Genomic DNA, 72,089 nt, shown 5'->3' on the forward strand with positions numbered 1-72,089 from the left:
GTGTTTAAGAACCCACTGTTAAACATGAAGGCGGAGTCACTTCAAGTCCCTGTGCATGACCGTGCGATGTTAAACCCTACCAAACATCAAGGAAACACACAAGGGAAATATATTCACAGATGTCGCGAGCAGCTAATGATGTTCTACAGGATGTCCATAAGAGAAATTCCCAGTATCAATGGTGTATTATTACAGATTAATTTAGACTATTAACAATAAATTGAGGGTAAAAAATCTAGTTTTTCTTTCAAATGTTCAATATGTGCACATTTATTTGTACGGCACACATTTAATCTCAAATCCAATTATTCCCACATCTTGGTTAACACATCAGGAGTCTCTTAATTTCTGTGTCTCAACACAGGCAATTCATTAGGTAGAGGCGGAACGTAAACACGATCTTTTATAAAACCCTTAAGGAAAAAATCGCATGGCGGTATGTCAGTATAGTGCTTTTCACTTTACTACAAACACATATGATCGTTTCGAATTGCCTGTAACATCGGTGAATGTTTTTTAAACATGGCGGATCACAATTAAACTTTAAACGAAACACACGTTGAACTGAAGTTACAGATTCACTCTTAGCAAATTGCAGAACACAAAACGCTTTACGCTCAGGAGTCGCTATTTTGCGTAGGTGGCGCTGCAAGCGAAAAAAAAAACAAAGCAGTACTTAAGTATGTGCTCATTTAAAACTGTTTGAGTAACTATTTGTAACCTTTAACCAGCACTCTACAACGTTTACAGTTGATACTATTAAAATTTATAACTGGGACATTATTTTATGGACATACTGTAGGCTACTATGTATACCAATTTTGGTCTTTGCGCATGGAGCCAATATAAATGTCGAATTAACTTGATGTAAAAATGGCAAGTGAATTTGTTTACAATAGGTGCTTCAAAATACTCACGTATTTGTTTAAGTTATTAACTGTACAGTAGTTTTTTGACTCAGAGCAAATTAAAAATTCAACGCAGCAATGGAACATTGAAGTATTTAAATACCCGAGCGCTGTGAGGCAGCTGGCGCGCCGTCTGCACCCTCGCTCGTACATAGGCCGGTGTTGCCCGAGCTCGGTCACCCAGACCTTGAACTTGACCGCCGCCTGGTGTCCGCGGGGAAAATTACGGCCGGTGACACGCCGGAGGTAATTATGTCGCGGCCTGGCTGCGAGCAGGACCGCCTTTTAATTAGGCCCGGGGGAACCCGGCCCAGGCCACGAACACATTTCAACCCCTCTCGCCCTTCCCCTTTTTCCGACAGCCAGTCTTCCAGCACGCAGGCATAGAATACCTGGGCAAACAGAAGCGAATGCCTACTGCAGATTCAGGCGAGCGTCCCACGGGAATGCTCGTGCTGGCCGGCCAGCTGGCAGGGAAGAAAATCAGACTGTTTGCTGAATCAGACAACACTGCGACACGGTGCATCGCTAACTGTATTGGCAATCACAGCCATGGCGGGCCTCGTGGTCCGTGCGCCAGAACTGAGCATCGAACCAAGAGTTCCAGGCCGCGGAGTGCCGCCCACTACCTCCTGCTGTGAAATGGAGTTTATGCGTGGATGTCTGTGAAACAAATGATACAGGGTTACTTCCAAAGTGTTGTTAAATTTGTTTCTCTGGCGGGGTCGCGGTCGGGACTCAAACCCATGCGCTGCTGAGGGCAATGCGATGGGGAAAAAAAAAGAAGTTGGAGGAAACAAATGAGCGAGATCTGTAAAACGGGTTTGAATCCCAGTGGGAGCAGTTTCAGTCGTACTGCCTGCCCGGTGCTCTGATTGCCAGAGTTCGTACGCAGATAGTGTGCATCAGCCTTTGAAGATGGTATATATCGTTTTGAATTTGGTTTTCGAAGTCATTCATTACTGGTCTCGCGAAGTGCGATGATGGTGATGTTGATGATTGGTTGCGGCGCGCGGGAGAGAGAGGCCCAGTCCCCGCTTCCAGAAGACAATGAGATTTTTTTTTTTTTTTTTTTTGGTACCTCGGCCAGGGATGGAAAACGGGATCATCCACAGCGCGGAGTGGTCAATCAGATAGAGTGGTCGTGTTCGCGCGTTGTGTCGGCGCAGGCTGGTTGCTGGTGGTCGCCAGGGGAATGCTCGTGTTTGATGACGGACGACGCTGAGGTCTTGGCCTCTGCGTGGTGGCTGACCAACTGAGCGACCGCGTGTCGTGACGCTACGTCCACGGCCAAGGAGGGACTCGCCGAAAACCACGTGATCAGTTATGCACGACTGTGGTGACGGAGGAGGTGTAGGTAAACATTTGAAAGTGGTTTACAAATCTGTACTCACGCGATACAAGATGCAAGTAGTCAGGTCGGGCTGTACTAGCTCTCTCAAAGTAGGATCTAATCCAAAAAGCATTCGTGCACACGCGGTCCGCGATAGTGAAGACGGCTTGCACAGTCGTGACTTGAGGCGAAGTAAAGTATTTCTCCAACCTGCAAAAATTTTGCTTCGATATCACTTACCTGGCTCTTCAAGCGGCCTTTAGTTGCTTATATTTAAGCGGCCATTACATGGGTAGAGTAAACGGCATAGCAACTAAGACAAGTAAGTAAAGTCGTTCTACTCTCCTCGTGAGGACAGTTTGGAAAGTACTAAAGCTAGTAGGTAGAAGGTACAGGAGTCGACTAGGAAGGCACATATGAGATAGTAGCTCGCTCACTCTCCTTAACCACCACTGCCTTTTTTCACTAAAAAAAGTACACCAGACCGTGTACTTTACCTGTGTCAACCGGTAGAGAAAATCAGGCGAGCTACTTCATAAACACGTGGTGCTAAGTTAACTCAAGAAATGAGGTGGTCGGAAACAGAAACTATTTATTTTGTAGAATTTTACCATGAAAATGAATGCTTGTGGTACATTAAGGGGACTGGGAATTATGAAATTGTTTAAAAAAACCATTTTTTATGTTTTTGCAGATTATTTTTCTTCAGAATGTTAGCTTTAAAATGACATGTTACACTAAGGGTAAATACTAAAATAATTTAGTTAAAAATAATAATTTAAAAGTTGTGATTTTCAGGAAAAACCATCAAAGTACGAAAACAATTACAAAATTCAATGTTCGATAACTTTTTACTTAAAATGCTATTATATTGGGACTTTTATAGTTAGAAATATATTTTTTCCCTCTTTCGATGTTGGTATTTTTCCAGCTCGTAGAGGGCATGTTTCACTGCATGGTGTTGTAACATGTACGAGTGTTGATACTGGTAAAGTTATAGATTTAGACATTTTATCAAAGCACTGTACATGCAAGGATAAACTAAAAGGTCAGCATGAAGAAGCATGCACTGCAAACTACAAAGGCACTAGTGGTGGCATGGAGGTTTCTGGTGTTGTAAACATTTTCAATCGATCCATATCACAGTACAATGTACGATATACAAACTATTTAGGTGATGGTGATTGCAAGGGACACAAAGCTGTTCTTCAGGCTGCCCCTTATGGCGATAAAACAGTATCAAAATTAGAATGCTTAGGGCATGTACAAAAGATGATGGGTACTAGGTTGAAATATTTGAAAATCAAATTGCAGGGAAAGAAACTAGAAGATGGCAAAGTTTTTGGTGGCCGAGGACGAGTTACTGATTCAGCCATAGCGGACATTCAAAAATATTATGGTTTGGCAATAAGAAGAAATTCAAATAATCTTCAAGGAATGAGAGAGAGTGTATGGGCAGAGTATTTCCATTTATTATCATCGGATGAAGACCCCCAGCATGGATTCTGTCCTAAGGGTTCAGAAAGTTGGTGTAAATATCAGAGTGCAAAGAGTAAAGGAGAATGTTATAAACATGCTGATCACTTTCACCTTCCTCGTGTCGTGGTTGAAGAAATGAAACCCATATTTAGAGACCTAAGTGAGCCCGAGTTGCTGAAGAAATGTTTACATGGAAGGACACAAAATCCAAATGAGAGTGTAAACAGTGTTATCTGGAACAGACTTCCCAAAACTACATTTGTTGGTTTCCGTACCTTGCATTTTGGAGTGTGGGATGCTGTTGCATCATTCAATGATGGAAATTTGGTGGTGTGTCATGTGTATGAAAGATTGGGTTTCCCTCCTGGTAAAAATTGTGTGGAAGCAATGAAGAGACTAGACAGCTACAGAATAGACGAAGCAAAGCGTGTGGTGAAAAATATTGAAATGAAAGCCAGGCAGAAGAGGAATGCAACAAAACGGAAGTTGGAGGATCTGTATGAGCAGCAAGAAGACCCGGATGAGCCATCATATGGAGCTGGAATTTATTAGAATGTTAAGTGAGATTGTATTGTATACAGTATTTACTTTAAATGCATTTTTCTCAAAATAAAAATTTTCTCTGCAAATGCCCCTTTTTCTCAGGAACTATTCGAGATAGAATAATGAAACTTGGAACATAAATTGCTAGTATGATTATGCGACTTTTAACAGAAGAATTTTTTTCTATATTAATTAAAAAAAAATTTTATAGCAAAAAATTTTGATAAATTTTGTAAAAAAATTTTAAAATGCTAAATATCCCCCCCCCCCTCAATTATACCACAACACAATACAATTTCCTTATGTCTATTCCATAAATAAGGCTTCATGAATACGTAAAAAAAATTTCAACATGCTGTGACAAAAGGATCCTGAGAAAATGGGACATTAAGATGCTAATTTTAACACTGTCAAGATAGGGCATTCCCGGTCCCCTTAATTATGTAGGTACTTTACAGAAACAAGGATAGTACATGCGTGTATTTTTTTCTCCCTTCTATGCACTTGTAGTGAGTTCCGTGCCTCTTGCAACAATGCATTTGCTGCACAAATGTTTAAACATTGCCTTGGAGTACGGCAACGAAAATGATTGAGCATTGAATGCTGGAAGCAACTTCTGTATTGAACAACCCAATTTTGGACTTCTTTTTGTAGACAGATACTCTACCTGGTATAAGATAGTAAAGTAGTCAGGAGCGTTCATTAGCCCTAGTTGCTATCCGTTTACTCTACCCGAGTAGTCACCCCTTTTTCGGAGTTAGCTTCCATAAACTGCGATCCCACCCAAAGAATTACATGCTGGATTTTGAAATTTTATGTTCAAAAATATTTTCATTGACTTTTATTTAATGAACCTAATAAAATCAGAATAAAAACTACATTTGTAATAATTCCATAATTTTTATAACGTTTTCCAAACTCAGTTTAATTATGCACCTTAAAAACCATTTTACTCACAACTAAATAATAAATTGTTCCTATCTCTATAGTTTGTGTACGGGGTAGTATTTTGGTTCAAGAAATAAGGACGAATATAATCTCTATTCGTTACAAAAGGCTCAGTGTTGCGAGAAATTAACAACACATGTTCTATAATTGATATTTATAGAGTTTAAGCCATGCAGGGAAATTTCTGAGGATTATTCTTGACAAATATATTCATATTTTGACATATTGAATGAAACTTTGAAGAATGTATCATGTGGGTTCAACTCGAAAAAAAAATGGCCCATTATGGTTTATAAACTAAGTTGATCTCAAGACATTACCATTCCTACAACACGAAACCATTACACTTCAGAAATAATATCGTTCGTATTAACAATTTACATGTTAGCTTGTATTTGTAAAAAAAAATAATTCAAGCAATTACACATTTTGTAAAAGCTTTGCATCACCGCAGTCACTCCCGAGGAGGTTCAGAGCTGAGTAACTGTCGCAACCGAGTTGCCATAGAGTGAGGTTCGAGCCAGACGGAGCGCAGGACTGGCACCGCGGGTCAGCGACCCCGCGCGGTCTGCCGGCGGCCGGGCCAAGTCGCTCAGCCCCTCGGTCACACGCTCGTTCTGCGTGACGCGCCTCGCCCCTGGCCCCGCGGGAAGCCGCGTTTTGGCGAGCGCTGCGCCGTCCCACACGCCGCGTCGCTTCCGGCGCGTGGAGATGGCCCCACGCTGATGCCGCCCCCGGGGCTGTCACTTCCTGGCCCCTCCACCCGCCCCCCCCGCCCCCAATGACGTGACTGCACCTGGGCCGCGGACACGTCTCAGCGCGCAGTGCGTTTCGGCCGGTTCGAACACTTGCAATTCGTGCGAAGCGTTTTCTTTCAGGCAGCGAGACTCGATACACGAGATGGAATAGGTGCAAGCGGATGTGTGCAGTTGTGAACAGGAATGTTTTTTTTTTTTTTTCAGAAGTTGATTCCGAGTGTTCAAATTAGTTGGGCCTAATGTCTCGTTGACATAAGGGATAAGGGGTGATGTATATGAGGATAGAGCATTAACTGAAAGAATGGAGATCCCCGGAAAAAAATTAATAAACCACAGACTCACGGCCACGTCAGCCACTTTCTCAACTTTTAGAAAGTTCTGGTTTGAAACAGCAGTGGCCGCTGGATCGCTTGAGCTGCAGCGTACTTGCAGTTAGAGCACCACTAAGGACGACACATGATCACGCATCACTCGCTTCTTCGCCTCTTCTCCTTGGGACTTGGACTGCTCACCCTGCGATTTCATAGCTGAAAATTAGAAATAAATATTCTCTGTATCTTTACTTGTATCTCTATCTGTATCGATTCCTGCCTCTCTCGCTCTCTCTCTCTCTCTCTCTCTGTGCCTTCCGTTATCTCTTTCACTCTGCCCCATTCTCTTTCTCTCTCTTTCTATGTCTCTCTCAGTTTCTCTCGTCTCTCTCTCTATCCCTCTCTTTTTCCCACTCTCTTTGTCACTTTCCTCTATCCCTCTCTTTTTCCCACTCTCTTTGTCACTTTCCTCTATCCCTCTTTCGGTTTCACTCCCTGTCTTTCTATGTGGGTCTGTCTATTTTTTTCTTTCTCTCTGTATCTCTTTCTCTCTATGACTATTTCTCTCTGTGTCTATTGCTGTCTGTCTCTTTTTCTCTGTGTCTTGGTTACTCTGTGCTTGGTCTCTCTGTTTGTGTTTCTTTCTGTCTCTCTTTGGGTCTCTCCCTGTGTGACTCTATATGTGTATATTCCTTTGTAAGTCTCTCTGTGTCTTTATCTGTGCCTCGACATCTTTGCAATGCAAAAGTAGGAAGCTAAGGAATAAAGACGAGGAGGGAGATGAAGGAGAAGCTAAAAATGTAGATGTATGTCAAAGGTATGACCAGGTAAAAGATAATGTTAGCAATGAAAAGAAACAGTAGAAAATAGGTGGACATAAAAGGTGGTAGGAAGAGGTAATACAAAAAAGGTGAAGGTATGTAATAGCAGAAGTTGGAAGGCTGTAAGATGGAGGATGAAGTAGAATAATAAGGGAGATGTTAGGAACTGCGACACTGTAAAATAAAGTGTAAATTTACACATTCAATGTTAGTGTAATTTTCTTTTTTCGATGCGAAATTCGGAAAAAAAAACACATACAGTTTTTGTAATTTTACACATTCCTTGTCTAAAGTTATCACTATATCTTGTAAATTTACACTAAACGATGGTGTATATACTAAATATTTAATACTGGTTTAAATATAAATGTTCCTTTTAAATTAACGATTCTTCTGATAGTTTTACACTTACAGTGACGTTGTAAAAGTACACCAACATAAAATAACACATTGTGTTGTAATAATAATACACCAAAATGATTTTGTGAATTTTACACAAACGGTGCGTCTTAAAACAATATCAATAAGTGTAAATTCAGTCTATTGTATTCCGGCGTGACTATTAGGCAAAATTCATTGTGTAAATTTCCCACTAGATTGTGTAATTTTACACCCAATGCAGGTAAAATTATTTAAATTATATATTGTTAAATAACGAGTTGCTTTGTAAAACAACGATTCTTCTGATGGTTTTACATCTAAAATGTTCTAGTAAAATTACACCAACATGAAGTAAAATAATGTGTTGTGATAATAATACACCAACCTGGCGTGTGTTATTTTACACAGGCAGTATGTATTTCAAAACACTATCAACAAGTGTTAATTTACACACTTGTAGCCCCGTGTGTCTACAATGTAAAAAAATGTATTTTTTTCAGCTTTGAATAAAGTGTATTTTAACACGTTAATATGGATAAATTATGAAAACACATAGTGTGTAATTTAACATGCAGTGTAGCCAAGACTGTAAAATATACTACAAATCATAACAATAAAAAATCGACTTTTTATTTTTACACAAATGAATGTGAATTTAAAACTTTGCTGATATGTATAAAATCAAGAAAATATTCTTATACAGATATTCGGTTAAAAAAAAAAAAAACGTTGTATTGTACTCATTGTGCTAAATTTTCCCTCCATTATTGGAGTAAAATGACACTGAAGCTACAGAACAATAACTTTCACATAAGATGTAGCCTAATATCTAAATCTAAAGCAAGTGACACTAACGCTCTTGGCAGATGATTTTGAAAATTAAAGTATTGCGAGTGAAACGAAAGTTATTAAAAGAAGAAGTCGACGACCTCCCAGTAATCACCATAGCTTCCTAGAGACCTAGCTATAATTTTAATGGATAAATAATTAATGTATTAATAATTATTATATTATAATTGTAAATAGTTATTATACTTATTAATACTTATTTAAGTCTGCAAATTATAACTTATTGTGTAGCGTAATGGAGAAGGTCTTTGCATACGGAGCACGAGATGTGCATCTGCGATCATGGTTCGAGCCACGCCACTGCACTGGGGATGTTATAAAGGTATCTACAAGAAGCCACACTAGTGACACCTAGCAAAAACTACATAACCTTCCATGATGCCGTGCAAAATTGATTTGTAATTTTATTTGATGAGTGATAGAAATACATAATGAACACTGTAATTTTACACTGTGTTACACATACGTACACTGCATAATTATATTGCCAATGTATGTGTGTATTTACATTTAAATTAATAAAATTACTCATCTAAATGGTCTAAAATTACGCAAACATTGCATAAGAAATTATTATTGAAAATTGTTGAATTACCTGTCAGTGATGTTTAAAATTACACCTACTTTTATTGGTGTTACTTTACAAAAAAAAATATGTCTTTATACAAACCTCTGTAGGTTAAAATACACTTACATGTTTGGGGTAAAAAAACTTACATAAGTAGATATACAGCTGCCACCTACAATGGTGTAAAATTAAACTTTTGGTTTTACAATGTAGGTTATGATAAAGAGGAAGTAGGAGGAGCAGAAGTAGGAGAGAGGTGGTAAGAGAGAAAATAAAAGATACTGTAGAAGTTAGGAGGAGAAAGGAAGGAGAAAGCAGGAGGTAGAAGGAACATCTAAGGAGGGTGATTTCATAGAAGCTTGAAGAATGTATTTGAAATTAGGAGCTATGAACAGTTAGTTGAAGTTAGTAGAAGGAAGTAGAAAATTGAGGGAACAAAGATGTTGGAGGTAGAAGCAAAGTGATAGTCACAGGGTATAGCGGGGTGAAGATAGGAGGGTGTTGTAGAAGGGGTGATTTTCAGCGAGGTAAGGAAAGGGTAAGTGCAGGTGCATATGCAGAATTTCATTTCGGTGGCCATAGGGGGTGAAAGAGGGGGAGGGGAGAACCTCTTTGCCTGCTGTTTGCTTTCAAATTATTTCCTTCTGATAGTGGGAATGAAAGTTTTTTTTTTTTTTTTTTTTTTTTTTTTAGAATTTTCTAGGATTTCGTAGGGAGGGGCATGTCCCTTCATTACTCCCTCTGCGTACACCCTTAATTATGTGTGATATGGTGGAAGGATTAAAAAGGAGGTAAGAGGAAGGGGAATAGGGGAGGAGAAGGTAAGGAGAAAGATGTAGGTGTAGTATAATATAATGGGGTAGAGAAGCCTAAAATAAGTTGGAGGTAGGGCCAGGAGATAGTCGAAGAAGGTAGGAGAAGGTGGTTAAAGAAGGAATTTGAAGGAGGAGGTAGAATTAGGAGGTATGAGGAGTTAGATGCTGTAGATGGAGAATATGAAGAGGTAGAAAAATAAATGGGATGTAGGAGTAGCCATGGGGATTGGGAAAAAATGTTGGGAAAAACTCCGTAGTGGTAAGTGAACTAATAAGGTACAATGAATTAGGTGTAACAACAGTAGGATGTTAAATGTGGGAATATGATATGGAAGTAGGACGTTGGTATTAGTAGGTAGGAGAAGGAATTTAGGATTTAGTGTGTTGTTGGAAAATTTAATCGACTATGTAGGGGAAATAGGAGTAAGAGGTAATAGGAGAAGAAGAAGGATAAAGGAAAAATATAGGAGAAAGTAAACGTGTGTGGACGAATTCGTATTTTGGAAAAGAAGGTAGAGCAGGCATGTGGTAAAAAGAGAAGGTAGAATGAGGAATAAAACTGTGGAGTTAAGCATAAGGATATATTATCAGTTTGGTTGAGTCAGGAGGGGAAAAAAGTTCGTCTGTGATCGAAGGCATTAGGTAAGTGGTAGGAGATAGGAGACTGAACTGCAACTCAGAACAGCCACAGTTTTTTTCAATGTCTTGTAACCTCTTCCTCCCCTCCCTTTTCTATACTTTCTTATCCCTCCTCTTTTCTGGTTATTAGTTCACATTAGTTAATTAACTGCATGAGTGAAAAGCACACCATGTTATCAATTATTCTGCTTGAAATCGGGTTTGATCTACTAGGTACTGTACATTCTAAAACTCATCTATTTTCAGGTCGAGAGAGTTAATTGATCAATTAGTTAAGTGTTAAGGTGCTTTGCTGTTTTGTTATTGTAGTATCCCTTAACCAATTAATAGGTTTTATCTAAGCTTTTGTATTTTTTATCAAGGTGTATTTGGTAAATATAATAAAGTTATTATTTACAACTATCTTTATAATTGTATAATTGTATAATTTTATAATTGTAATGTCTATGCAGTTGAATGAACTGTAACAAGGTCCCTTCTGTACATGGGATATAAATTGAAGTATTTACAGATGCCAGAACAACAACGAAACGTTATAGAGCTTTGAATTCAATGACAAAAAATATATTAATTTATTTTATATGCAGAGGTCTAGTTTCATTAACTAATGCAGTGTACTCTGATTCAAAGCTGTACGTGTTTCCTTGTAGTTTACAAGCGAGAAGGTACATCATAATGGCATTGCCATAAATTTGAGTAACAAAACTTTACCATCCCACAAACTTGTTTTTTGGCACTACGTTTACTTTTCCGTCTGTTTATTGGTTACATCATTATGTTAATTAAAAGTATACAATTAACTTAAATTAAGATCGATGATACTTTATGTTGTAAATTACCATTTAGGACACTTTTTACCCTATAAATTGAAGTGTTCTCGCATAATGCACACATTTTGTTTATTCTTTAGCATGCATCTCTTTAATGACATTATTTTATGGCATTCAAACTCGGTTAGGCACAGTTAAATAAGTAATAAATCTTTGGACACTGTGAAAACATGTGACCTTTTATTGTCAAAAAAGATCTAGTACATCTGCATTCCTCGTAAACTAGAGGAACTTGTACATAGTTTTGTCTTGTACTCGAAGCTTATGCCTCATTTGGCACTTAATCCAAGGAAAAATTTCTGCGCTGCTCTTTTGTACAGTCATCGTATTCTTCTCAATTGTTGTATGTGCCTTTGCATCATGGCGGTGAGCTGGATCTACAGCATGCATTAGTTAAAGTTAATCGTCCCAGAATCGGGTGTACCATTTAAGGATAATGACATTGTGTACGATTTGAAAAAGAAAGTGATGGCGTGTGTGCTTTTGATGAGAGCTTCATAACGTTCCTCTGAATCAGTAATCGGGTTTAAGTGCATGATATTTCAATAGTTAACAACATGTCTGACGATCGCCGAAACTTCGAGGTTAGCACCGTCGCTCAAGCATCTGTGCAACTCCCCCTTGAAAAATGATGAATATAACAAACACTTTAATTTAATAATTAACGCGTGTTCTACTTATGTAGCTGTATTTCAAAGGTTTCTCTATTGTTACACTACCATTTTCTATTGTATACACATCTCTATGGAGTAGGCTAATATTTGTACTTAATGATACGCTTGTCTCCAAGGTATGCATGTCTCTTTGGCGTTACGGAGTCAGTGAGTCAGTGATGAGCGTAACTATATATTTCGGATTATTAATTTAAGAAAAAAATAAATAGCATTAATTAAAACAAATTGAGTTGGATAAATCTTCAGTGCTGAAGGTTTAAGATTAATTCCAAACTTTTGTAGACTATGACATCTTCTTTGCTACAGCAACACAAGAACCAAGATGACGGTGAGAGCAGACGGCGAACACGTGTCTATACAATAGAAACAGCCGCTTCCAGACGACAAGACTCGGCAATGCAGGAAAGCAGGCGAGCAAGCGAGGGCCACGTGCATGAAGGCTCTCAGCCACCAGGCTCGCAGGCTTCTGCATGCTCCAGAGATAAGCAGACCACCAGGCAAAGATGGCGGCGGTGAATAGATGCAGCTGCTTCCATATGCAGAAGCTTGGCAGCTCCCGGCTGGGAGCAGATGCGGGGTTGTTAGATTTCAACATTTTTGACAGCGATTTCTTCTCTCGTCTCCAAGCATCCTTCCTAAGGATCTATTCAAAATTCAGGAGTATTGCCTTGAATATATTCTCTGCCTTTTCATGGTGATGGTCTTTCAATCAACTTCCGTCTCCTTAACTCTTCAACTTCCATAATTTATTGTTCCTTGTCCAAATCAGGAGATCTATGGATATAATCACGTTCAATACAAGAAAACTATCATCATACAGCATACTTCTTTCAAACTATATCTTAATTGTTGCAAAAACTCAAGGCATATGTCTTTATGATGAGGCTAATTTAAAATCATTTATTTCCGACAAATACTTCACCTCAAAAGTATACTGAATAGAAAAAATATATTTCTTTGGGTATGTTTAGCTTTAAACAACACTTGTTACATTGAAAAAAAAAAATGTTTTAATCTTTAGAAATATTTTTCATGCTTATATTTCACTAATTTAATCTTATTGTGGGCGATTTAATTTCTGACGATAACAATGTACAATAAAAGATATATGGAATATTTTTTATATCAATATGCTTATTGTATTTGCAACATAAAAATTTGCAATAATGATTTTAGAGGATATGATGTTTTGATATTAATAAACCTTTTACGGTTGTATCACAAACGATTTTAAATACTTCACGGAAATAATTTATGGTTTAAAATTATTTTGTTTTCGTGTATCAATGCATTTTGGGAATATATCACAAATCCCTATTGAAGTCACTCCCGCGTCATTTTAAGCCATGTACATAACAGTGCTGCGCATATCTCTACTTTTAACATAACAAACATTAACGTAATGAATATTAATGCCAGAAAGCCTTTTTTAATTTTAAATCTTAGCCCAATTATCTTCCGAAACCGGAAACACCTTAATCAAGTACAATATTGGGTAGTGTTTTCACTGTTCTTTAAAAAAATTAATAAACAAACTTCTAGAGTCCAACTTTCATAATAGAAGAACACAATTTATAACATAAAGAAAAACGCTTTATCATCATTACTTCAAGATATTTTTAAAATAATTTTTCTCAGCTGAATATATATTTTTATCCTCTTCTCTCCAAAATATGTGTAAATACTCACATGTTATAAAGAGGAGCAAGAAACCACACATATATATATACATATATATTTAACGCCCTCTATCTATCTATCTCTCTCTCTCTCTCTTTATATACATGCACATAATGTTTGTCATCGTTTCGTCTGAGCGACGCTCTATCTACGCGATTTGTTGTTGCTTCTGGCTTCGCCTTTCTTCCTAGAGACCACTCCCGTTCTTCCGCTTGACACTCAGATTTCATTAATTTCCATTTAGGGCTAGCGTTTCAGGGGTAACCAGGTGGGGAGGGGTGATTGAATAGTTATTAAAGGGCTCACTAATGGCCCAGGTACCAATATACCGCGCAGCCCGACAGTTATTTCGACACCGCCCTTTCTGCAAGGGAATAATGGTGAGGAAATGAAGCCGGCCTTTCGCTCATCACGACCAGACTCCATTGTAAGTAAAGGCGTAATGTTTTTGCAGCCTCGTCGTTCGCCAGACAACTAGGTGTTATTGTCGTCTGGAAGTGAAGCGATCACTAGCAGGCCAATGCATACAGATTTACGAGTTTTAAAAAAATGTTAGCGCGAAATAATTTTCCAACGAAAAATATTGTGAAAAACAAATTGATAGTTTTTTCAATACTGTGCATTGTTTTGACAATTTGATAAAGTTTAAAAATTAAAATTTGTAATCTTTTTTTAAATACGAACATAGTACTGTATTCAAACGTAAGTATGAGTAAATTTTTCGTTTTAACCCCATAGCCATCGTCAATACAGTAGATTAATTATTTAGATATCAACAAGTTCACGTCTATCTAGCAACTTTTAGGAGGTCGTAAAGTCGCCTTGAGTGCGACAAGAAGTAATTTACGGCCTTGTGTGTCGGGAGGAGAGGCGCGGCAGATGGTTGTTTGCACGAGCCTCACGCACCAGGAAGTTCGTGAGCATTCGTCTGCGGCCGAGGTGAAGGATAGTCCCGGGTTGTCATAATCACTTCAGTCTCAACAGCTGCTACATTATGTATGTTATTATGTAATATTATTGTGTATAATATATTTATAATTTGTTGATGTTATTTATGATTTATCTATTACGTGTATAATATTAAATTAAATTACGATGTCATTAAATGTATATAAAATTTCATGGATTCGTTATTCAGTTTATTTATATATAAATATTTTATTTACATGATTATTTTATTTATAATAGTGAAATTTTAGTTATATAATTTATTCCACCGAATATACCACTGAAATTCTGACGTGTAAGTAAAAAAAAATACTTTTATTTTAAAAAATTATACAACAATTTCGAAACCATCTAGGTCTTGTAGATTACCGTCTACGGCTTGACGTCCCTGCCGCCAGCACGTGTGGCTTGTGAAACACGTAACGTGTCCATTGTCCCGGCTGTCCGATAGATCGCTGGCCGGCCGGCGACCCGCATGCTCCAGCCATCGGCTCAGCTGTGGAGGATGTGGACTGTCCGGGGTGGGGGGGAGGTCCGCACGACTGCTGATAACGTCCGTTCCGATCCGGCGCGCTTCCACGTGGTTGCCTGACCTGGCGCACCGCTGGGCAGATCTGCTACTTCGTAGCTCAGTGCCTCTTAAAGGCCCCAGTCACACACGAACAGTCCAAGCAGACCAGTGGGAACTGAACAGTCGGAACTGCCGTGCGTGTGTAAGGACAGTGGACTGATAAGTCGGAACTGGTGGACTGACAAACTGATGGCTTTCTAAACAATAGGACTGTGGGCTCGAGAGCCTCAGTGGGATCCTACATAAAGATAAACAGAACATCCTGCATATGTTTGTTGGTGGTTCTTCCTATGCATGGTAATCGAACCACCGGAGCAATTATAAATGTGCTGCTTAAAATGGATTATATGCGAACCGGCTTTAAAACGGAATTGATTAACGGAAATTTATATAAGCAAATTATGTTGCTGAAATGTATATATACATATATATAATCGCATTTAATCATATAATCTATATAAATAATTATAAAATATATATAAAGGAATTATGCCCTTAAACCAAATAAAATAAAATAATTAAGAGAATGTGGTGGCTAATAATGTTATGCAGAATCAAATTTGGTAAAGAAATTCCTTCTTGCATACCCCTCGGGGTTTATATCAAGAAGATAGAAGTTTAAATAAATGCCTATAAGAACTATAAGAATAGGATTAGTGTTCCGTGAGTGGGAGCAGCGTCTCGCCAGTCAAAACTGCAAGTGCAAACAATCAGTCCACCAGTCCATCAGGTTAGTGTCGTCGCCGATATCTTTGTTTATAATCTTTGTTTACTTTGCTAACTCTCTCCTCCTTTTCTAACTAAAAGTGCAACTGCAACATCCAACGTATCTTCCATATTTTACGATGAAACGATTCATCCAAAAGCAACAGCAACCACACGACTGATCGTGTGTGCAGACCGTCAGTTCGGGCTGAACAGTCTAAACTAGAAACTGGACTGATCGTGTGTGGGGACCTTTAGGATAGCTCCCCCCCCCCCCCCCCCCCCCACAACATCAATGGGACCTGTCATTGTCGACATACAGGATAATGGGGTTTAGTGTACCTGTAACATGCAATACCTAGAACAACTAAGTAGTACCACATATGTATCTCACACGCAGGGGCGGATCCAGAGGGGGGGGGGGTCACAGGGGTCATGACCCCCCCCCCCCCAGGCAGTGAACTGAAAATTGAATTAAATGCTTATGACCAAAAACTATCGCCGATTCAATGATCACTGATTATCAAAATGTATGAAGGCTACTTTATGTTTGATACATGCTGGCGACTAGCATTGCCATTCTCTTGTTTCTTTTCTCGTTATTTTCAGAAAGTCATTTCAATATATATTATTCTTACAATTATTTAATACAAAACACATTCAAACAAGTTCAAAATTGCTTTTCGCTAGTTTTTTTTCCTTGTTGTTCGCGTATTTTAAAAAATTATTTCACTCTACTTAGCAAGAAATGAGAAATGTTTCACTCCCATGCCGCTAGATAGTGCGCACATCTCGATAGCAAGGAAAAATCAAGAAGCATTGTGCAGGCTCACACATGAAACATTATGATATCTTCTTTGTTTTGTGTACGTCAATCCAGTCAATATTACAACATTCAACATTGCAGTGTGAAGTGTGATGTGTTTTACAAGTAAACAAGTGCAAAACATATAATGGTAAGTTAATTAGACTTTAATTGTGTAGCTAGCTTAATTAGTACCAATTATAGAAATAGAATACTAATTGCTCAAAAATGTTTTGGTATGACAATCAACATTTTTTTTAGTACTTCATTTATTCCTTAAGCAAGTAAGAGAAAGGCGGATTCACAACCACATTTAACGAACGCATGAACACACGCACGTATGTTAAGTTTTTGAGATTGGATTCGCAACCTTTTGCCTTTACAAGATGTCGGCAATACATAATTTTACATTACTCTTTTTAGTAGAAGTGATAAAAAAGATTACAACATAGAGCGAAATGATTTCGCAACAATAATTAATATTATCTTAAGTGTTAAATCTTACGTTTGTAGTACTTGCTGGATTCACAACCACCACTTAGCGCACGTACGTACGAAGTAGAAAGTTGAGTTGATCAACTCTGTTATGTACATACGCATGCTACGCGACATTGTGAATGCTTGCATGCATTTTAAAATAAGTACTTAATTTTAGCAAACAAATAAATAAGTTAATGATTTATTGCTATTATTATTCTTATATATTATTATTGCCAACCATACAAGATACAACTATTGTTTAAAAATAATCCATACAGACATAACAACTTCAATTAATACTTTATCTCTCCTTGGTTTATTTTAGGGTGATTCCTTGAAGAATGTGACTGGAGAAAAACGTCGTGCATCTGGTAGAACTATTGACAAGTTTTTCAGTAAGAAGTCAAAATCTGAGCCTGAGACAAGAGGTGAATCGTCGTCATTACTACCATCTACATCTGTGGATCAAATTTGCCATTTTGTTCCAGCTCCTGAACCTGTTGCCTTAGTTGTTAATGAGCACATATTGCCAAATAGAAACAAGCCACAGGCACAACCTCAGTTTTCGTCTGATATTGGATATTACACAGGCCAGACCAATTTAAATGATTTCACCAAGGCTATGCTATTAGAGCGACACTGGACACCACCATCAGATTATGTTTTCCCTCACTGTATTGTTACCAAGAAGGGGAAAAAGACAAAGAAGTATGCCCAGAGATCGCATTTGGAAAAATTTCACTGGCTCGTGCTTTCGCACAAAGATCAGGGACTTTATTGCAAGTACTGTGTCCTTTTTGCTGCAGGCTCAGGGGGTGGCCTTCAAACCAACACCCCTCTTAGAAGGATGGTCAAGGAACCTCTGAAGTCCTTCGATGATCTGCTTGGAGGAAAAGGATCTCTTATGACGCACCAGCGGAACCAGTATCACCAGTGGGCTGTTGAAGCTGGAAAAAACTTTCTTTTAACATATCACCAACCATCACTCGAAGTTACACATCAGGTTTGCTCACAAAGAGAAGCACAAGTTAAAGAAAATCGAGAACGTTTACGACCAATTGTCAGCACCATCATCTTTTGTGGTCGTCCAAATATTTCCTTGCGTGGCCACAGGGATGATGGAGTCTTACATGAATACGGTGATGGTCCCAGTACTAATGTAAAGCTAAATGCGAATAATGAAGAGGCCAGTTCTGTAGTGAAAGATGATGGGAACTTTAGAGCTCTCTTGCGCTTCAGAGTTGACTCTGGTGACTCAAACCTACGCCGCCACTTGGAAACTACTTCAGCTAATGCCACATACATAAGCAAAACGACACAGAATCAACTTATTGATATATGCAAAGAAGAAATACAGGAGTCGATTTTGGCCAGAGTGAAAGAAGCAAAATTCTTTTCTGTTTTATTTGACGAAACAACTGATGAGTCACACATTGAACAGCTAAGTATCTCCTTTCGTTACCTTCACAATGGATCGGTTAGAGAGGACTTCATCACATTCTGTAATGCATATGATATGATTCGCTCCGAAGATGTTGATGGGGAGACTCGTCTAACTGGCATCGCCCTAGCACACATAGTTCTTGATCTCTGCAAAAAGTTTAATGTAGATATGACAAACTGTGTTGGAATAGGCACCGATAGTTGCTCAGTTATGGTTTCTGGAATGAAGGGTGCAGTTCATGAACTTGCCAAAACAGCCATTCATGCCAAACATTGTCCTTGTAATAACCATTTGTTGAACAATTCACTTGCACGATCGTCTAATGTCGTACATTGCCGCAACACATCAGCGACAATGAAGAAAATTGTGTTATTTGCTAATGCCTCGGCAAAGAGACATGAACTCTTTAAGAAAGTTCTAGGTGGGACCTCACTGCAGGGTATTTGCGAGACACGTTGGGTGGAGAGGCACGATGGCCACTTGCAGTTCCAGGGTGACACACTGGTAAAAATTTGTGATGCTCTATACGAGATTTCACAGTGGAAGGACAGCAAAACTGCATCTGATGCCCAGTGCCTTCGACATGCTCTAATCAGTCAAGAGTTCATTGTTTCTTCCATATGCCTGAGTGATGTATTAGGTAAGTTTAGAAACACTTCATTCCCCTCTTTCTGGTGCCATATTTTTTTCGAGTGTGATTTCAATTTTGCAAGTTTTTTCTTTGTCTTTGTACAGGAACAACTGTGTCACTAAGCCGTTTACTTCAAACACACACCTTGGATTTGAAGAGGGCTATGGATGCTGTAACAGACACCATTAGTGTCCTGGAGAAGAAGAGACAGGAAGCAGATTTAGTTTTTCAGCAACTATTTGCTGAAGCAGCAGATCTTGCACGAGAGTTGGATGTGGAACTGAAAACACCACGTATTGTTTCACGGCAGATATATCGTGAGAATTATTTTTCTCAACCAAATGTAGCTCAATCCCCTGAGGAATACTATCGAAGAGTAGTTTATATTCTCTTGTTAGACAATATCATAAGTGATTTGAAGAAGAGGCTCAGTCCTGATGTCATGGATATCTTCGGTCTGGGAATACTCTTGCCTCACACAACCTACACTGAGGAAGATCTGGAAGATGTGCGAAAGGTAGCAGAGATGTATAAGCAGCTCCTAAATGTGCCCGTCTCCACAGTCCTGGAGGAGTTCAAACTTTGGGTCGCCAAATGGAAGCGCGAATCTGGGGGTGTTATTGAAATTCCAAGTGCTCTGCCTCATATCATTGATTTGTGCGACACAGTAATGTACCCTTCTATCAACAAACTTCTTAAAATCCTAGCTACGCTACCTGTTTCTGTAGCAACCGCAGTGTTCATTCTCAACCCTTCGTCGCCTCAAAACATGGCTCAGATCAACAATGGGAGAAGAAAGACTTACTGGTCTCGCATTGCTGCACATCCACAAAGACATTCAGCTAGACATTGAAGCAATAATTACAAAATTTGCAAAGAACAGCAAAAGGCGTCTTGAGTTTATCCTGTAAATATATACATATCAAACCAACATGGCAATCATGGCATAATTATTTATTTACAACCAAATGTTCCAAACTAATTCAGGTTGACATCACAACACAACTGTAGTGCTGTGTCCTGTGTAGTTGGTTGCATTATGCATGCTGGACAATTCGTTCTTTGAACATAAGAAACCTTGATAGATATCATTAGTAGTGAATATCAACTTAAAGAATGTTAATATTTCTACCAGCAGTTTATTCAATGTTAAGATACGAAAGCTTCTTAAATTGCACCATTTTGCTCCTTCAAATCCACATTTTTGCGGGAAAAGACCCCCGAACGAGCGCTTCAGTTTTGAGGTTTGGTGATAAATTAGACGGTGGTGACCCCCCCCCCCCCCCCCCCAAAACGAAAGTCTAGATCCGCCCCTGCTCACACGCAGGTTTTCTTTCCTTGGATGTATACTGTCACCACGGCCGGTTTCAAGATGTGGTTGGCTCGGGGCCCATTTTAGTGGGAGGCTCATTGTTTCAAGATGTTGCGATATGTAGGGGAGAGTGGGGCTAGTGTGGACACTTTTCTTTTATTTAATATGGATCAGGTGACATATTTGATAGTAAATTCTGAAAATATTCCTGTGTGATCTGTAACCTGTCTACTTTAATATAAAATTAATGCAAAACACCTATCCCTATATTAAAAAAATACATACCAACTAAAATATTAAGAGAAATTTTGTCCACTTTAACCCCTGGTTGGGGTTAGTGTGGACACTCTTAGGGGTCAGTGTGGACACAGCATAAATTTTATTTAAAATTATAAATTGCAGTAGCTACTTAAATGTTTTAAGTAATTTTGACATTTATAATAGTAATACTGATCAAAATCGTAAAAAGAAATCAGCATTTCATAGCACATTATAGGTAGATAGATCAACCTCAAACCACATATATCCAGCTGTACGTTTTGTTCCCGCTGTAACCTTTGGAGTCGGCAATTTACAAACTATATCTTTTCTTTCTATGGCAGCAATATCCTCAACTGCAGGAAATGTAAATCTTTCTCGTTTCTTTCTTAAATACTTTACACAATACTCATTAGTATCAAACATTTCAGTCACTAGAGCTGCATAACAAAGTATCTTGTTTTTTGCTTCAAACTGGACCAAAACAAAATCATTAACAGTAATAATATCACTATCACACAATTTTGCTGGTTGAGGGAGTTCTGACGATTCGCTGAATTCATCACCTGAAGAAAGTTCAAAAGCTTCGTCGGTCTCATAGCTCGAAGAATCTTCACGTACAACTTTCTTAAACAGCTGTCGTTTTAAATGTTTTGAACTTTGGTTCCCCATATCCTCAACTGTTTTGGTTTTCCTTGTTGCCTTCTTGAACACAGCTTTTTCTTCTAGCTTCCTCTTTTCTGGAGTGTCCGTGTAGATGCAGGATTTCATTTGTTCTCGTTTCCTTTTTGTACCATTTCCTGATGTGGTGACTTTAGGCAATGGTCTAACATCCTCAGGAGTTACTGGTTCTTCCATTGTTCTCACAGTGTCATGAAGTGTGGAAGAAGCTGGAGTACTCTGATTTATTTGTTGGCTAGTGGATGGTGTTGGAAACTCTGGATTTTTAAGTGGTCCACTAGGTTTTGTTGCTGGATTAGACCTGTCGCAAACATAATTACAAAGAAAATCATCATCCGTAAAAACTAACCTGTTAAACGGATAAATACCTGGTTTTGCAAAACCAGAAATTATGTTCTTTGGTATGAAGGAGTTAACAAATGCGGAAGCAGCCAGTGTAGGAATATTGTAAATCGATATCTGTTTTCCAGGGTTTGTTCTCAACCAGTCACTGAAAGCAACTTTAAGTGCAGCCTTGAATGGACCAAATACAGAGACATCCAACGGTTGTAGGCGGTGAGAACAATGTGGTGGAAAAGAAAGTATAACAATGCCATTGTCTCTTGCATAGTCCACAGCTTCTATTGTAATGTGACTTGAATGGTTGTCAAGAAGTATGAGAACTGGATTCTCCTTTGAACACTGTGTGTGCTTTTGGATGTGCTGTAAAACAGAAGGAAATAATTCAGCCGTCATCCATCCAGATTTTGTAGCTAAACCTAAGCTGCCTGCTGGAGCACCAATCAAAAAGTTTTCTTGATATTTCACACGAGGAAATACGAACACTGGAGGGATAGTATTACCAGTTGCTTTGATAATGCCACACATTGTTACTAATTCTCCTCTCTCTCTTGACACTATTTGACCAACTTGTTTCTTGCCTGTTGGTGCGATTACTTTGGGAGAAGGCAATACAGTTGTAACTCCAGTCTCATCCAAATTTAAAATTCGGTCAGGATCAAAGTTGTAACGCTCCAAAACATTACCATAGTTATCATAAAAAGTTTTCACATTTGTCATATTGAATGACAAAGCCCTAGCTAAACTAGTATTTTCTGGTCTGCGCAAACTTACATTGGGATTTCTTTTCATGAAACTTAGCATCCAATCTGTTCCAGCAGTTCCATTTGTTACCCAGCTTTCTGGCATGGGTTTTCCAAGTTTTACACAGTATTCAAATGCTAACTTTCTTGCTTGCATGTATGTCAGTCCGTAATGAATTTCTGAAGCTTTGATAAAATATTCACACAACATTCTTTCCTCTTCATCTGTAAATATTTGCTGTCCCTTAAATTTATTTCTTCCTGAAACTTTTAGACTTAGTTTGATGATATCCTCTTCACTGGAATTTCCCGAATCACTAGCACATGCATTATCTGTCTTTTTTTTCTTGAACTGTTGAATACGTTTGTGCAGCATAGATTTAGAGAGACCATGATTTATAGCTGCTTCCCTGACACTTTTGTTATACTTTATAACATCAATTATTGCTATTTTCACAGCTTCCTCCGAGATGTTACATCTTTCACTCTTCCTTTTATATGTTCGAACCATCCTGAAATGAAAATAATTGGGATCTGTAGTAAAAGTACAATCTGGGGTTAGAGTGGACATGTCCACTGTGGCCCCATGAAGTCTGTCCACTTTAGCCCCGCATGCTCACTTTAGACACTTGCAAGGTTAAGTGAAAAAAAAATAAAACAAACAAATATGGCAGTACGAAAAAATAAATGTTAATAAACCTACCTTATTTTAATATTTGAATCACATAAACATTGCTTAAAGTTGATACTGAAAACAGAGGTAACTTTAGTTATCCAGATTTTACTTTTTAAGCCTCAAAACACAAAACAAATATTACTGAAAACACATTTGGAACCAAACAAACTTTCTCCATAGATTTACAACAACAATATGGTTAGCAACTATATAAAAATTTCCCTTCCAATTATCCAAAGAGAAAGTAGAGAAATATCCACTGTCCACAATAGCCCCATGTCCACACTAGCCCCACTCTCCCCTAATGCAAAAACACGAAATGAAACTAACACAAGTTTATTTACGCACAAAATTTCAGTTTAAATTATTCATTTTTTCAATAACGAGTTTAGTAAGTTATAACATAACTAAAAAATAACCCATAAATCTTTTACAAATCAGTGAATAAATAACATTATAACCATTACAATGAAGGCACTTTCATTGTTTTTCGTGCTGCAAAATAGATTCTGATGTCACTAAAGTCCAATTTACGCACTACTACTGACTTGATGCTCATGATAGCCAAATTTACAAGTCGTTCCTGCTTCATGGATGTCCTTTATCGGTTTTCAATTAATTTGAGTTTTGAGAAGAAGCACTCGCTACTGCAGTTGGTTACCATCAAACTTAGATATATCCTTAGAGCTATCTAAATGTTTTGGAAAGTGTGATAAGCTTGTACATGAAAATTTCAGTGCTGATAAATTTGGCTCCTCGTCAATGAATATATTGGGACCTGACGAGTTGCTCTGCAGAGGCCTTAAGCTCGTCTGAAGACAGTTCTTTCATATGGCTAAAAAAGCTCAATTTGCTTTAAGATGTTGGTCAAGGGAAGCGATAAACTGATCAACAGGAAAGAAAGTTTATGTTCTGTATTTTTACAGTAGGGCTGAGTTGTACACCTTCCGTATGGCCATGAGCCAATGGGTTAATACACACATTTCGGCGCTTGTGTCAAGTTTTCGCCTGAACATACTCTATTGAACCAGACAGCTCTTCGTTTTGTTTCTCATAAGTTTCGAAGGAGTCATGATTTGATGCGTCATAGTTTTTTTAAGCTAGTCAGTAACGCCACAGCAGTATTTAGATCGAGTTTTGCATGTTGTGGATTTTTAATAGTAGCGTCTGTTTTTTGCAGGATATTATTACAGACGGTGGTGTAAATACCAGTTTAGAGCTGATTTAACGCCGTTATCGGTTATTATGCTTCACACCGTAATAAGCCTTTTTCTTCAAAGTCATCAATAATCTTTTTAAGTACATCCTTAATCTGCTGCTAGTCATGCTTAAGTGCTTTAGTTGCATCAGCACTGAAGAACCAACACGTTGTTGTGACATGTTTAAGAGTACCTACATACTTAGTCTTTATTTTTCAAAGCCTCAATCAGAAGCTGATGCCGATGCATGCAGAAGACGGATAGCTTTGCAAGGAAGTTAAAGAAATGTACAACACTCGAGCAGCTTTCTACAGCATTTTTAGCGACCAGATTTAGAGAATGTGCCGTAAAATGGATCCAAAATGTAAGATTTTTCGTCTCTCTCCGTTTGGCTTGTAGACCATTTTACTTTCCACTCATTGCAGAGGCATTGTCAAAACTTTGACCACGGCAGTTTCCCATGTCTAAGTCATGTCTCTTCAATAATTCCACCAAGCCAATGAACATACATGTCTTAAGCACCATGGCCTTTGTTTACCATGAATGTTACAAAGCGTTCCATGAGGCTATATTTCTCAATGTACCTCCATACAATGGTTATTTGGTCAATGTGTGCTGCATTGGGCGTGGAGTCCAAAGAGATGGAGTAGTATTTTTATTTTTTAACTCGAGGAATAATTTCTCCGTGGACTTGTTCACCCATAACACTGATAAGTTCTACCATTGCCGAGATTGTCTTGAGTTTCGATGTACTGTGCAAGAAAGTCTCCATTATGGACGATGTGTTCAAGAGTACCCAGAAAGTTTTCATTTCTAGGTGATCCAACAAGTTAGTTTTCTCCTCTAAATGCTAAACCGCGCTCGGCAATAAACTGAAAATACATTTACTACTCGTTTCAACACTAATCTCCAATAATGCTCCAGTCGCTACAAGTAACATCAAGATTGTAAAAGCAAATATCTGATATAGCAGACCAGCATCTTTTGCTGACCTTGGCCCCTGCAGTAAACCATGTTAGATAAATCAGATCTAATATATCAGACTTACCGCATATCTCTCCAATCTCTTTCCAGGCAGCAGACTATGTTAGATGAGCAGCCTCATCTACTAAATTAATCACACCATACCTCATAATTATGTCAAACATGTTGCAAAAGGAGAGATCAGACGGCTCCACTTATACTGCAAATTAAGCACTACAGTCCCTGAAAGAATCAAACTTTTCATAGACGTGTCCTTGGTCCCTGGTTCGTTTAGTTTGAAATGTGGGTAACTTTGCTGTGTAATTAAATACCTGTTCTTAGTTTTGGAATAAATTGTATAATGTCCATTGTTGATTAGTTTTCCTTCCTCAACCTTGTAGGTTTTTGAAGGCTGTCTGGATTGTTTGATAATCCAAGGTGGTTTCAGAGAAAATAAACATTTCATAAGCAACATCTCAATAAGTTAATTGCCTTAAGTATGTATATCGAATCATATTGTCTACACACCTAAAACATTCCGTAAAATAACACAGCCATCTTGAAGATGTGAATGTGCAAGGAAAATTAGGATTGTTTACTAAACAGCCACCAATTTTCAACATTGCTGTGGTCCTTAAAATTAATTAAAGTTGACAAAACCATTTCAAATCAGAACTGCCACCAATTCTCAAACAGAAAACTATTACTAGTCTTTTGTTAATTTGAAATGAATTCTAATATTACAAAAAAACTGGGTTTGACATAACCTCTCAACTAACAGACATATTGCTTGTGAGAGTGATATATAAAATTAGCAGCAACAAGTAATTCAAGCATTATTCAAGGTCCCCCCCCTCCCCCGACAATGTAAATTCATGAATATTTCACGCTTTTCTTGACTGGTGGTCACTCTGTGAATAAAGTGCTTGGTTATAATTGTGCTGTCTGAATATTTTTTACACCAGCGTTAATAGTTTGAGTTTTACTTCTAAAAATTGTGTTAATTGCATGCATGCATTTAATCAGGATTAGAGTGCAGTACTTTCTTTGAAAATAGTTACTTAACAAGACATATATTACCAGAAGAAAAGAGGGAAAAGTTAATTTTCGCACCACATTTCGGAAAAGACACGTTCCCGGTTTTTGAGGAAAACCCAGTATCCCGCCCAGCTCTATCTTAAATTACAATAAAATAACTCACCACAAACAGTTTCGATTTTATAATTATAAATTTTCTACGATCGAAGTATCGGACGAAATTGAAATTTACAATATGTTTTTAGTCGCAACATACCATGTTTTATCGCATAATTGTTGCACATTTTATACTAAACCCAAGTTTGAAAAGATGGGGTGCAATGATTATTTGAAAAAAAGCATTTTTTGTTAGGTAAAATTATTCATAAATACAAAACTATTCAAGGAAAGTACATTCATTTAAAAAGTAGATATACAAAATAAGCAGTAACATCAGAATTAATATTATATTTCAACTTTAAAATACATTGTTTTATACGGGAAAACTACCTACACAAAGCGCTAGGAATCTAAAAACATCATGTGAAGTTTATGCAAGAAATTTTTTTTCTCCAAATTTTGTTTTCCTTAAATAACGGTGCGACGATTATGTGCGTGCGACGATTATGCGATAAAACACGATATCATTTTAAATTTCAAAAATAAATAAGTTACTCACATGTGTTGAAACAAATATGGTTGTTATGAAAATGAGAAAATTGGTGAATTTTTCTTTTGTTGGATACCAATTTTGCCAACAAATCTACCAATTCAAACATGGACTTTCTCCCTACACAAATGGGTGTTAGGTTGTGTTCATTCAGATTTTGTAACTTAAATTTCAACAGCAAAGACACACGAAGCCAACAAAGTTTCGAAACCACAAAGTTTGAAAGCAACACACCTAACAACCATTTTGAAAACAACATATTACGTGTGCAGTAAATCTTCATAGCTACGACCCCTTATGGTACTAGGGGAGGGAGTTATAATAAACATTTTTGGACCGACTAACCCACCCCTCACCCTTGTAGTCAAAATATGCCATTTTACACTAAGTCAGTGTTCAGTTGTCTCTGGCCCGAAATTAATACTTCAAAATTAAAAATTAATTTTAATATCATACATTTACCCAAAAGAAAAGATACCCAAGAAAAGTACATTTGACCACTTATTTTCACCAAAACGAGCATCAATATTGTGAAATGTGCGGTACAAATAATGTATCTTTCAACAAGCTATAGGTAAATTTGACACTGATTTCATGAGAAAATATAAGGAATTTTCATAAAAATGTTAACGTATTAGACATGGGCCGTAACTTATCACGCCAGAGAGGTCAAGAAGGTTTAGCGTTGTGCCATTGCTTTGCTATTATCTCTTGCAGTTATGGTGACAGAAGTGGTCGCCTCACACATACTCTCTCTCTTTCTTTTTCCCCCCTCTCAACAACCCACATCCTTCCATTTCTCTAATGTCACACATGATTCAGTGGGCAGTCAAAAGTGGCATAATAAAGTAGTTTATCGACGATGCTCTTCTCGTAGCTTGGGTGAAGAATCAGAAGGGATTGAAGCTCCAGCAGAAGTAAAAAAAATCAGCACAGAAAGAAATACGTATGTATATTTGCCAACAAAATTTGAACAGTTAGCAATATAAAATATTTTGTTCATAATTAAAGTTGTAACAAGTTTATTTCTATAAATTTTTTCTTTACAATGCATCATTTTTGTGATACTTTTGAACAGAAAGTCATGAAAACATAAATTTTATAAAATGAGAGAATAAGAGCCTATTTTTGTAGGAATTCATGTAAAGATAACAAAATTTAGAAAATACATTTCAACTTCAAATAATCACAAAATACATTTTCTGAGCTTATACTGATCATTAAGTTCCAGGTGTATAGTAATAACTAGAGACCGGATTATATGCAACATAAAAATCTTTTGATATGCATACAAATATGCATGAAAAATTCTTGAAATATGCATGAAAATGCATAAAAAGTGTCAAAATATGCAACATTAAATAATAAAAAAATCTGTAGTCTTTAGTTTTTTTACTTCAAAATCACATATAATTAGTAAGATATTGACAGTAAATGAACAATTATTCAACATTTTGTATTCTTGTAGATGTTAACAATCAGGTACTGTTCCAAATGTTTGTTACTAAAATTGTGCCTTCGATCACTCAAAATATTTTTATAAGTGGAAAAAGACCGTTCCACATCCACTGAGGTAACTGGGCAGTATTTGAATTTGGGTGCTATGTTAGCACCTATTGTTTCTGGCAAATGTTCACCCATCCAATTACCTAATAAAACTATCAATTTGATACAACGGTTCAAAGCCTGGGTTTTTGCTCAAAATGTTTTCAAACTTTTCTTTAAGTTTACACGAGAACACATCTGGCACTGTGGATTTCATTTGACGGATTTTATTTATTAACTGAATTAATTCAGTCAACGCCAAACCTTGAGTTTTAAGCTTTTTAATACTCGCAGGTATATGAGAAAAATGTGTGCTAATCACTGCTGTGTGTTTTTAATACCAAAATCGTTAAATGCTTTCTAAGACTGAAAAATTGCCATAGCCTCTGCACTATCAAAGTCATTTAGTACACTTTTGATGTCCTCGTAATGTTCGTTGTAAAACAGTACAGCTTCGATCCATATACCCCATCGAGTTACCACTGGTTTAGGAGGTAAAGGGATATTTGGCAGTTTTTTTTTATAAGCCTTAATGTGAGCAGGTGCCTTAAGTAACACTTTTTTTGTTGACGAAATCAGTTTGTTTACATTTACAAATGTGGATCGTACTTCTTCAGAGTCGATGTACCCCACGAGCAAAGCACGTCACATGAATCAAATTGGAATAAAATACTTGAAGGGCTTTAGCTGCCTTGATCATATAGGGAGCAGCATCTGAGATAAATATGAACACATTTTCATCTGCAGAAACTTGAGGAAACATTTTTTAATACCCTCATTTACAAATCTGGAGATTGTTGAAAGATTTGTCTTTTCAAGATCTTTGCAGGCCACCAGATAGGAAGCAGAAGGCTCTAGTCTTAATTAACCGACAAATTCGCAATGTAGCGGCCACCACTATTGGTAGTCTCATCAGTTGAAATCCAAATAATGCTATCCTGGAGTTCATTGCGTATTTCTTCCACAACAAGTAGGTAAACTGTTGGAATGCAGCGTTTATGCAAAGTTGGTTTGTCTGGTATATTTTGATTCAAGCAATATTTTTGCAGAAAATTTTTGAATGTAGAATTGGTAAGTTTATGAAGAGGAATATTACTCGCAAGCAATGCTTCACATAAATCCATATTAAATAGGTTTTTTTGTTTGCCTTCTGAAGTAGAATAACAGCTACTTGCCTCTGTTATAAGTTGTTTTAGGCCTTTCTTTTGTAATCTGGTGACATGAAGACTTGTCTTGACATATTGGTCAATTTGAAATTTTTTTGCACATGGAATATTTTAGGATAGTCAGCTATCCACGAAAAAAATACTTTTTTTTTTTGGGTAGCATGGTACACTTTAAACTTTGCACAAACAAATAAAACACTACACAAATGCAATGAGAGCACGTCAACAATAACATGCATAATTTAATTGCCTAGTGATAGTGGTGTACGGTTATTATTTCAAACTGTGAACAGTAGAACTAACAAAAACAAACCCCAAAAGGTTTATATTCTGAAAACAATTGACTGGCACGACTAACCTCTAGTAATATTATCCTACCAAAACAATAGACGGGCGGCTGCTAAGTGTGCTTGAAGGACCGTGCGACTAATCGATATGGCCAGGTACAACGTAAAATTTAATTTGTTCATCATTAAAATTATTAATTATCCTACCCAAAAATATTGCAAATATAGCAAAAATACACATTATCTCAAGATTTTAGGTAAAATATGCAATAACCAATGAAAATGGGCTAAATATGCAAATGCATATGCAAATATGCAATTGCATATAATCCGGTCTCTAGTAATAACAGAAGCAGAGAGGGTAGAATGTCCACGAGCAAGCAATATCACAATGGTTGGCAGGCGGGCACTGGACAAGCCGGGGGGCATTGGGCAGGCAGATGGGAAGACATGCCTGGTGCCATGGAACAGTTGCCTGTGGTAAGAGAAAGAATAGGATCAGCCAAGGAAAGAGGGCATCTTCTATGTTACATTCAGTACAGTGTTCGCCAAAAGAAACACAGCGCAACATGCAGCCAACTAATTTTCTTACTATTTCCTTCAAACTTTTAACCTTTTAACACAAAATTTGCATAGTTCCTCAAAAAGGGGTCGTAATATACCCTTGTGCGTATACAAGATATTTTTACATATTTACAACCACAACATTAGGAAAACATTTTAATGGGGAAAAAAAATAGTTTCATGAGTTTTGTAACTATTTGTATTTTTCGTAACATTTTGGGATTTTCATAAGTTTTGTGACCAAGTGGATACCCTGGGATTTACACAAAACTCTACAAAAAAATTTAAATAACAAAACCCTTTTGAAATTTTTATGTAAAAAAATAATATGACAAATAAAAACTGATCAATACTTCAATATTATCACAACTACATCGGCTTGATCGAAATTCACTTTGTGTATTATATGGCCTGATCACAAACACAACAGGTGTTCCAAGAAACTTCCAAACATATGAGACGGCAGAGTGCCAACTTTAGTTCGTGGCAGAAGTGTCAGTGGTTCAACCAGCTGCCCCACACCGCACTCTCATCAGAGGATTTTAACAGGGAACCTGCCGTGTCACATGAGCCCCGTCTCCCCAGGACTGCCGTAGGTGGCCACGGACTTGTCCCCATCCCCAATGAGCCCCTCCTCATCGTGCGAGGACATCAGCAGCCTCCTCTTGGGCCGGGCGACCCCGCTCACATCCACCAGCGACACGTCCAAGTCGCGGAACGCGTTCAGCAGCAGGATGGCCACTATCACGATGAGGAAGCCACACAGACTGCCCAGCAAGTCCTGCGCCGCGAGGTTGGTCCACTCACGAAACAGCACGGCCGATGCAATGATCACCAGCGTGGTGAAGAACACGTAGTACACCGGCGTGACGATGCCCGTGTTGAACATGTCCAGAGCCTTGTTCAGGTAGTTCATCTGCAGGGCGATGCACATCAGGGCAGTGAGCAGAAACACCCAGGTCAGCCAGTTGCCCAGCTCGTTGGACTTGCCGCTAATGGTGTCCCTGATGGCAAGCCCCAGTCCCTTGCAGGACATGACGGTCAGGGAGCCGACCAAGGAGCACAGCGTCACGTACACCGCCACGTGTCTGTGGCCATAGCGAGGTCCCACGTAGAATGCTATCACCACTGACACCACCACCACCAGCACCACATATGATTCAAAACCTGCGCACACGAGAACACGCTGCATGTAGCTGGGGCCATGCTACTTCCTGCACAACCAAACATTTACAGCTCTGATGTATATTTTGTGATGAAAACATTACATGTTTCCACAGTATATTTCCAGTAACTACTTATAGATAACAATGAGAACTGACAAATCATTTGAAAACAAAATCACAGATTAAAAATATTGGCAAGCAGTATCGACTGAAAGGACATTCAGATAACACCAATTACAGTGAAAGATCTTTAATCCAGCACATAAGGGAACACAGGCTTGCCAAACTAATGATTTTGTCTGAATATTGGACATAAATTTAGTTTTAATGGGAATACAAAATAAAAATTAATATAAACAATAGTATTTAAAACACGTTGTAATAAACTGCATTATACAAATAACAAATAGATGACTGATGGAAAAATTTATATGGAAATGTAACCTTGAAAATTTACCTGCAGCATGCTAAGAAACAGGCGAAACTGTACTGAAATTAAACCTGACAATAACAATACATATACTGCAGGCAGTGCAGTAATGTAACCTGGCCACCAAGGTCAACAGCATGAATCCACCCTAAAAAATCACATAGTGAGCAGCTCTATTAGTGAGTAATACAAAATCTTTCGACACACAGAATATCAGATTAAAAACATTTACTGCAAAAAGTATAAATTAAAAAATGAACTAAAAAAAATGGTGCGCTTAACATAATATTCCAGTCATAAACAAACAACAAACTTTTTCTAACAAAATTTAAGTCTTCCAGACTAAATTAAAGAATAAAAATACATTTACATAGTTTATCCAAGAATTATAAAAACCAAACATTTTTCACAAAGCTAACACTGCACCCATGCTGGAGAGCGAATGCTGCCCTCATAGCTTCAGCGATCATCGGCCTTTCTCAGCAGTGGTGTGTCGTGTTCCTTTCTCCATGTCCCCTCTAACTCTCACTCCCCGCTCCATTACTTGTGTTTTCCTTGAGTTGCCCCCTCCCCTAACACGAGGATAACTGGGTGCATGTGTGGAGTAGTTTGTCTGAGTAACTACTTGAGCACACACATTTAGTCTGTCTCATTATAGTTTACTTTTTGAACGGGTACACTAGAAACTGAGGATTCTGCTTAGGGAATTGATCATGGACACGAGTTAAGTTGCTCTAACATTGCTGTTGCATTCGATATCAGGTGGCGATACAGATTTACTTCTTTAAGTTTAGTAATGTTTGTGTGTAAGTGTTAAATTCTGTTCTGGCTGCCACCATCCAAATTATGTTAGGTTGTAACGTCTTGTTTCGTGGTTTTTAACTTAACTTGTGTGTGGGCAGTGTTTTGTGTGCACACATAACCGGTACCCTTGCTTCACATCCATTATATATATTGTCATGCTGTAAAATTTTTCGCAAAAAGTTTATTCAACTTGATTTTTCGCAGCGGCTTTTGAGTCCGCTTGAGTGCCTATGCTTGCTTGCGACACTCGGGTGCTGTTTTTTTCCTTCGCGGCGCGGTAGATTGCTAACATTCTCGATTTTTCTGGGGCTGGCGTGATTTTCCGCCCGATGCCTGGCCAGCTGCGGGCAGTTTCGACATCGTGGCCTGGAATCTCTGGGAGCGTTGGCTGGCCTGGTTTGTTTCCGCTGCGTTGCTGTTCCTGCGCAGGCGCGCTCGCCTGTCGCGCTAATGTCTGTGTCGCAACCTGGTGGAAGAAATGCCAGTCGGGCATGGCCGGTGGAAAGGGGATAGCGTCGGTTAGTCGCATGGCGGTTTGTTGCGATATCGCGGCCGGGGTTATTGCTTTCGCAAAGAGTGTTCTCTACGTGATGACAATGTGAGTGGGAATTAATAAATGGGCCACCCTGGGAGCGCCCGGGGTGGTTCATCTCTGTGAGGTATTTGGGGACTGTCGGAGCCTCCCTGGCTGGTAGCGGCGTGTTGCCGTTCGAAGAAGGTGTTGTAAGTAATGGCGAACTCATAATTAATTTTTCAGCTAGGGCTTCCACTCGAGTAAAATAAAGCATGTCTGTGTAATTTTAATCGAATTAGGATGGCTTAACTTTTTGTTTCTTTCCAGGAAAGCAGGCAGTTTGGTATCCAGAAATGTTAAATTCCTTTCGTTAATTTAGCTGGAGGATGGCTCGAGGTGTTTGTAAAATTTAATCTTTTCATTCTAAAAGTATAATACTCATGCTAAGAAGAGGATAAATTATTGTTTATTTATTTCCAAGGAGTATTTATTTATTATGAAAAGAGTAGTTTGACATTATTTATTTTATTTATTTATTTATTTATGTGTTGGCCATAGTTTACTGGAAATAAACCTGAACGATGTGGGATGAATAATATTGATTATTGTTTTTTTTAAATCAACACCCTACACCCCCTGTCCAAAGGAGGTTAGACGTCCCTGTACCAGCTCTACTGTTACCCCCCCCCCCCCCCCCCGAATGTTTTTGAAATCTTATTATATTTTATTATTTTTATTTTGAGTGACATTTTGCAGATCTTGAAGGAGTCAGAGTACTTCCGTCACAATATTTTCTTGTTTGAACCTTAGAGCAGATATATTTCCGTCAGTTAGATGTACAGAAATCTATAAGTTTTGCTGAATTCTAGAGTACTTGCTCTCTTATTTATCTTGCCAAAATGTTGGCCAATTATACAGAGAATGTTTTATATGGATCAATTTTATCATTTAAGCTCTTGTTGTTTATGTCAAGTAAATGTTTCCCTGTAACTTTTTCCCTGTGTATGAATGGGAACTTTCTAATCATGCTATGCGTAACTTAATATTAGAATTAAATTCTGTTGTTTGATGTTCTTTGAGTCTTATCTTTTGATAATTAATCACTTGATGTGTCAGACCACACGAATGTATGTATAGTTTATGGTTTTTGTTCCTATTTGCAGTAAAATCACTTTACTAGACATGACATGCGTAAGTTATGCGTGTTTCGTGTTTATATCGGGTTGCGAACCTCCACTGACGAAAGTACCAACACTGTATGTTTCAACACCAAATTATAAATTTGATGTAATTTGCTGACTTTTAACTACCGTGTTTTATCGCATAATCATCGCACATTTTATAATAAAATTAGTTTGAAAAGTAGGGGTGCAACGTTTATGTGGAAACATTTTTTTTTTCGTTTGGTAAAGATATTCATAAAAACAAAACCCATTCATGAAAAGTACGTTTAATTAAAAAGTGAGTGTACAAGAGCATGCCAAACAATTTAAATTAATAACCTTTCTTCAACTTTAAATAGAAAAACAAAATCTGTGACTCGAATGTGAGCCTGAACTAACGCATAACTATCATCGTTGTACACACCATGTGCAGGCCATCAACTGTAGTTGACTCGCCACTCAACAGGGCGCGCACGTTGCATGAATCATCAGTGAGATATTAGTATCAATATTCGACTACATGTGCACGCTCTATACGGAAAGCAACATAACCAAACATGAATGATGCCAACTAGCGCTGGCTACATTTTCATAAGCAGTACACCGTGGCGATGCAGATGAACAGATAAAGGTTAAAAACGTTTAAAAACATCTTTAAAAGAAAATTTACACATCAGACAACTCTGTATTTCTGTTAATTAAATAAATAAGTGGTAATATACAAATATATATTAGATTTATACTTTAAAATACATCATTTTATACGGAAAAGATAACTACACAAAGCGCTCCGAATCTAATAGCGGGACCAAAAACATAATGCGATGTTTACACGTTTTTTTTTATCTAAATTTTGAGTTTTGACGCCCTAAAATATGGGTGAGACGATTATGCGATAAAAGAGGGTAAAATATATTCAAAAGTACATATACTACAGAACATGATACCATGTTTCATTACATAATCGTACAAATTTGATACTAAAATCAAGTTTGAAAAGTATGGGCGTGATTTTAATGCGGAAAAAGCATTTTTTGTTAGGTAAAGTTATTCATAAAAAGAATACATATTCATGGAAAGTACATTTAATTAAAAAAGTAGAGTATGCAAAAGCAGGCCAAAAAATTACATTAACAAGTCATGCAATAAAAACATTTTGTTCAACTTCAATAGAAAAATGAAAACCGTAACCTGAACGTGAGCTGGAACTAACACTAAACTATTGTTGTACTACACACCATGAAAGAGTGCAGGCTATCAAATGTAATTAGCTCGGCAGTAGACAGAGTGCGCGCGTTGCATGCAATGGGCGAGCTATTGATATCAATAATTGACTACGTGCGCATACCCATACTCTATACGGGAATCAAAATAATCAAACATGAATGATGCCAAATAGCGCTAGCTACATTTTTATAAGCAGTACCAAATACTGTAATACGGACAATATAGGAAACTCTTAAGAAATATACCAATATACGAGACAAGTGATGTCATTGAACCTGGTGGCGTAGAGTGTCTCTATGTACGTATTTTTACAATGTGTTTTAAGTGCAGGAGAGTAATGGCATATAGCAGCATGGAGCAAAAATAGCTTGAAAGCAATGCAATAAATTGTCTCGTGCTTCACCCATGATAATAATTAGTTAATTTTCCATATTGTCGTATGATGAACAGATAAAGGTTATAACTTTTGAAAACGTCTTTAAAAGAAAATTTACACATCACACGACTTTGTATTTTTTGATAATTACATAAGTAAGCGGTAATAGCCGAATGAATATTAGATTTCAACTTAAAAATACGTACTAGTTTCGTATCGGAAAACTATCTACACAAAGCACTCTGAATATAACAGCGGGACAAAAACATCATGTAATGTTTATGTGAGAATTTTTTGTCTCCAAATTTTGACACCCTAAAATAACGGTGCGACGATTATGCGATAAAACATGGTAAAACATTGTCTTATAGATTGATGATCAACCCAAAGGCTAGTTTGGATAGCTAGTCATTGCCTCGGGCATTATTATGATGTGACTAAGGTAGGTTTTCCAGAATAGTACTGTGGTGGTTAACGATTGCTTTCTGTACCCAGCCCTGAACCCAGGAAAGGAATTTTCAACAAACGAAAAAGCACCTACTTGGCCCAAAATGAAACTTGAGTTTTTGTCTCGCCAGCAGATACTATCACTAGACCTATCAGCCATGCCACTGTAAATAATCTACAGTTTATTAAGGATATAACCTGTTAAAGTTCCTAAAAATCAATGCAAGCACATAACTAAGTTTCTATTTCAATTTGATGCTGGTAAAGACTAAAGAGCTTCCCAAAAATCAATCACTCCAAAGCAGGTTATGTTAATTCATGACTTTAGGTGGCCACGAGCACAGTGCAGCTAAAAACATCCAGAGCTGATGAAATGGAAACATAAAAAACCTGTGGTTCATGACAAAAAAAACACTAAAACTTAAAATTATTTTTAATTTTATTTTCTTAAATCTTGTGCTAAATTTTAGCTGGCCCTATTTTAAGGGTTTCTTAATAAAAATATCTCCCAGTGTTATGTTGTGTAACTATTCTGATTTATAGTTGCTAGCAATAGGGAGGATCACAGAAAACATACTGCCAGCACTCAGTAAGCTTATTTGTACCTTTCACAAGTGTTATGGATGATGATTTGATTACGGGGCGCTTGAAGAGAAGTCAGCATGACCAATATGGTATGCATATACTTGATATTTCACTAATAAAAACTCCAAGCTTTATCACTTTGCTGACAGCTTGAATTCATTTTTAATGATCAGGTGAGTTCACTTCCCTTCTCATGTTTACTGACTTATTAACACTGGAAAAAGTTACATTGCCCAAAATCCAAGAGAAACTGGGAGTCTACTGAAGATATAAAAAATATTGTGAGCTTGTTTAATCATACTTTGTTTATTATTTGACATGTATCAATTTCTATGTACAGTGAACAAATTCAGTCACAAATTTGTATAACTACAGTAAATGGTCTTTAATTTTGCAGTCTACGGTTTACCACAAACTGCCATCTGGCACCAATCAATCCGATCTTGTACAGATTTTTTGTGTGGATTTCCAGTTGTTAACATTGGTCACCAGGTTATATTACTGTGCTGCTTGTGTTTTTAATTCCCTTAGAGTTTACAGTTTCTGTCAGTTTGTACTTTAGGTCAGTGTTACGTGTTTTATAGTGTGTTACATTTCACATGGTACTGTATTGGTCCGAAAATAGGCCGACCTCGAAAATAGACCGACACCTTCTACAGCACACTCAAAATCAGGGAAAAATAAATTTTAACTAACTAATATGATTATCAGCAGCATATTACCTCAGTAACACTTAAACTAAGTTAGTATTTATGAACTGACAAAATGTGTTATTCTTACTTACGAAAATATATAAATATTTATAAGCTGTGTTTCCGTTTATCTTCAAATTATTTTTTAGTGGCGCCAACATTTTATACAGCAATGGCTACATTTTCTAAGTTCATAGAATTTGTGACGTAAAAACATTTACCGGTACATTTAATTTTGACTAAAAAACCCAAAATAGTTTCATGTAAAACGTGTATGAATCAACCATAAAACAGCCAATATTACAAATAGGTTTTATTGTTCTTGTTACTGTTGGTATGTACCGGTATTTGTTTGTATGTGTCGCAACTACAAGTTGCCAACACTGGTGCCATTTTGATTTTCCTGTGGTAGAAGAGTAAATAAAGCATACTACAGTAAATAACCTTATAGCAAATTTGCTGTTTTTACTAATTGTTTACTGTAAATACCACATTTTTCAAGCAAATAAAATTACCGCAGCCTGTTCAATACAGTTAAAAAATAACCAGACCGAGCTTTCAAAAGCTATGTGCTACAAGTGACCACATCTGTGTACTTAAAATATGATACGTTATTGGGGTTCAGTGTGTTTACTAAATTTCTAAGTTGGAAAAATTACTAATTCCATGTAAGTACGGCATAATTTTAGGTCAATGAATTGTATATCTGATAACATTTTTATGCCATAAGTGATTCCCCTTGAAATGTATGTGTTTAATTATACTATTTTGGCTAGTGCCCCACTCTAAATTTCAAGGTTGACAAAACTGGCAAAAAAGTCAGCCTATATTCGGCCCAATACGGTACTTTATAACGGGATTCTACTGTATTCACACGCCGAGAAAACCTTGCTCCAGAGCACATTGAATAGCTGGTGTTTCTCCATGAAAGACTTACAAAAATGTTGATTATGATCATTCCTATAGTAAAATGTTGCTGTCTTTTTTTTTTTTTTTTAATATTGAGTTATGTTCAGGCTTAGGCATGTATATTAAAATATATACAGTATAGCTATTCTAAAAAATATTTGATGATATTTATTGTATGGCTACAAAAATTTCCTGGAACAGTGGAAATCCTTAATATACCCTGCAGCTAGGTGACTGGTAAGAATGCTGACAAATACTTTTGCACTTATGCTATGGTTTTGAATAAAATTTTGCTCGGTGTCGGTGATTAAAACATGCCTTTATACTTTTTTTTTGGTTAACAAGTAAATTTAATAATACTCTGCATTTTCAAAAGAAACAAATTTATTAAAGACCATGAAAATATTTGCAGCAATGAGAATCCTCACACCCGAGATTTGTATAGGGCCTTGATATTTGCTGGTCTTTAAACATGACAGTTATATATAAATAATGAATATTTATGGATTTCACTACTCAACTCGAATTTAACTCGAACTCGAAACATTTCTTGAATACTCGCTCGAACTCGACTCGACCTAAAAAAGCCTATACTCTCATGACTCTACCAACTGGTATACAAGCTGTGACACCGACCTCTGAAGGAAGTGAAGTGCGAGTTCAGCGAAGACAACTAGAGACCCCCACTGTGCGTGTGTGACTGAGAAGAACAAGACTGTGTGTGTGGACAGGAGCGAGGGGGTGAACCACTGCTAAGCCTAGCTCTAGTGAGGAGTGTAAACAGTGGTCTTGGCAGATATGTAGTGATTTGTTAACAGACATTAAGTGTGGTAATTTAATTAATAATGTAAATATTAGTAGCAAATAAAACTGTATAAAATTTAATGGGCTATCTTTTTGAACCCATTTTTTTCCCACTCGTAAAACTATATTATATTTCTTTGGTATACCTGTTTAAACTATACGGACATCCGATAATGCAGCAAAATTGCTAATCCGGAATGGCCATGGTTCTGAACGTCCTGTACTAAAGATCTTTCACTAAAGTAACTTCATTCTTTACTGGTGTAGTCTGGTATGTGAGTTACAAGCAAGAACCAGCAGAGTATGTTCTAGCTCATACATGAAAACATGATTCTAATATACTGTGCTAGGTGAAACCATAAATTGGAACTTCTTCACAGTATTATCCTTGCTACTGCCACAAACTCATTTATTTCATAAAATGACTGTGGCATAGCTCTGCACTAACCTGGATCTTTAAGTTTTTCCAGCAAAACGTCCAGGCTCTCTACCTCTTCTTCCTTCGGCGAGTGGATAACGATGACTGTGGAGCCGAGGATGCAAAGGAAGCAACCCATCTGTTTGCACACACACCACAGAGTACAGAAAGATGCAAATTAATCTTACATGTACATTTTCAGGGTGTCCCCAGATCTGCTAAACAGCAAAACGTCAGATAATTATTTTATTCTGGAAAATAAAGGGTTAATCAATATTGCCATTCAGTCTGGGAAAACCACTGCACTAAACATTATTAAATTAGTTTTTAAATATGAGAGAGCCATCGCTCATAGTGGATATTTTATTTGTCTGACAAAAATCACCTCTTCAACACAAATAATAAGAGTGGAGAAAAAAACCATATTACGTACTAGGTATGTTTGCTAGAATGTGCTAGTGACCAATGATTTTACCTACGGTAGATGTGTTGAACAAAGGAAGTGGCCCATTTCTATCGTCCATGTGAATGTACATGAACAGTAGGTCTGTGTGAATATTAATTTTTTTAAGTGAAGCTAATATCAAATCAAATGTTTAAAAAATTCGTAAAGACAAATTGTTTTCAGTGAAGTATATTACACTTATTCTACAAAATACAGAACTGAAGTAAAAAAAAATAAAATTAGTACTTGGAATGTTTGAACTGATTAAGTGATTAACCAATTGGGTCCTAAGAATAACATCATTCAATAAAAATTATAAAAGCAAACGGAGTATCACCTTTTTATGTTTTTAAGTAACCAACTTTATTCAAGCAAACATAAACCAAAAAATATTATTACGTATATTATATTTATGTGTATATGTTTTTTTATGAGCAAATCTTAGTCTTCCAATGTTTTAAAGCTTTGCAACAAATTCGAAGCTTCACATCAGACGCAAAGCTTTGCAACACAACTGAACCTTCAACTAAAATGAATATAAAATTTTCTGGCAAAGTCAAATCAAATATAAAAAAAGCTTTGATTGATTTGCTTAGTCAAAGCTTCACACAGGCCTAATGAATAGCATGTTAATTAAAACAAATTAAAAATTCACTTTCACTAATTCTACTTTTTTGTACAAACTACGATTAAGGCAGATTTTAAGAGAGGAATGCAATGCTAATGCAGAGGTGAATTTATGTGATTAGTTACTGTTTAAGTCCTGCTAGTAGCTTCCACGAAGCATGTTCTCTTAGGGATTGGTCTTGGTCAGAACCTGTATGGTTCAGGTGGTGTCTGGGCAGTATTTGAAAGTAGGCTACCTGATTTCATCATCATTTAACCTTAATGTTGATAGAAAATGTTTCAGTTGGCCCTTAGAAATTTACTTGCAAGTTAATTGTTTTGATTTGCTTTGGGTCCGCAGTTATGAAAGATTGTAATTCAGTAAAATGAACGCTTGTTAGGGCTGCTAACAATTTTGATAGCCTTAGATAGGTATTTAACCCTAATGTTAAGGTCTCAACAACATTCTGTAAATATAATACACTGGCCTATTTGAGTGACACATGATTTATAAGATGCAAGTGTTTGTATGATTAGGATTGACTGTTGCTACAGAAGTTTGTATAAGCATTTCTCAATCTCAGTCGGGCCTATGAAGGCTTAACACAATTTTGTCAATTTACAAATATTATAAGGATTTGGACACTACTGTGCTATCTTTTTGCGTCTACGCACTGTCCATTGAGGCAGGTAGATAGTAAAATGCACAGTTTGTGATGCATTGTAATGTTTGGAAGTTATTTACCTCTTTAATGGTAATTGCATAGCTTGGGGTTGATTGTTATCGTGTTTTATCACATAATGATTGCACATTTTATATTAAAATCAAGTTTGAAAAGTAGGGGAGCGATTTTTATGCGAGAAAAGCATCTTCCTTGAGGTAAAGTTATTCATAAAAACAAAACCTATTCATGGAAAATACAAAAAGTTTGTATTCAATAGCATGCCAAACAGACGAAGATACATACTTGAAACTCCTGTCACTTGTGGCACCATTAATTGGGAAATAGAACATCCAACAGGAAATCAAACATATGGAAATACTACAATGACGTATCATAAACTTCGTCGGCACCACTTCCACTTTTCTTAGAATTCTTCACTTTTTTCGCTTCTTTGCGGATGTTGCTTCTAAAATTATCAATTTTTTTAATTACTACATCTTTGTTGGCAGTAGGCTCAGAGTGTTCGAGAAGAAATGGTTACCACAGAAAGTATTCGGACCAAACTTACTCGCGGATGTAGGGGAGGCACTGACAGGTCGCCTCAAGGTCTGACTGATCTCTGGCACACACGCACCGGAAACGTGTGAGGAATGGGCGTACCTTGAGGCAAACGAAGGTATTTTCGATTTTCACTCCGGTCGCCTCTTTCCAGGAAACCTCAAGGTACAATAACATACACACACTCCGGTCTACCTTAAGGTTCTGTACCTTGAGGCAGACCTCTGAGGAAAACTGGAGCGTGTGTGGCTGGCCTAACGCATAACTATAGTCGCAGCACACACTAACGAGAGTGTGCGGGCTATCAAATGTAGTTTACTCAGCCCTAGACAGAATGCACACATGGCATGCAATCGGCAAGCTATCAATATCTATATTCGACTACGTGTGTGCACTCTGTACGGGTGTCAACGTAACCAAACGTGAATAATGCCAACTAGCGCTGGCTACATTTTTATAAGCGAAGAAGACGAACAGATAAAAGTTGATAACATTTGAAAGAGTCATCAAAAGAAAATTTACATATTGGACAACTTCGTATTTCTGTTAATTAAATAAGCAAATGTTAATATCCTAGTTATTAATAGATTTAAACTATAAAATTCATTGTTTTAAACGGAAAAATAAGTTTATTTCAACATCTTACATGGAACCAAATAACATATATCTTATTAAGAAAATGGTGACAGAAACATTTGGCCATATTGGTCGGGGAATCATATTGTGTGGGTACATATTTTAACGAGTTTTACTGTAATTAGTATATAATTACTATATTTTCCCATTATAACAACCAAACTGCCTGACAGCAACTTGAAAACCAATTTCTTTTGCACAGTACTTTATCCTGCTGGTAACATGTACCTTATGTATCTGAAAGATAGGCTAGGGATTGTATTCTTACAGTATTTATATTTCTTTTAAATATTAAACTGTTTGTGCATCATACATCGTGAACCATTTTATGTAGTGCCTAGTAATAGGAATCTCTTATTGCAAACCATAGTATTAAGGAATTGGCATTTGGGTGTAATTGGCTAAAACATATATTTTAATGATACTAGATAATAAGCAAACATTGCAGCATAATGTGTGTTTATGGTAATTACAGATCTAAATAGAAACTTTTCTTTGGTAAATACTACTTGATGTAAACTATAATCTTTATAAGCCTGTGTTAACATCAGAATATTTTTGTTGTTGCTTTGCAATTAATGATTTATACAATTTAATGTTTTCACCTGGTCGTTTGGACTGTAAAAGTGATAGTATTTGTACATAAAGTAATTCATCATGAAAGTAAAACACTTAAGCATTAATTTAATTGTGTGTTTTTGTCAGTGAGTGGCATTAGGTTCAGCACAACTAATCTGCATTCTCCTTCTTCCTCTCCTGTGGAATCAGTAGCAGTAGAAGTTGTCTGTGCTACCTCTCATAAGAGGCAGTGAGACACTGAACACTGCACACTCTGTCAAGCTCTATGGGCCAGACTGGCCAGACACTCCAGATACCATGTGGTCGCGAACCATGTCCCATACAGTTTCTATACAGAAAGGATTGTTTAAAAACATGAAGCTATCTCAAGTGTTATGTTTTTTTCTTTAATAGATAAATTGCAACTTCATTAAGTACACAATGCTAACAATTTACAAATATGATGTATAGACCCATTAAAAAAAATCTACAAATGGAAAACATTTATATGTGGTGGAATCTTACAGTAGGACAGGTGTAAAAATAAATACACCACAGGCACAGTATTTTTTTCTAAATGTTTCTAAAAGTGTTCAACAAACAGAAGAATATGTGTTGTCATACCTTTCCTAGCAGGTTAAGTTTTTCATTGAGGAACTTCGAAGACATGACGGCAGAAACCAGAACGCTGAGAGCACCGAGAGGCGTCACCAGTGATGCCGGGGCGAATGCATATGCAGCAAAATTAGCTGCTTCACCAATGCCCACTGCCAAAAAAAATAATCATTGTACCCCTGCTACAAACACATTTTGATGAACCAAGTGCTGTCAAAATTATTTTACCCTCTGTTTCATTCTCATTTCAGATGATTCAAGTAATCAAAGCTACCTTTTTATTTAAAATCAAATCTACTTTTAAGATTATGATTGTTTAATGTTAAATGTGTTTCCAACTTTTATATTTATAAGAGTTTTTCTTTCAGTTTTTTTTTATTTTAAAAGTAAAAAATGAAAAAAAAAGTTCTTAAGTAAACCAATATATTATATTTACTGCTTTGTTTTAAATACATGAATTATATACTCAGTATAATTTTAAGCAACATATTTTATTATATACCTAATTTAAAAATAAGTGTCTTTAAAAATTGTTGCCAATTAGTTTTACTTATTTGCAACACTTTTATGACAAAAGGACATTAAATACTGGCAGTTTGTGGAACCGGTGCCCCTAATTACTATGTATCTCATAGCAAATCCTGCAGTACGTGTCTTGGCTACAACAGGAGTGAACATGTGCTCACTTGTGAGAAGCCCTGCCCACCACAGCCACTCTTTGAGGTATCCAAAACCACCTGCAGAAGCTCGAACAGCTCCTGAGCGACTTAACTTGATCAACGACTTCTTCTTGATGATAAAACTTGCACCTGCAGACATGGAACACACAAATTACACATCATACTTACAAAACTTATACAAAGGTAATTTTGAAAGGCTATTTTAATGGAAGTTCATAACTCATAGATTAATGTTGGACTGACACCTTTGCATTTTTTAGTAGTCAGAAAACCTAGAGCTGAACCAGGGTTCCCACACTCTTACTTCAACCCATTTCCCCGAGTTCTTACCTGTTTTCTCTGTACCATAAAACATTTTTTTTCCTGTCTCATCGGTCTTTATGGCAAAATTAGAAATACACTAAAATAAATATAGTTATCAAAACACATTTCGACAAACATACAATCACGAACGTTTGACTACAATATGTTTACCTGCACTGTTTCATTTTGATTAAAACTACATAACCAAAAATGCCAGTCTGATAAAGATAATGAATGCATTTGTTTGCTCAAACTTTGAAATGATTCATTATTGATTAGTATTAACTAAAGAATAGGGCTAAAAATATTTGATTATGTTTAAAGTAAGTTGTTTGTATTCCTTACACTTAATACATGTTAGTGAAAATCATATGCAGATTACAAAAGATTAATTTATGATTAAAATACATTTGGCTTTAAGACAAGATATTGCACAATATGAAAAATCACTGATTCTACAGATTTAATACACAAATCCCTCACTTAGCACATCTTCACGAATTTATTTAGCATAATGATAATTTTACTGCCCCAGGCTTGAATAGCACGTCTGTAAATTTCAGTTAGCATGAAATTGCAACAGGCAAAAAATAAGTGGGACATGACGCCACGAAGTCTGCTTCAACTCTTTAAACAACAGTTAGCTATATGAGGGGGGAAGAGATGAGCGTGCAAGTCTGACTATGCTATTGGCTGTTGTACAAACATCAGCTATGACAAGTTCAGTTGCAGCTATTGAGTGTTAAGAACCAAATGTTTTTACATCCGAACATATGCCACCGGGTCGCCCGGCCACAGACCAGGCCGTGATGAACTTCAGTCTAGCCAGTGGCAGGGAACTCGCACGCAAACAACACAAAGCAATGTCTGCCCATTTGCCTGCCAATAACTATATGTGTGCAAGCACCTGCAGTTGGAATCATATTGGAATCATGACTTCCAAGTGAGAGTGTAATGTATCGAGTTCGAGTAGTAGAGAAAAAAGCTAAAAGTATTACGGCGTGCAGAAAGGCCATAAAGGCCACACTTAGTTGGTTCCACTTTAGTTTTAAGAAGGTCAACTGTGGGCACAATAGTACAAAATAACGACTGTGCAACATTTATATAAGTCTGATGCTGTTGGTTGTACTAGCGGGAATTTATTTGACAATAGATACCATAACAGAAATGAACAGATGATTCCAATGGAAAAGGTTCTTAAATGAATGGTGCAATGAAAAAAAATTCACAGGCTTGACAGGATTGGTGTGAACCAAGCGGTGATATGCAATAATCCTTTTAAGTTTTGAAAAATTAAAATGTAAATATCTTAAGAGTAATATTAGTTTCACTGCCAGTAAATGATGGTTTGGAAAGTTCGTGGAAAGGTACGCGACGTAAGTTGGTTACACATGGGTAGGCAACCCAACCAACCGACTAATGATAAGTACATGTCAATGTATCTCTGGTCACCCGGTCGTATTTGTCATACAAAGTATGGTAGGCTTATAAAGATAAATGGAGTGACACATTTATGGTTGGGTGTTATTTTACGCAATAATATTACGTAAAGAATATTTCCCTACATATTTTTGGAACAAATTAAGTAAATTAACCATGTTATTTATGGAGACTAATGCTTCAGAATACGTGATTTTGAATAATACAAATATTTAGGAACGCATTAATTGTGCTAAGTGAGAGATTGGTGTACCATTAGTGTACCATTTCTATGTTTTCCAGGTTTAGAAAACACATTTTCAAGATTTTCCCTGTCTGCAGGAACCCTGTCAATTAAACAAAATACATGTATAGAAACCCAACACAAAATGGTTCAATTTCGTTAACTGTATGGTAATTTTGTTTTGTCTGTTGTTTCTTGACATATTTCACTTGTGGAATTATCTACATGTTATATATCTATTTTTGTTAGATAACCAATTTTTGTTGATCTTCTAAATCTTTTGGTTGTTGAGCTCTGGGAGTGTAACAGCTCATAACTCTGGTCAGATCAAATGGGTCTGTCTGTTACATACATGTAGAAAGATATGAAATTTGCTGGGCACCGAAAATACTTTTAATCAATGATTTTTCAGAGAAATAAAGTTTTTAAAAATACTAACTGATTTTAATTGTTTTATAGGCTCTTTTATCACACGGTTCCAGATCATTTACAAAAACATCAAAAACAGAGTTGAATACTTCTAAAACAATCCCTTTTCAATGGTACCAAAATATCTGATGAAACTAAGAATACAGTGATCACAGGCAGCTTCATAGCTGGCAGTGCTTTCACTTGGTCCACACGTAAAAGTAGAGCATTTCAATAGATGTCTCACGCAACTTAATCCAATGGTGCATGGCAAAATCATAGTCTTTAAACAATACATACATATAGTGAAGAAAATTTTTTGCTATACATTATTTTTAATGAATTTTCAACAGACACAAATATTATATATATTTACTTGCCAGATGGGATTATATTTCCATGTATACACATCCTGAAAAAACATTTTTACTTGAAACAAAGGGTGTACTTAAGATTTGCACTTGCTTTGCTAACATGCATGGTCTCTAATATTTCTACAAAAATGCTTCCATAGAGTATGTTTAAACAAGATGAAAAACTGAAATTAACTGAAGTATTATCAGCAGTATTTTGAAACATATTGAATGGATACCTATATGGATTCAGTATCCCCCCAAAGAGATCGAGATTCTGCATAAAGACATATATGTTATGTGAATCAAAATCAGGGTATATTTGGAATTCCATTACTTATACTGGAAAAGGAACAGTGTTTGAAAGTGAAAACAATGAAATTCCAGTATAATCTCAAATTATTCTTGCACTGGTTAGATCCGTTGTTGGAAAAAGGTTATTATGTCACAACCGGCAATTTTTACACCGCTGCAACTGGCAGATATGCTGATTACACACATGACTGAAACATATGCTTGCTCTCAAATATCCACAATTGAGAGATGGTAGATGTGAGGAGAAGGAATGATACTATGATACTGTAAAGAAACCCAAATGAGTTATAGATTATAACCAGACAATGTGTGCAGTTGACCAAGTAGACCAGCTAGCCTATTCCACGAAAAAGGATAAAAAAAATTTTTACAAAAAATTTTTTTTCCACCTTTTTGTACAGACATATTGGAACTCATTTTTTTTCATACCCGAAGTCTGGTGACCATCTTGCTCATTTATAATATAGGTTAATTGTTCAAAAAAATGCTTGAGAAATACCACTTCCAAGAATTCTCTTCTCGTGGTGGAAGGCCTAACTTGCTGAGGTTGAGAGAGCACCATTTCCCAGAAATTATTCCACCAACCGTGAAAAAAAAAAAAGCCTACAAGATAATGAGAGAGACAAGGGCAAAAAGATAAGAGGAGAGAGAGTAAGTGCTTCTGCCTGAGTGTGATGTAGGCCTGTGAGATGGCCCTGCTTCAGACTTTACCACAGAAAAATTAACAATGAATATTTTTTGTAGAAAAAGAAAGTTTTTTTTCCTTTGTAACATGACTAACAATGTCCAAAAAAAATCACTGATTATAGTTTCTAACTGAAATACCACTGGTGTGTTTGTTGAGCTATTCATCTGTAATATTCCAAATGTGGTTATAATTCATGCACAATATGATTTAATAGTCTTGAGTTATTTATTAGTAACCTTTGTTAAAAATTTTTAACAACATATAATATTTCTTTATAGTTATTCATTTATTATAATTATTTTGGCTTTTATTTCTAGAATGAATAATTACTGTTCTCTTATGTTAGTAAAATGATTTGTTTGTTGAATTTGTATAAATGTTTTTAACTGTATATGAAAAAATCCATTGCTTGTTATACTAATAGTATTCTTTTGGATCAACAAAGATACAGTTTTTTATTACATTTTGTATCCACACATGACAGACTATTTAAAAAAATTTTGTACATTATTTTTCAATTGTTGTTGTAATATTTTAAGAAAAGTATTGTTTAAATAATTGAAAAGAAACTGACTGAAAAAAATGATTACTAACCAATATACTTTAAAAAAATCCCTTTTGGCACAGCGTAAGGTGTAAGTGGATTTCCAAGTTCCTACTTATTAAACTGTTCTAAAAACTTCTGTATACTTAACATTTTACAACTGTAATCTGTAAACTAACATTTTAAAAACTTAATGCACGTATCATCCTATATGTTCTCCAATATTCCAAAAGATTGATAAAACATTTTTTCTTATTCCATACAAGGAATATGTTTTGAATGTTTTTAACTCAATGCATCCAGCAGTGAATAATTTAGAACATTTTCCATATTATGCTTATTAAGGTAGTAGTGATTATTTTTACCTCCAAAAATTAATTTTTTTTTATCTCTTACACTAATATGTGGCCATATAAAGATTTTCTTGGGACCAAGGCTTAGGTTATTAACATGGTTTCAAATAAGTTTGAATTTATTTTTTAATTTAGGTACAACCCCTCCTCTGTTTTTACTCATAAAAAATAGATTCAGCCAAAAGTTTTACAGAATTTTTAGGATTTTTACAATTAATTATAATGAATTTGATAACATACCTACAAAAAAAATTATTATTTTTTGTCTTTCAATCCTTGTTATTTCCATCCCTTGCAGAATTAGATGTTTACATAAAAAATTAATTTAAACAAAAGTTTTAGACAAAATTTACGAAGTTAAATAAGAATGGATTCAATAGTATACATGGTATGGGAGTTTTATTTATTTTTTTATTCCAACATCTTTTTTTTCAAACCCTTGCAGACATACCAAAAAATTATTTCAGACCAAAGTTTAAGATAGTTTTTAGAAGATTTGCAATCAATAGTTATAGAATCTATGGTTTATCTAACAAGGGAGTTATGAATATTTTTTGTCTAACCTCTTTTTTTTATACCTTTGCTGCAATTGTTGTTTCAGATAAAAGTTTTGGAATAACATTATTAAGGTTTACCAACAATCTGAACAGAATTGATAGTTGCCTACTGAGGGAGTTATGAATTTTTTTGTCATTCAACTCCATTTTTTTTCTTCATAAAATGGAGTAATGACTGGATATATAAAAAAATTTTTAGAACAAAGTTGTAGATAATATTTTAAGGTTTTACAAAAAATAAGAACTGCAATAGTTTGTTTGATCAAAAATGTTTCAGATAAAACTTTTAGTTAAAAATTTTACCATTTACATATAATTTCAATGGATTTGATTGTGTCCCTATGAAGGGAGTTATGCATTTTTTTTTTCTCCAACCCATTTTTTCCACCACTTGCAGTTATGGTTTGTCGTATCAAAACCATATTTTTACAAAAGTTTTTGTTATTACGTCTACGAGTTACAATACGTTCAAACAGATGTGATATTTGTCAAAGCATAGTATAGTATATAGTATAGTATAGTAGCTATAGAGATTTTATCTGTTTTTCACAAAACCTCCGTTATTTCTACCCCTTTGGTGGAATTTTCCCTATTAACAAATTCAACCAAGATTTTCTATTACTTGATTATATGTATCAATTTGGAATGACTCGTTTTGGGGTATATTGGTGAAACTAAAAATTATACAAAAATTTTCCGGAAGTCGCACCTTGGTAACGGCTACATAGGTAGTCTTTCTACGAAATATACCTGAAAAAATTCTAACACTGAAGGAATTAAGCACTATTATAATACAACACAGAGCAAAATGTTAAATAGTAAAAATATTGAATAATTTTTTTCCCATTTGTAAACTACATTAATAATTATTTGCAAAAGTTTAATGTCAATAAAATAATTCTAGAGAATTTGGGTAACACAAACTATTTCTAATCACTAACTTTGCTGCAGACATTATAATTAATAGTCACTTATAGAGAGAAGGGTAAATAACAATAACTTGGAAGATCAACACATAAATAAGGCTGCAATGGTTAAGGGACGAAAGCTGTTACCAAACCCAGAAATAAATTACAATAACTATTTGAAGCTCAAGGAGACTATTACTGATGCAAAACCTGGTTGTCTGACAAAACACTGCTTAATAAAATAAAGAAATATGAAATATTCCAAACCTATGAAGAAAGTCGAGCTCACGGCCAGTCCCAGGCCTATGTAGAAGCTGGTCATGTTAGCTGGCAATTCGCCTGAAGGTCCGCCGTCTGGAGACGACATGATTGGCAAAAATCTGCAACACACAACACAGTCACATTGCACCAAACCTGCATGCATAAACCTTCCCTCAGACCTGTAAACATACACCTTGCACTAGACTTGTTTTGTTGGGAGAAAAAAAACTTACTATTTTAGAGTGTTAAGAAAATTCTAATCGCATGAGATGAAATAGCTAAGTAAATGGTGGGGGAACCGGGAGAGGAGGGGAATAGTTGGATACATGGTGGGGGAACTGATAGCGAAGACGGCAGGGAAAGGTATAAATGACGCAGCATACTTGTGCTCTTTCATGTGTGCTGTTGTTTCTTGGTGCAGACGGTGATCGCTGGAGCAGCCTTTAGCGGGCTCCACGAGGTGGCATGAGGCTCAGGTTGAACCCCGCCATGCTGCAGGGATAGGCGGGTCACGCCGGTAGGGACCCGCCTGCGCCTGACGCCATCCCGACTTGGGCAGAGGGCAACACAACGGAGTTTGAGCTCATTGTTGCGCTACGCGCCACGAGCCATATTCGCAAGAAAATATTCTTCTTTCATTTATATATTATTAATTAATTTAATTACTTGTGTAAATAAGTATTGCTAAACAGTGTTATATGAGTATTGTTTTAGCTGTGTAACTAAATATTTGTGCTGGTAAAATGCTTTTCATGCTTTAGTTTGAAATGAATAATTATTTGTCACAAATAATTATTTGACTAACTAAATTACAAACCATATTATAATTATGAGCCCACGAGTGTGTAAATATATTAAGTTCAACTAAAAGGCGTGAATAATTCTTGATCGGAGTGTAGCTGTGGGTGACTATGGCTCAATGAAGTAGCATTTATCTGTTGTCACTTTCACATGCCTGATCCCTGCCTCAGACTACACACATCTATTTAGACAATTAGTTAAGCTGCATAAAATTCCAAATAATCGACAAGCTTCAAGTTTAAGAATTATTTAAAATCAAAGTTTTTTTTTTTAATGTACGAGAAAAATTTTTTAGTACCAACATTTTCTATTCAAAAAATCTACAACTTATTTATTTGTGTAGAAAAGAGTTATTTCATGTGAGATCATACCCGCATCCTTACTATTTTCAATTATTATCTGTTGTTAAAAAATATTAATAATTTACCTCTACCTATAAAAAATAAGAAAGAAGTTTCACTTCTGTCACGTGTGGACTGCATGCACAAAATTGTTGGTTATTTGGGTTCTCACCATGCTGAATTGAAAGCCATACAACATCCCGCTTTCTGCCACTCATGTAGAACCATTAAAGTTATAACATCAGAGAACTGAAGTCTAGCAAATCTACACATCTGACTGGACCTGAACCACAGAAAAGGTATTTCCCAAAGGAAGAGGATTCTCCATAAAATGGGGATATACAGTACAGGAGAGGATTAGCCACAGAATAGAAATTAAAACTATAAAATATTTTTAATTCTAGAGGAGTATTTAGCTAGGTATGATTTACAACTTATTCAGATAATTAAAATGATCAGAACTTGGTAGGCAGATAACTTTTTTGTTCCTGTAAATCACAAGAAATATTAATAAACAATTTTTTTTTGTTATTGGAGTAAATTAGACCTTTCACTAAAAAAAATTAAGATATTCTAGTAAAAAATAATTTATTAAAAATTTTTTTTTGTTTTTCTTAAAAACCACTTGGTTTGAGCCATGGTTTAAACCATGTTTTAAACCATTATGATTTAAATTATTGAAACCTGCTTGTACATATACACATACCTTATAACAGGCTTGCACATGCGCACACATGCACATGCCTCCCCCCGCCCCACACAAACACACACCCATACACACACACAAGGTCTTGCAAGCATACACCTTGCACCAGTTCTTATACACACACAACCTTGCTCCAGGCCTTGTAAGCACAGACCTTACACCAGGCCTTTGTTAGCACACACACCTTGCACCAGGCCTTGTAAGCAAACATCTTGCACCAGCCTTTGTATTCACACATCGCACAAGCCTACATACAAGCACCAAGGCACAAAAACACCTCACTTCTAAGACCATTTACACTCACGAGAAAAACATCCTTGCTGCAATACTCTGGACAAACTTTGGAGAGAAAATAAACCAAAAGACAGCACACGCCCCTAATCCTGCTAAAGTATATATCACAGCACAATTGGACATTAACGCACAAGTACCAAGATACAATCCATCCATGGTACTTATATCACACCACTGCTGCCGGGAAAAGTGTAGGCAGGCTTATCATGGGTGTTAGTCACACACTCAATAAAGATAAAACTAAGATAAGAATAATTTCCCCTGAAGATACATTACACATTAGACACATAAATGGCAAGTTGCAGCTACATGCACATTTACAGAACAAATCAACTAATTTCTGTCTATAAATCAATTTTAATAAAGTCTATTAAAATACATAGCAATATGGCAGTTGGAAAAACTAAAAATAAATTTATTAAAATTAATGTGTTGAATTATGCAGTTGACATCACATCCAGTATAAGCTCCACTAAGCTGTGCTAAGGCACAAGTAGACACCAGACAGGATGTGAATAGCAACTAAACTCCCTTCTGTTAGTGAGATTGGGAAATAGATTGGATGGTGAATAACTAAACCAAGGAAACAAAATTTGCGTGCACCACCAAGGCTTTGGCATTATTTAATAAAAATGTCAATTACCATATTGCCATATAGGTTTAACATAAATGTACACAAATTTTGCTTCTACAGCATAGATCTACTATAGGATAATGGACATGTAAGAAACACAAAGAATGACCTCAATCAAAATTATAATAAAGTTAGCTAGAAAAAAAATGTACATACTAAAACACGTGGATGATTAAGGTGACAAATAGCTTAGGAAGGAGTTAGTAAACCCTACAATACACCAGCAATTCACAGGACACTTACAAAGATACACACTTAGGTAAAAAAGGAATAGAACAAATAAGAGTAATGAATCATTGGCATAATTAGTCAGGGCTACGCAAAAGTGTACATCAACATCAATATCTGTGACATGAAATGGGCCCTGGCACTGATAGAGTTAATGGTAAGGAAAAGGGGGATGAGGGCAGTTATTTTCCTCTCATTTCCAACAGCAAGTACGGTAAGCAAAATTTCATCAAGTAACAAAATTATACTTTAAAGGGTGGAAAAGGAGGATGAAATATCATCTAGACAGTGATCTTCCAATTGTTTCGAAGGTTACGTGTGCAAAACTTCATCAAGCTCAGATTAAAACTGAAGATTTGAACAGAAAATAAAGAAACAAAAATAAAGTCTTTTATTATGCTGTAAATGAAGTTGCTATAATGAATTATAACTTCGGGTGCATTTGTAAGTGTTTAGGAGTATGTCTGAATGTTAAAAAAAAAAAACCATACACTTTACATGTACACCTATCCCTCACTTTAACACGTCTAATTTGTTCCTAAAAATGCTCGTGTTATTCGAAATCGTGTATTATGAAGCATTAGTTTCCATTAATAGCAAGGCTAATTTATTAAATGTGTTCCAAAAGTGTGTAGGAAAATATACTTTATGTAATATAAATGTGTTGAATAACACTCAACTATAAATATGTCACACCATTTATCTTTATATGCCTCCAATCGCACTTTGTATGACAAATACGACACCGCGTAACGGGAAATGGTTATCGTCAGTCAGCTGGCTGACTTGCCAGCCTGGGCGTGACCAATAAAAAAAAAAACTGCACATGCAACTAAATACACTTTGACGTCCCTCGACTTCTGGTCCCTATTTCCCAGTTTACTTGAAATTCCTGTTGTGCCCGTACTGCTCTCGTCAAAGAGGTGTGGGTCCAGGCCACCAGGTAGTTTTTAAAGGACCACTCGTTGTTAACAGTTCCACGAGCCCCTTTTATTGTAATTCTGAGAGCCTGCCGCGGCCTGGCGGATCCGTCGCGGAATGAGCGCCCTACCCACGAAGACCCGGACTCCCAAAGACCGTCTCGTGCAACCAACTCGTCTCGACACGAACTAGAAATCCTCCCATGTAACAAAGTTCCTGACCGAAAGTTGCTCCACTAAGGCGTATGACACGTGCGCGGCCCTTTTCGTAACAGACTCGTAATGACGACGAAGGTTCGGCGGTTCGTAACTACGCTTACGCGTCCTAGGATGTTCGACTCGTGAAGTAACCCGTAACTCGAAAGCTCAACCGTGTGAGCGGCACAGCGAAGGCAGCTCAGCTGCTGCAACAACCCGTACAGTGGCGCTATCGCCGGACCGCGAGCTCGGAAGACGCGCCTCGCGATCAGCGCGGAGCGGCGTGCACGTCTGCCGCTGAACGAGTCCTGAGAAACACTGCCCTTCCCCGCCCGCCAGCGGGCCGTGGCCCACGGGCCGCGGTGGAGGGGAGGAGAAATCGGCCGGCGTCGGAGAGCGCCCCCCCTCGCGACGCGGACGGGCGCCAGGCCGCGAATACATATTAGCACTGCGAGACATTTGAGAAAATTACAAGATTATTTACACAATAATTAATACATTACGGTTACATTATTTACACACTTATTGAGGTTCACGACCATTTGAAAAATACATAAAGCAGAATTATTCGTAACACTAGAGAACCCACTGGCATGCTAGGCCGCACGCGGGTGCGTCCCTGCCCGTCGCACTACACAGATGGTGCACTCGTAACGCAAGGGAGGACGTTGACGAGGCATAACGGCCTGAAGGAGCCGAGGAGACACTTGGGTCGACGTCAACTTGTTAGAAGTGAAGCTTCTTTGGTAATTAAAACCTTGGCTTGTAAGTATATTGTAATGGATAAAAAAGCATCAAGCCTTGAGGATTCAGGGGTAAATTTCGATACACAAAACACCAGCCATAACAAACAAAGAATATACGATGGGTATAATCAAAAAATTTCCTGGAAATACTTCAAAATCCAATGTGTCAGCTACTTCAGTGCACAGCACGTATAGGTACAGAAAATGTAGTCAACAATTCAATTCAAATTTTAGGCTCCCATTAAACTAGTCCGTTACAGTGTGACTCAAAATAGTACCTACTTTAAATGCTATGTAACAAACAAACATTTCATAATACATTACTTACATTATAATAAAACAACAAACATGAATTACAAGCATTAAAAATTCCTTGCAAAGGCAATACAGTCAATATCTAAACGAATTTCATTATTACAACAACTACATCGACTAAAATTATCACAAATCTTTTAAAAACCCACACAGGTAAACATAAACAATGAATGTCAGTGACCACAAATACACAGGTATTGTAATGTAAGCTATAAACTGTTATTTTTTCACAAAGCAGTAAAGAAACCTTCCTTGCAGGGTTAATTCACAAATGTATCTCATAAGTATATGGAAAACGGTAAATCTGTATTGTACGGATTAGCGCCAAAAAAAATCGTACAAATATGAAATAACTTTCATTATATGCTCTTTTACGTCCTCTTTTCAAAACCGCCTGCGGAGATTAAAAATTCCAATTACTTTTGGAGATATTGCCGTTCTTATTTTGCAATACAAGCCCTATGTAATCATTCATCAGACGCCATTTTATATTTTGCCGTGTGCGCGTGAATGCCTACAGAAATTTTCCATTAGGTAAGGTTAGTTACATGATAAATACTTCAAAATAAACGGAAATTAAAAATAATATCAATTAATTTTACTTGTATAGTTTTAACTGACCTGACCTAACAAAACGGGACAAAGGTAGATTAGGTCAGGTCAGCTACAGTATATATACTTTGAAACTGAACGGACATTAAAAATAATAAAAATTAATTTTAATGGTTGTTTAGTTTTAAAGTATTTATAATGTAGCTGACCTGACCTAACAAACCGGGAAAAAGGATGAACAGTAGGAACTCACGTAATTTTCATTTTACGTGATGTAGTCGTTCAACTACGTCACGAAAAAAAAAAAATCATACTTGTAAACAAGCAACAATGGTGAACGCGGGAAGCCTACGATTCACTCATCGTTCGGGACATACCCGAATACTCACGTTGGCAAGCCTTCTTTCAACAGACGAGAGGCAAACGCCCGATCGTGCATCTTCGTTTTTTTTTTTGTTTATTGTAAATTTATATGCAACTCATGAAAACTAATGGTCAATTAGGTTATGTTAGCTACATTATAAATACTTCAAAACATTGTGGATGGTTGATTTGGTTAGGATAGCTACATTAAAAATACTGTGAAATCATGTAAACGGTTTCCTAGCGCTGGATAGCTACATATTAAAAAGTTATTTGCTAAGAAACCATAAAATGATTTTACAGTTTTTTTAATGTAGCTATACTTACCTAATATAACCAACCATCCACAGTGTTTTAATGTATTTTTAATTACTTCTTGCTAATTTTAAGAAAAGAAGGCTTGCCAACGTGAGTATTCGGGTATGTCCAGAAGGATGTGTGAATCGTAGGCTTCCCGCTCAACGCCGCATCAGTGCACATCATGAAAATTAAAAAATTCCATATCTCCTAAAGTATTTGGAATTTCTGATCTCCGCCGGGTTTAATGAAAAGAGAAAGTTAAAGAGCACAGAATAAAGGTATTTTCGGATTTTTAAAATTTTTTTTAAAAAAATCGCTAAAAAATGAATATTAAAAAATTCGATATCTCCAAAAGTAATTGGAATTTTTTATCTCCGCAGGCGGTTCTGAAAAGAGGACGTAAGATAGCATATAATGAAAGTTATTTCATATTTGTACGATTTTTTTTGGCGCTAATCCGTACAATACAGATTTACCTGGAAAACTTATATTCCTATCTATCATGGGTAAACAATGAATGGCGATGGTAACGTAAAAGCACCGGTATTGTAATGTGAGATAAAAAAATTTAATTTTTTCACAAACTAGTAAGAATTACGAAACCATCCCTTGGGAGTAAATTTAGGGACATGTGCAGTATATGAAAACCACGTTTTCCGATTTTTTTCTTTCCATTCTAAAAAGCCGTGTTGTCTGATAATTACTAATATATTGTCTCGTTCTTCCTGGCTTCCTACCACACCGTACATTACATTCTGTTTACCTCTTTGAAACAGAAACCAGAAACAGCAAATATCAAGAGTGTTCTTCTTGTATGCTACCAAAGGGAACAGATTAGGACAAAAAGTTTAAAATGAAAAATGTATTCGGACCATCGCCCACACCACCCATGACGTCGAAGGGTCACTTCGGCCAATCAGCGAACAGTGTCCGTCACACACACACACTTTGGTACATTTATTTGTAGACGGCCCTATAGACGGGTCCTCAAAGTAATCATTATGTATCACGTATCCTACTTTAACCCTTGATCCCGATGGCATGATCTTGTACATATTTTGTAGTACATGATGCTTGCTGTTTTAATTTGGTACGCCGTAAGATCGCGGACATAACAAAAACTTAAATATCACAATATTGACACAAGAAACCATTTTTTTTAAAACTTACTATTTTAATTTAAAAAATTTAGTAACACACCTGTACCACTACATCCAGGAGTTAAAATCTGAACTCGCACAGAAAGCTTACTTACTCGTTAACTGCAAGATTTTATCCCATTATTATACAAAACTAACCTATTGTGAAAAGACATATAAGAAGTTAACAACAAGATGGGTTAAAACCTACACAAACATTTACACAATTAAAATTAAGCGATTTGTACTTACACAAAACCAAAACATAGCAAGCCAGCGTACGACCGAATTGACTAAAATGCGCTGCAACAAGTTACGAAATTTGACTGGACTGCAAAAGTAAATACTGGCACTACTATGCAGTCTAAAAACATGATATTATATATCGTATTTGGAAATTTATTTTTTTCAAACGTTTTTACGTTAAAAGTAAGTATAATAATATTTATACGATATATATATTCTTTGTATTACTGACAGAATTTAACTCTTTGAATAAAATAAACATTTAAAAAGAAAAGAATTTCTTTATTTAAAGGGTCCTGGGTTAAAAAAAAATAATAAGCGAGAGCATAGCAGGTCATGAATACGAATCTGCACACGATAAGGTCCACGACCTGTACAAAATCGGTTCACAAATGAAATCTTTCTGTTAATTTTAGCTAATGAAATTTCGGGAAGAATTCGACATCTGTTGGTAGTTTATGGCCAATTTCAACATGTACCATTGATATTTAAGCACAGCTTAAGCTGACGCCTCCCGCCAATGCTCCTCTATGTGGCATAATATACCGCTATGCCTCATCAACATCTCGCAAAGGTGTGTGTACCGAACGCGCAAGTGCGCGCAACAAAGTGTAGTTCGGGCAGCGAGGCGAACGCCAGGCAACGAGTGCTACGTCGGCAGAAGGATCCGGCCGGGTGTGGCATATCCCTCCGCCGAACTACTGCCGTCCGCCACGGTCTCGTGTTCGAGGTCGGGCGCAGGTCCTAGCGGGGTGGCTGGCTTTCTTAGAGGTTTCTGTTCCGGGAGGGCGCCAGGCTAGCTCGGTGTCTAACCGTGTGATGGTCGTGGGTTCGTTGCCCCAGCGTGGCCCGCTAGAACCGTCGGCGGTGATGGAATTTGTTTTCTGATTAGGTTGGGTTGTTTAGGTTAATTTACATACACTGTTCTGGTTGTTCTACGGGTCGCACGTCGCGCACGGGAGGTGCGGGGTGGACTTTTTATTGTTCACGATTTACACTGGTTCATTACATTGGGCGCGAGGTTTACTCGGCGGTACATGACTGCCAATGAGGCGTCGGAACGCGTAGAAGTTTTGATTACACTATTATTACAATTACACTTGATAAAACGGCATTCTGTGGTGCTTTTACGTACACAATTACACTGCACACGTTATCTGAGAGGGACACCTGTGTGCCTCTACATGTGTTTACTTATTAAGTCCTCACGCCAGTCGCAGTCGAGGGAGAGCGTTCGATTAGCATCGGCTAGTCTCGTAATCTGTAACTTGCGACGCGCGGGCCCACCTGTGTGGACCGTGGCTCGCTACTGAATTAAAAACACGTTTAAGCTTGAATGTAGCCTGTGCCTGTGCACTGGGCGATTAACTAAAGTTCTGGGGTGGGGGAGACGGCCAGTACCGTATACTGCACGGCCCCACGTAATGCTTTGTGTGGGGCGTGTTAAATTCACGCGGCTGGGTTAGGCCCTACACCGGAAAAGGACCGGGCGCACACGGGGAGTATTTAAAAAAAAGGTTTTGGTTGTGACTATAATTACCAGATGGACGTTCGGTGAAACAAAGAGATGCTGGCTCCCCGTGGGACGTGCGTCCGTCCCGGTCCGCGAGTCGCGCTGTACTGGCGTCTGGCCCTGGCGCGAGGGGAGGGGTGATCTCCCTGTCGCGCCAGAGTTTCTAAAGTTCCGTTATTCGTAAAAATCTATATAATTAACTAATTTTAAGTGGCTCTAAATTCACATAATATAACTTAATGATTAACTTAATATCTATATATGTTTTAGAATTGACATTTAATAAGTTTGTCTAAAATAAGTTTGAATATTAGAGTCAAGCTGGAGACTGTCTGTTTCTTGATAACTACTCCAGTGGCGAATGATAATGCTAATTTGAGGCGGTTTGCGTTACGTCACACGTTTCACTACTGAATTTAGGCTGAAGGCCGCAAGGGTTGCACTCACAGCTGTTTTAGTAGAAAACTACACGTGAGTGACCCGGGCACTCCTACATCGCACTCTATTAATTAGGGGCTTTTGTTTGTTTTTGATTACTTTATTATTGTGTGGGGAATTTTGTAGGCAGGGAGTGCGTTGCATGCGTAATTAAAATGGTTCGCTATTCTCTACCTTGGGCTGCGGTCCGCTCACTTGACTCGGGTGGGCCATGGCTAGGGGTGCTTTCCGTTAGCGGAGCCGAGTACTGGCGGGTGCAGGTCGGGCTTTGGGGTGGCCTTCGGCCGTACGATGTCACTACAACAAATGCAATTATGTATATTTTTCCACAGGTTTTTATTAGACATTATTTTCATCATTAAATATATTTCAGTACTTTAAAAATTATGTTTCACTGTGCGCCTTGTCCCGAACCTGGCCGGTTCAGTTTCCTGTGAAAATGACACGTTTACACGGGAGGGCTGATGGGGTGAGGGGGGTCGCGCGCAGCGAGAGAGGCAGTGTCCTTCAGGAGCTGGGATAGGCCGGCAGCCTTCGCACAACGGGGAACCATCAACTCTTGCTTTCACCGACATGTAGTTTCAATAGTCATAATCTTTTCTTAATATTTTACGTACAGTTCCGTGGTCGGCCTCAATTTACCATGTGGTATTTCACTTAAATAAATCAGTGCTCCAAGATGAGTGTTCAGCATATTACGTAAGTACTGTGAGGAGTCTACGAGACGTTACGTCGGCGCTTCACGCAACAACTTAGCTTACCGACTAATTAGTTTCAGCCCGCATGGGGCAGCCAGTAGGCGACACGTGCCGCCAAACTTATTAACGAGTCAGTCTCTGGGACACGTCTAAGAGCCACGTAGAGTCACCGGAGTTTCGGGCCTGCATGTCATTAGCCCAGTGTAATAGGTAATATGTAGTAGTGAAGTGTTTTTGTCGTCAAGGTGTAATCTGTCATGTTAGAGTTTATTTTGTAACCGCCGCACGGTATTGTGCCACCCAACTTACTAACGAGTCAGTTTCTGGGACACATCTAAGAGTCACGTAGAGTCGCCGGAGATACGGGCCTACGTGTCATTAGCCCAGCGTAATACGTATTTTGTAATAGTGAAGTGTTTTATTCGTCAAGGTATAATTTGTCATGTTAGAGTTTATTTTGTAACCGCCGCATCGTGTGCAAGAGTACGGCCTTCACGCACAGTAAAATCGTGAGCCGCCACTGAGGAAGCGGGATGCGCTTGTGACTATTCGATTCGGGACAACTGTTACGGCCAGAAGGGGCAGCACTATGTATAGGGCTGTGCCGTAATTAATTCGTTAAGTATCCACCAGTAACATTGTGTTCTTCTTTAGGTCCCGAGTGGCCATAACAGCTCGGGGGGCCCTACTGTGTAAACCCCTACCTCTAGCCACAAGGCCGAACCCTCCCTGAGATCTCGAACCCAAACAAAAATCACGTAAAAATCATAGGAAGTAGCGGGGACGGCGTCAAAGCTATAACATAATCTTGGTTAAATAACGATGACATCAATCGTTTGTGCCCCTCTGTCACACAGGCCATTATGCTACATCGACGCCCCCTTGTGTGGGCACCGCCCCACCATCTGACGTCAACACGGGACTGGAGCCCATACATATTGCCCCACCCCCCGAACCGGAAATCCCAACCACCAGTACACTGAGCCCCCAATCGACACCGCGGGTGGCGGTCATCAGGACCCCCCGATATGGCAACCGAACGACGAGACGGAGACCGAGGAATCGGATGAGCCATCATGGATGCTGAACATGAGCTAGGCAGATGCCAGCCAACCCCCAAATGTCTGTCGACGAGTCAGGTGATGAGTCAGAAGAGGGGGAAGAAGGAACTGACATTGGGGGGAGGTACCCATCACGCACGCGGTGGGCTCCGGTCCAGATGTGCTGTCTATATGAACACGAGTCCATGGATATCATGCCCCTGGACGGGCCCGAGAAGGACCAAGTTAGCCATGCCTACACCCTGGCTTAGCCCTGGAAATACATAATTCAGGAAGTCACCCCCCCCCCCAACAAGCCTGAGAAAGACCAAATAAACTATGCCTACACCCTGGCCGAGCCCGGGAAATACATTATTGAGGACATTACTCCTCTGGGCGAGTTCTTGCCCCTGGAGAGGTGCCTCCTGCCGGACATCATGTCCGAGCAAGCGGCGGCCCCCTCCCCTTCACTGCGGCCACAGAGGACCCGCAGGGCTCTGGTTCACCTGGCTGAGTACGAATGGACCAATCATTAGGGCCGGGCCAGGGACCATACAGTGCCACCCCAGTGCAACTCAATGGAGCTAGGCCAGCTTAGACAATGACTGTCCATCCTTAAAGTGAAACGCCGGCCCTCCAGGTGGTGTTGGTACTGCCGAATCGCCCAAACGACGGCCATGCACTCCTGTTCGTTTACATGGAACCGCCGCTCGGGCTGGCCGAACTTGGCGCTCTAATTCTCCACTACACGGCGTTCCTCGTTTTCCCCTACCTGGTATAGGATGGCGCCCATCCTCTCTTGGTTTGTATCTGTCTGCAAGTACATTGGGGAGTCGGGCCGCAAACAGGCGAATCGGAGGCACTCCCGGAACTCGTGCTTGACTGTGGCCAGTGCGTGATCTACCTCCTCTGTCCACCGAAACCGGGTCTTAGGTGACAACAGGTCGGTCATTGGGACAACTATGCTGGCAAAGTGGGGTACAAAGGATCTTAGCCAGTTCAAGAGGCCCAGGAGTTTTTGTAGCTGCTTATGGGTGCTGAGTGCGGTTTGGATTCAATGAGGTTCAGGTGTTTGGGCAGCGGTCGACAGCATTCGGCATTCACGAGGTACCCCAAGTACTCAATCTCTCGTGCACCCACGTGGCATTTGTGGGGGGCACATGTGAGTCCATGTCTAGCCAGCCGCTCAAGGACCAGGCCGAGGTGGTGTGCGTGGTACTCCCACGACCGCGACCAGATGATCACGTCGTCTAGGTACGCTGCAGCAAACTTGCCGGCATAGCCATCTAAGATGCTGACCATCATGGCCTGGAAGGTCGCGGGGGCGTCCATCAGCCCGAGCGGCGTGGTGCAGAACTGGAAACGCCTCCCATCAGGCACGGTGAAAGCTGTTTTGTGCCAGCACCTGCCAATACCCTGACTTTAGGTCGAGCAAGGTAAAGATGCAAGCGTCGCCCAGCCCCACCAAAGTGTCCGTGATGTAGTTGAGGGGAGGGGGGCCGGCGTGGTGACTGCATTAATTGGCTTGAAGTTAACGCAAAAGTGCATTGAGCCGTTTTACCTAGCCATCACAATCAAACAGTAGTAACGGGACTCACTTGGTTCAATGATGCCATCGTGCAACATCAGGGTGATTTCCATCGGGATGACCTCATTCTCTTTGGGCCCGAACCCGAACGGTTTAACGAACAGGAGTTCGTGTGGCCTGGTCGGAATGTCGTGCTCTGCGACCGTGGTGCGTCGTAGCATATCGGTAGCGGCAAACACTTGCGGTTGTTGGGCCAATACCCAGTTAATTAGGTCTATCTGCTCAGGTGGGATGCCATTTTGCAATTCATCTAGGGTGATGGGGTTCTCTCGCTGGTGTGGTAGCCGCCAACCCAGGCTGTACACAGTATGCCTCTCCTGCTTGCCGACGTGGACCCTCCCCGCTCGCAATTATACTGTAGAGTCCTCCTGGGCTAACCATGGCAACCTGAGCCCATCCATCACAAAGGCAGTGGTCTGACTGGTGTGATCTCTAATGGCAATGGTCATTTGGTTGCGGCCGACCGTGAGTGCCCTCACCCCCTCGGTGGCTTATTGTATGTTCTCATGCTCTGGGATCAGGTCCCCCTCGGGTATGAGTTGATCTGACACGTAGGAATGACTGGCAGCCGTTTCCACTAATGCATGCACCGGTTGCCCATTCATGGCCACCGGTACCCTGAGTAGGTACCCAGCCTCAAGTCCCAACTGTCCCAGGTGGGGCGACTCACCAGTCTGCTCCAGGGGTGCTGCCGATGTCGTCAGGGGCACCTGGTGGTCGGAGCCATCTGCCGGCGACCTGGTGCAGGCCGCTAACAGGTGGTGCTGGTCACCCCTATCTGTCCTTACGGGGTACGCCGGTGCATCAGGAAGCACCGCAGGTGCTGTTGGGGTCGCCGGGGGCACCTGGTGGCTGGTGTAGCTCGCCGGCGTCAAAGGTGCGGGCCGCTGACGTGTGGTGCTAGTCACCCCTGTCCATCCTGACGGGGCGCTTTGGTACCTCAGTTGGGGCTGGACACGGGGTCCAGGGGCGGCATCCAGCCAGTGCCTCGCCCCCTAGCTGGCGTTTCCCACCATGGATTCTTCAGTCCTGCGAGTCTGCCATAATGCAGCTCTGGTAGGGCCGATGTCATGCCAGTGGTACTCTTCCGTCTGGCAGTACTTGCAGCGTGGTGCCCTGTCTTGTTGGCCTTCTGATCTAGCGCATCTGCGCTCGTCACGCTGGTTCCATTAGTTGCCCTGGCTTTGACTGTTTGGTGATGGGTTGCAGCGCTCCCACGCTCCTTCTGTTTGCCTGAGTGGGCCCTGTGACTGTGCCTGTGGTATATAGGAGACTACTGCAAGCGCGTCCTCTGGTGTCGTCAGTTCTGTGTTGTAAGTCCCTCGTCGCTGCGCCGGGGAGCTCCTTGGTCGGCGCAGGCTGCGCAGGTCATTATCCACCTCTTTTGCCAGTTGTACAAAGTCCTCTTACCCCTGTTCAAAGGCGCTCCGCAGGAATGGCCGTAGCTCGGGGACCATTAACTCCATGATTACACCCAAAGCTGCGCTGATGTGGCCCCTTGGGACCAGACGCCTGTGCAACCAGACTTTGTCGCGTATGAACGTCTCCACATCCTCATCGGCGGCCTGGGGATGGCAGAATAGCATGCGCTGGCACTGCACGCATGCCCATGCGCCATCGAAGTGCCTTTTGAATCGGGCCACGAATCGTCCCACTCCATCTAGAATTTACCTATCATCCCCCACCAGTCGAGTGAACTCCCCCGCAACCGCTCGCTGGCTCGTTCAGTCCACTCATTGAGCGGCACTGCAAACCGGGTCAGTCGATCGCGTCAAGTCTGCGTGAACTTGCCGGGATCCTCATGCGCTTGTCCTGCGAACTCCGGCAATGCCATGGTTCCGATATTACTCGTGATGCTTACCGCCTGTACCTGCGGGGATCTCGTTGCTATGTTCTCGCACGCAGAACACATGAACAGACTGTCTCTGAAGTTAAGAAATTCCCGCACTTCCCTACATCTGCGGTGTTTGATTGTGCCGCAATGGTGACAGTACCCAACTTCGTCCGGTTGCCTGTGGCATCTTATCGCGCTGCATTTATGTGCTCCCATTGTGACCCTCCCTTCGCCTGGTTCAGTCTTTATGCCCGTGCCACATGTGTACATCGCGCACGCGCCCGCGTTGTTGACTGGTGTACGCGGTCGGGAGTACTTGTCGCACAGCTCTCCCATGTTAATGGATACATCCTTGTTGGCTTGCATCGCGATCGTGGGTCGCAGCTGTCCGGCCCGTGTGCCAGGTTGACGCGGTGATAGGGCCTGATGGCCCCACGCACATGTTTCCTGGTGTTAACATGGCCGCTTTGTGTGCCTGACTAATTTGCTTCGGCTAATGACGGTGACGCTCGTGCGGTGACGCTCGGCCAAAGCTGCTATTGGGCGCGCTCAGTTCGTGGTTGTTGTGGGTGAAGCTTGTGGAGGGGGGGGGGGGTTTCGGTGCGCGCTTGGCTGCTCGGAGTGGGTTGCTGAAGGGGTGGGGGTGGCTTGACCTGGTGTAGCTGGCGCATCCAGTTACCCCGCGCCAGTCTGTCCAGTGACGTGCGCCTGAAGTCCTTTTTTTCTTTGCGAGTTATGCCATTCTCGCCCGTATTTTCCCGCTGTTTGCGTTGTGCGTCTCATGCAGCTGAATTTTTGCTAGATTTTTCCCGTTTCTGATGTCGTTAATATTGGAAAATTAGTCAGAACTTTGGTCGCCACACTAGTTGGGTGCCATTTTGACACCGGTCCGGCTGCCATGCCCGTCAAAGCTATCAAGTTTTTGACGAATGTGTCTCGGGGTTTGGGGTCGGCCAAGTGGCGGGAGGCAGGTGCATGTCCATAGAGGTGATCCTTGGGCTGTTTAGGCCACCCAAGATGCCTTACACTACAAATTATACACTCCACTATGTGAAGTGTCATTTTTATTCCTTATCAAACTGACGTGTCCCGGAAACAGCGTCCGGTGCTGGAGTGGATTGAGGTGGGGAGAAATTCCCGCTGGTATGCTGGCAGCTGCTCTTTGTCTCTCGGATGTTAGCGCTTGTCTGAGATGCCTGCGTCCTGCCCTCTTGCTGGGCAGGGGAACAAGGAAGGGGAAGGGTCCTAGAGCGTAATTCTCGACAGGCTGCTTCAGGGGAAGAGGGATGCTAGAGCGTAATCCCGAAGGCTGCTCCGGAGGAAGGAGAGAGAGAAAGAATGAGAGGGGAGAAGAGGAGAGCAGAAAGTAACACACCCAATTCTAGATTCATTCTGTATTTCCCCAGATTTCTCTGGGGTAAGGATCTCTGACTGGTACAGTACAAGCCAAGCTTATATACAAGTCGGTTACATTATCATTACAGTCAATATTTACATATTTAGCCTTTGCAGCATGTTCTATAAATAGTCACTGACTGTCCTGATCATATGCTAATTTCTGACTCTCGGGGTGCTCCCAACACGAGCGGACGCCCGCTCCTTCCCTGAGTAATGACACAATGAATCCCACTTATTTACCTTCTGCAGCAGGTGCCATTTATTGGCGCCGGGAGCATCACCATCTTACAGGATACTAGCTTAGGCATAGAGATTAGGTAAAAAATACCCTGCGGTGTCGGGGCAGCCATGTTTGTTTCAGGGATGAGAATGTAGCAGTTGCACAAGGGGGCCGAGGCAAAATGCAGGACACGACAAAACTTTACATGGTGCTATCCATCCCCTGGCCGCGACTGTTCGGGGTTAGTGAGCTCTGCGCGTGCACGGCTGTTCAGTGATGACCCCGCTTATAATGGTGAGAGGGGGAGTTTGATGGAGAACAATATGTGGCGGATGTTGCTGCTGTTATGGTGCTAGGCGCGCGACGGCTGTTAAGACCTACGCGGTGACGCACGGCCGGTGGGGGTCGTCACTCACGCTCTAGATGAGGCTGCGGAATTGGCGCGAAGTTGACCTCTCAACGTTGTGCGAAGACGACCAGCCTCTCCGAGTTCCCGATGGATACTGGAGACTTTGTGTAGTACGGCGCTACAGCGGGCCGGCTAATTGCGCCCCAAAAGTGCAGCGTGCGGGGAAAAGATGCGGCCAAGTTTAGGACATATTCACAAGTTGAACATTTACATTAATAAGTTAAAACTTTATATATTACATAGTTTATGTCTGTGGGAGAAAACACGTACCCCTGAATGCTATAGTCCGGCAAAAGCACATTGCCACACCCGGCAGAGTGCTTCCGCTGATGTAGCCGGTAGTATTGCTAGCTGTGGGTCGTTCGGTGCAGTCACACTCTTTGCACCATGTTGCACGCGCGGGTGTGTTCTTCGCACACGGCTTTGAGAGGCGTCGGTGAGGCATCGAGGCCTGTGCGACTAAGAGGCGCACTATCGGCTGGCGTCACTATTCGTGAACTTTTCCAATGTCGCCTGGCTGGGCTGTCTCTGGACCAAACATATCAACTTTCTGAAAAACAGACTAAAAATGGGAACCTGAGGTAGGCCACATTCGTCCATGTGGGAAATGTGCTTGCGTGGGCCATCCACCCATGCTTAACTCCAGACTGTTTCTCTTTCGTGAAACATCGTCCCCACTCAGACGTTGAACAAAACTGAACTCAACTACTCGCGAGACGTGTCAAGCTGCCAACATCCGCGCTTCGTAGTTTACCCACACAGACTCTCTACCAGGAGCGAGGGTAATATTAATGTATTTGTGTAATGTTTAATGTTCCATATTCTTTCTTTCATATAGTGTTTGCCGTGTTCTACATCATGGATGTGACATATAAGTAAGACTGCATTCTCGTATAATACTTCGCGGACCTCCCCGCGGCATAACCAATGGAACTTCGTCTTCACTGTCACACCCCTGCTCTAGTCGTAACAGTAATGCTTCTATATCGTACATATATAGAGATGCGAGCTGAGGGCTGCGGTAGCACCATGTAAAGTGCTATCTCGTTTAAATCAAAATATATTCGGAGTTACTTTCTTTAATACAGGTTACATGGAGTATATCTTATTTACGATTTTATGTTTAAACACCTGCAACATAATTTGATTAAGGTCTCATCATATTTAGCATATATTAGGTATTGCCTATGCAGTTTCACCTTCACACCTATTATTATATAGGTAATACAGTTACATAAGTGGAACACGTCTCAGTTATTAGATTTAAGTGATTACTTACTAATAACTACACTTATAATTACTAAAAATTCTTATGTCTCTGAAAGTTAAGCTGAAAACGAAAAATGGTGAACATTTTTCCCTTCTTGGAAATCTTAGTAAACGGAAGTTAGCTTAATAAGTGTTATTTATTTTTGGTACCTATATAAACACTTTGATTTTAAATGTTTAAAGGTATAAGCATAGGCGTGCGCAGGACTTCAGTAGTGGTGGTGCCAGATTACACAACAGCCCTGTCATTCACAGACCCCGAGCCTAAAGCGGGTGGTCAGGGGGTCCTCCCCCGGAAAAATTTGGATTTGAAAGCGCAAAATGGTGCTATTTAAGGTGTTTCCGAACAAAAACATTAAATACACAGATGTAAAAATTTTAACATTTTGTATGACAAATTATGGCTTTGAACATTATAATCGCCAGGAAAACTACTAAACTATTTACAGTTTTAGGGGAAGGCGGGGTAACTGCACGCACTTAACTTTGACACATTATATTTATGTTAATAAAGTTTAAAATGCTATGTAATTAATTTGTAGCAAAGCGACATTAAGTCAGTTTAAATATAGCCAAGTATTAGTACATTGTTTAAAAGGGAAGTGTGGTTTTTTACTTAAACTATTAAAATATGTATTGCGTACGATTACCCGACTTGAGTGGGTAATCGTACGCACTAAATTTATGTTGCGTACTATTGCCCTCTATGCCAATTTTGGTATATAAAGTTTCCCGAATATTCCCTGAATGGAAATATATATATTTTTTAAATATGACAATGTACCTAAATAACAAAATACACTTTTTGTACTATACTGGGGATACAAAAATTTATTTTCTTTTAAAATTAAATACATACATGATTTGATATTTATGTACGGTTTTTTTTTATTTTTCATAGCCTCTAATTCAAGCTTACAGTTGAGTATTTTTAAAATATTTTTGTAGGTACTTGAATGAAATTATATATAGTTTAGAACGTAGCTTACTCATTATTTGCTTTTGTTAATGAACAAATAGAGAGAGCTAACACAAAACAATACACTTACACACTGACAAACCATAGTTACAAATATATGGAAAAATTAAATTTCCATCAAAATAGCTGATCAAAGTTTTTTATTTGACAAAGAAGTAGACTATTTCAGCATTAAAGTTATTGAAATAATTATACTTTCACTTGACGAAAATCGCATACAAAATTTGAATGATTTTCTGCAGCACTACAGTTTGAATGGACCCAGCCCGAACACCTGCCACAGCGGTACCACAGTTCTCTGTCCTTAACAAACTCTCCACAAAACATACAGATCTCATTAATACTATTTTTGTTGGAAAGATGAAGCCACCATATCCAAATCTTCAATGTCATAATCTTGACAAAGATCTTTTGTATTTCCTTTGTTTTTGCTAGAAGAAACGGACGAATCGCTGAAAATATTTTTGTCTTTGTTTTCTTCTTTTTCATTTTTTTATTTCCCTGTATCATGTTCAGCTTGTGTTTCCTTTTATTTTTCCTCTTAGTTTCCACTTCTTCCAGCACTATTTATTCTTGGAGTGGCTGTTAGAATTTCTGAACGACGTTTTTGTGTCGGCGCCTTCCTGGTCCCTACAGTCCTTGATGTCGATGGTTTTGTAACTGGGGAAATTAGTATCATACATATTTGTTTGTTATTTTCATCATTAAAAAACCATTGATATGATCCATTTAAACATAACAGTTACCAAATTTCGCACGGGTGAATGAAACGCAGATGGGGAACTGGTACGCATCCCTGCGTACGAATACCCCAAACGATGCCATGTCAGTTTACTGACAGTCACAGTTGAAACGATCACAAAGTACAATCCCTTACCGCGTTAAATTATAGCAAAAACACCACTTATTATTTATAAACACCTAAAATTCTACATAAGTACACAGTTTTCCCCTTACCTCGAATGCAACGAATGCAGGATTTTATTGGAAAAATCTCCAATTTAAAAAACCAGGTATATCCGACACAACTTCAGCCGCACGCCATTGCAACTCGACTAGAACGAAGTTACTCCTTTCGCCGCATGGTAGTGCCAGTGCTCCCGCGTGCGTCTACTCTTGTTAAGCCAGATACTGACCTGCGTACCATTACCCACTGCGTCCAGTTACCCCGCCTTCCCCTAAGCTTTGTTGAGCCATAAGGTAAATTGCACAAATTGTTTGCACGGAATTCATGCTGGTGGCTTTGAAAAATCGTACTTACATGTTTCCTGAAGACACCAAATAAATGCTAGAAAAAAACATTCTCAAATGTTAAGTTTTAAAATCAACAAATCAAGGGAGTTTTTGTAACATACCTCAAATATGTAAAATATTAAAATAATAAAAATACACAAGTAAGAATGGGCAAAAGTTTTAACTTTTGGAATACAACAAAAATGTTTTGTCGGCGACTGCATATAAGTCATCGAGTAAGCCTATCCTTTTAACTAACTAAACTCTCTCTCTCTTTTTTTAAATAAACCCTGGCGGACGGCGGCTATTATTCCGTGCGTCTGCCGAGTGGAGTGAACAGTGGACACCGAGCGCGCATTCTATGTAATTCGAGGAGAACTAGGAGAAGTATTTACATTTCAGAAGTTTCGTAGCCACGGCCCGCGTGTACAACACAAGTAATTGCAACTGGCTTGTTTCCGTGTGTATAGTTGGTTCTATTGATAATTGATATAC

The 72,089-nt window shown here is 38.7% G+C and overlaps 1 protein-coding gene across 4 annotated transcripts; it reads right to left on the bottom strand.

Annotated features, from left to right (window-relative positions):
* Positions 1 to 30,838: 30,838 nt before the first annotated feature.
* LOC134531013 (magnesium transporter NIPA2) lies at positions 30,839 to 59,068 on the bottom strand. Of its 4 annotated transcripts, none has more exons than XM_063366451.1 (6): positions 58,982 to 59,068; positions 51,199 to 51,311; positions 44,846 to 44,968; positions 44,169 to 44,311; positions 40,107 to 40,215; positions 30,839 to 31,708 (listed from the first exon to the last, which is right to left on the bottom strand). In XM_063366451.1, the coding sequence occupies exons 2-6, from the start codon at positions 51,296 to 51,298 to the stop codon at positions 31,104 to 31,106; spliced, it is 1,080 nt and encodes a 359-aa protein (XP_063222521.1). In that variant the 5' UTR covers positions 51,299 to 51,311; positions 58,982 to 59,068; the 3' UTR covers positions 30,839 to 31,103. The 4 variants fall into 4 exon arrangements, with proteins under 4 accessions (XP_063222521.1, XP_063222522.1, XP_063222518.1 ...); XM_063366452.1 differs by lacking the exon at positions 58,982 to 59,068 and adding an exon at positions 58,791 to 58,957; XM_063366448.1 differs by lacking the exon at positions 58,982 to 59,068 and adding an exon at positions 53,345 to 53,533.
* Positions 59,069 to 72,089: the final 13,021 nt, after the last annotated feature.

The sequence above is a fragment of the Bacillus rossius genome, chromosome 3 (genome assembly GCF_032445375.1).
Source record: "Bacillus rossius redtenbacheri isolate Brsri chromosome 3, Brsri_v3, whole genome shotgun sequence".
NCBI classification, from domain to species: domain Eukaryota; kingdom Metazoa; phylum Arthropoda; class Insecta; order Phasmatodea; family Bacillidae; genus Bacillus; species Bacillus rossius.

Excerpts from the sequence above, each read along its gene's own strand:
- LOC134531013 (XM_063366448.1), bottom strand. The coding sequence starts at position 53,490 with ATGGATGGATTGTATCTTGGTACTTGTGCGTTAATGTCCAATTGTGCT. Across the intron at positions 44,969-51,198 it reads GAGCTCGACTTTCTTCATAG|GTGCAAGTTTTATCATCAAG; the intron begins GTTTGGAATATT and ends CCATGTCTGCAG. Across the intron at positions 31,709-40,106 it reads GGAAAAACTTAAAGATCCAG|GTTTTGAATCATATGTGGTG; the intron begins GTTAGTGCAGAG and ends TCGTGTGCGCAG.